We start from the raw sequence: 72,089 nt of genomic DNA, 5'->3' as shown, positions 1-72,089 counted from the left end.
ACGTCTACAAGGTTATTTAATAAAAGTAGCTTCAGAAGGGTCTAAACATCGATTAGGCGTGAGAGAGTTCATAAGCCTAGCACTAAGATACACAAAGGCTGTCCCTCCTCTCCTAGCCTTACGAATCTGAGGAGTTTACAACAGCTTTAGATTATTAGATCTCAAGGATCAAGTCTAGCAGTAGGCCTGGAGTCTTTTCCTTATTTAGAGGGGACTTTCATGCTCAAATGCTCAATAGGGAAAGGTTAAAGCCTTGAATTGAATCTGTTTGATTACGGGCGATCACTGACGTTTATGCAAATAAGGTGACACTGATAGACGGAGCAAAACCAAAGGGGATAATGGACGGAGTGTTGAACATTGCAAGCACTCCCCCAACCCCCCCCGTCAACTGATCTGGGTTTAATCCATCATCATTCTTTAGCTCACTCCGCCACCCCAGTTCAGACATGGCTATATGCAAATCAGTCTGACCCTGTGCCTCATGGGAACAGTCCAGCCCGAACTGCCAAGCCATGTCTTCCCTGACACTGATAGACGCACAGGAATCTTCAGGATTAGAGGAGCAGCTGCACCTGAATAATCTGAAGGAGATGAATCAGATACACCAGCAGGCCCAGATACAAGCTGTTTGTATATTCCAATTTGGAATGCTCCAGAAAATGAACAATGATCATATGAGTGTTGTTGGAAGGTGGATTATTAATAATAACACAATATAAGACCCAGACAAGGTCTCAAAAAATTATCACCTTGCTCAAATCTTGGTAGCTGAAAAAGAGCAGGCAGGCTATACTTAGGATACAAGTGTGTAAAGCATTCAGAAACACCAGGTCATTAAATAAGTAAGGCACAATACAAAATAACAAACCAACACCAATTTATAAAAAAAGAGGAAATACTTTTATCTTTAAATTGACACCAAAGAACAAAATTTCAATGTAGGGAGCAGGAGATATGAATTTTAAAAGAATAAAAACTTTCTAGTGCTTATACAACAATAGCACCAAAATGGGACATCTGGAAGCGGTTGACTGTGACAAAGTCACAGTTTAAGGCCGACTGTGATGAAGGCCTGGTTGGATACCCTGAGAGGGAGGCCTGGTCATTATTTTACCTTAGCAGTTAGCAACGTTTCTGGAGGATTTTCTCTCAACATCGAACGGGTCTCTCCAGCAGTCTGGATACGTCGGCTTGGTTCAGCGTAGCTCCCGGAAGTCTAGATGCAAGGAAGTCGGCTTAACTCTCGACGTCGGGTCAGTCACCTTACGGAGCTTTTTCCAAAAGTTGCTCCAAATTTCTGAAACTTCTTCATGAAGTTCCTCTTGAGGGTTAAACATGTTTCAAACACAAATACAAGGTTCCAGAGTCTCTGAGTTACTCCTCAGAAGTTGCGACTACATTTTCCACAATGCACCTGACCAAACCCTCTAAAGTCCAGCTGAAGATGGTCAGCTGGGTTCCTCTTGCTTGAGATGATGCAGGTGGACCTCTTTTGACCTGCTGCTTCAGGAAGTCCACTTTTCTTTTTGAAGGAAGGCAAAGTCCTAAATGTTGTAGTTCCTTAGTGTGTAGCAGGTGCAGTCATTTAGCATGCAGTCCTCTTGGAGCAGGCCAGGGCTCCAGTAGAGCAATCCTTGTAGTTTCAGGTAGGAGATATGATTTGCTATGCAGCTTTCACATATTTATCTAAAGTTCTGGAGTGACAAGTAGGGGGGGCAACCTGACTAATGGGGTACAGGGTGCCACCCAAAAGCATGACAGCTTCCTCTAAAGTGTGGCATCTTTGTGTTCCACAAAGCACTGTACTGTAAAATTCAAGATGGTAATAAGAGCTGACCAAGCATAACTACTGATGTGGCTCCTTTTTCTTAACACTCACTTTGCAGACCTCCTACAAATTCCATTCTTGGGGCTTACATCTGGCTCGAATAGGGGTACAGGAAGAGGGGGGTAGGCCTGGCTGGCAATTCCTTATGGTCCTACTCTCTTTGAAGCCCAGCCCCCTTCCTGACCTGTTCTCTGCAGCTACAGAGCTACCCCTACCAGATTATCTCTGTATCTCTACAGGCCACTTATCACATAATCAAAGCAGTTTAAGCCTGTTAAGGGCTGGCTAATCATTAGAGGCTGCTAGAAGGCTAGATTGTGGCTCACAGAAAGGAAAGTTCTAGGACTTCTTTTCGGTAGTATTTATGATAAGCTCAACAGTGGCAAGTTGTTGGATTTATCATTACCAATCTGTTAAGTCCTTGAAATATTTTTTGTTTTGCTCACTCCTGTCAATAGTTACACTGTAATACAGCATTCCCATTTTAACCTATGGAGCTAAAATGCTGCAATGGGAGAAAAACAAAATTGGTAATTTTCCCTTATCAGAGAACATAAAACATCTTTTAAATTGACCATGCTTATTTTTACATGGCACCCTACCCTGGGGTGTGTAGAGGTGGGCTCGTTAGAGACCTACCAGTGGGTATCACAATATGTTCGATATAATGGCCTCACACACCCTTGCAGGTGTCATGCTTCATCATAGGCAATGCTCCTCGTTGGGTAGGTGGTGCAATCACCAACAGGCAACACCTCAAAGTGGGGCTCTTTAAGAAGAACTGACTTATGACCTCTGCTCTGAAAGCTGATGTGATAACAAAACAAGATTTTAGGGCATTTTTATTGCTCATAAAGTCAATGACCAATAAAGATGCCTTAAAATCTTGTTTCATTGTCACATTTGCTCGGCTTTTAGAGACAGAGGTCAAGTATGTTATTGTTAGGGTGCATATATTTTTCAGGTTACTAGACCTGCTGGTCTAGTAACATTTTTAGGATTTTTCAAGCCCTGATATTTTGATTAAGCAGAAGTTGTGTGCTTCCTCAAAAAAAGTGCTTGCCCTCCACAAAGCTGTTATTTTATTTATCCAGCTGCCGAGCTTGAACTTTCAGGGGCACCCACAACATTGTTAGGCTATTAAAGTGTCTTTAATAACTAGATAATACATTTTGTTTTTCTTGGGCAGTAGCACAGATGGGAGAGGGCAGTCATTAACCTAAATGAATGTTTTAGTCTAGCTTGACGATGTAACTGTCACCTGACATTTTAACCTACCCCAATATTATTCTACAGTCCTTTGCTTTCAACCAAATAGATATCCAATCCCATGCAATTTAGTGGTTACGATTCATATTACCATACAACATTCCTGTAAAGCCAGACCTATTGCCAATGCTTGTTGGACAACTGCAATAGCTTTGCATCCTACTGTATTACTTGCGTGTAGCCACCGCACTGTCGCCAATCATTTGCAACTGTATTACGCCTCAGCCTCTGCACAAATCCATATTCCACTGAGCCCGTTGTATTATCAAGAGCGGGGGCTGGCATTTTCCATTTTTGTGCAATAAGCCTTTTGCCCAGCATAAGAGTTTGGTCCAGAAACCTAATCTCATTCTTCTGTATAGTACTGGGATGTGGCATCAGATCCAACAAGAATGCGCAGGGGAAAACGCAATCTGTAAGTCGGAGTGCTTACTAACCATAGACATAAAATGTTTCCAGAATGGCTGTATCTCACTACAGTCCCAGAACACGTGTATATGATTTGCAAATTGGGCCAGTAGTCATGCCCTAATTGTTGCAAAAAGTACAAAAATGTTTGGCTGCATCAGCTTCTTAGGATACATGACCTTCAGCAGAAATAAACAGGATTTAGACTTAACAAGCAAACCAAATATTGCCCCAAAAAAGGTTAGTGCCCATAGAGTACCAGGTAGGTAGGATTCTACATCTAAAGAAGAAAATCATCTGCATAAAGAGAAACAGAATGAAACACTTCACCACATCTGATCTCCTGTGCTGATGCTCACTACCTGAACTCCACTGCCAGGGAGAACAAGAGAAGAATAAGGAGGGAACCATATTTTGTACCCCTCACTTCTAATTTTAGTTCTGGCAAGCGGCTCCCTGTACAGCAGTCTAATCCATTTGATTATTACATTATACAATGCAAAACCACAAATAACTACTCCCAATCCAATGACTCAGATTTCTGCATGTTGACTGACATGAAATTAGGAGTCCATCAACAACGTTTTACAATAACATCACAAATATCTGCAAAGGGCTGCTTACATCTAAGGAATGGGTCTACATTTCTGTACCCAATGACCTGACCACATCATTTGATGACCAATGCCTCATCCTACATTATTAACACGGTTCAATGGGCTCAGAAACCTACCATCAAATGCAGGGCAATAAGGTACCGCCTGGTTACAGTCACAGAAAAATATGTACCTGGCAGTGGCACTATGGCTTGGTGATGTAAATTACAAGAGGAGATAGAAAGGCAATCCAGAACCCCATGGTTTATTAAGTGACGCAACAGCAAATGACCACACTTGCAGGATAACTGTCAGCCCCAGAACTCTCCACCAGGATTGCAATGGTGACATTCTAATACAAGGTTCCATTATAAATAGAACTACAGTAAGCCATATCACCTTATCTTCGTGACCTCCACTGGCTACGAATCGATCAAAGAATTACATTTAAAACTTTGTGTTACATCTTTAAAACCAAACAAGGGGTTGCACCACCGTATCTGCAAGAGCTCATCCATCCCTACATTCCTTCTCGTCCCCTGCGCTCTACAGCTCATGAGGACTTTGTTATCCCCAGATTCAAATTAACAAGAATGGGAGGTTGCTCCTTCTCCTTTCTCGGCCCCAAAATCTGGAATTCTCTTCCTGTGTCTTTGAAAAATGACTCTTCTTATCTGAGCTTTCGAAGAAATTTTAAAACTTGGCTTTTTTAGCAGGAAATGTGCTTTTAACCACTCGCTTTCTAGCAACTTGTGTGCTAGGTGCCGGAAAACCCTTTTTGGGTATCTGCGCGAATTACTAATTTTATTTAATAATAATGATAATAACCCCACAACACATCTTCCCCCTTAACAAGCCTAAATGAGAGATAAAATATAGTGCTAAAAAATACAGAATGGATATGAATAAATATAAATAAAAGCGACAAAATAAAATGACTAATACAATACATATTTACATAAGTATGAGGGGAGAATGGTATTCCTGAAGTTGCGTATCCTTCCAACAGCTGATGATGTGGCACTAGGTTCGAGTGAAGTGCCACTGGGTTCGTATGCCCCGTACTTACCAGAACCACCCCCTTCAACAGCAGGGCGAGCATCAATACTGGGCCAAGGCACACTTGCATGCAAAGGCTGGCTATCTCCACCTGCATCTGTCTGTAATTCAGTTTCACCAATGCCACACAACAAACAATTACCTCTCCCAGTGTTTTTTCCTCACAAGAATTAAAACTAGCCACAAAATTCCCTTCATCGTTTGTATCATGGCTGCACTCAATCCCTCTGATGAGAACCGCCTCACTTTTACTCCACCATTTACCATGTTGCCCTACAATGAAGAGATTGGACACTTTCACCTCTTGCGTAGTGTAGCAGGGTAGAACTTGGAATCAAGTCTTTTTTTCTCTGTGAACTCATGACACGTGTCATACCTTGCCTTGGACTTCACTTGTTTCTCGCTCACCTTGCACAGCATTTCCTCACACTTAGGAATTCTCAAACCCGAGCGAGGGATAAATCACAGGACGAATGCCTCCCTCTCAATAACACAAAGGGCGCATGTGGCATGTTACCATAGCTCCACAGCCTATCCTGGATTGCCTCATCACATCCGCCCAAGCCCCTAAAACCAACTGGACAGTCTCCATCACCATGCGGTTAAACCTACCATCCTGTTGCCTTGGGGGCTATACAGAGCTACAGTGAGATGCCTAGTGCCATTATCAATGAATTCTTGCAGGGTGTTAGATTTAAACTGCACCCCATGGTCTCGGACTATAACCTGGGCAAAACGTTCCCTCTCAAACGACGAGGATAAAAATCCTATCACTGCTTCCGTATTGGGATCCTTCCTAAACTTGCACTCCACCCATTTGGAGAAATAGTACACGACAACCAGTGCACATCTTCTACAAACTGAGAGATCATACATAGGCCCAATAAAATCCATTCCCTATTTTTCCCATGGGCCTTTGGGATACTCAACAGGAAAAAATTGAGGTTGATAAACACGCAGCAATTTGTCTGCTTGACGACAACTGGTACACTCAGTGGCCCTGTCCATCCCAGGACACCAATAAAAATCATGCACCCTATTTTTGGTCCCAGTTCGGCCAACATGACCAGGATAAGCCAGATCAATCAAGCACATCCTTCGACAGACTGAAGTTACAAGCCTATTTCCACGCAACAGCAACTTGCTTTCAATGGAAAACTAACCTTTAACCTTGAGAAAATATTTAAAGTCCTCACTGACATTCCTCTCAAGAGGTCAACCATTCAAGATGAACCGTCTTAAGGTGATCGGACAAACGTCTTTCTCCGCGTACTCTTGCCATTCAGAGAAGACAGTTTTACTAGCAATTTCCACTCAGTCCACCTTACCTACCACACAATCGCTTCATCAACTATCTCTTACAAAGAACCTTGAATGGAACACCTACAAAGAAAATCAGCTCTGGCATTCTGTGCACCTGGGATGTATTTTACATCAAAATTGAATTTGTACATTCTCCCAAGCAACCTTACAAATCTGAGTACTTGCTTTGCTCAAATCTTTCTCTGACAATAAGAACACTAATGGTCCGTAATAAGCGAGTGCTTGCATCCACACAGATAAGTTGCTAAATGTCTGGTGGCCCCTACAAATTCTAAAGCCTCACGTTCTATTGTACTATAGTGGCGCTCTGCCGTGGACAGGCACCTGGAGGCAAATGCTACTGTGCCTTCCTTGCAACTGTTTAACTGTGAGAGTGCTGCCCCCAACACCGCAGCATCCACAGTCACGGTAGACCTTGTCACATCATTAAATGGAGAGAGGGCAGGGGACTCAACAATAACTTGTTTCAATGTTTTAAACGTTTCACTTTCTTCAGAGGCCCATGTTAACTCCACCTCTTTTCATAAAATTCTCTTGAGGGGTTTGGTTTGTAAAGCAAAATTCTGAATGAATCGGGCGTAATACTCACAAAGACCTAAAAGGACCTTAACTGGTCTTGGTCAGTAGGTTCTGGCCCTTAATAATTGATTCCAGCAAATAAGACTGAAGTCAATGGTAGAAATTACCTTGGATTCACCAATCTTTGAGCATTTCCTGGATACTGGGGAGCAGAAAACAATCCACTAGCACGTTCTTGTTAAGAGACCTGAGGTCCAAGCAAAGCCTCATCTCCACATTTTTCTTTTTGGCCACCACAACAGGTTCAATGAAATTTTCAGCGCACAATTTGTCCACATGATCCTTCAACTGTCCCCTGACACTCAAGGGAACATTTCTAGCTCCATGCACCACCGGTACTGCATCTTTTTTCAATATTTGAGACACGTGCACACGACCACCCTGGCAGCTCATCCCATGCAGAATAACTGTCAGCTCAAGAACTCTCCACCAGGATTGGCGTGGTGACATTTCAATACAAGGTTCCATTACAAATCAAATTACAGTAAGCCCACAACACTTCGTAACTGTCAAAACTTTCAGAGGAAATCCACAGACCAACTTTATTTATTTACTAGGCACCATGAGTCCTTAAAAAAGGAATCACAAAGATGTACATGGTTTATTTGGAAAATTGGTTTATTATGACAGGATGGATCGGTGTGAGTAACAATTGTGCGCTGCACTGCAAAGACCAAAGGGAATTCTAAGATCTGGAAGTTGTCAGCCAGTACCACATAGCTGGTGCATTCATGGGTGCGAGGATTTTGTACATAAGACAGGTTAAACATGTTCAACAAACAGGTAGGTAGGGAGTGCAGCTAGTCTCAATTCAGGTATTCTATTTCTTTATTAAAATGCACCCATATGTTTGCTTTAAATGTGCTGGCCTTACTGTAGACCCTGTCGTTATAAGGTTACATTTTGGGACGGACAGTGTGGAATAGCTGGTGTATTTTCGAATTTACCTCCCTAAGTGATTACTTGGATCCACATAAAATAGTTTCATGGATCACATTTGCAATAAACTGAAAGTTTTAGATCTAAAGCGAACACTAAATCCTTGTGTTACTCAATGCTTCAGGCATTTTAAAAGGCATTCAAAGTGAAGTAAAATAGGGTCCTTATCACATACAGAATCTCTCTATTGTCTTAGGAGATAGGGGGCAACTGCGGGGGTACATAAAAAAATATAACCTTCATATGTACTATAAAACGATTGCATACAGTATAAGAAAACATAATTTGTGCGTGTTTACTCGTGATCCTTTATTACTGATATAGAACTACATGACATGTTTAGATCCCAAGATATCATAATCTGCCATTATGAAACTGGTGACAGTGCAAAAAATAGCTAGTTATAAATACTTCAAATTAAAAAAGAAGGTTTTGTGAAGTTGAGAAATCTTTGAAATATGCTAATTAAAAAGGTAAAGGTGAAAAGGAAAGAAGAGAAAGTACTGTCAAAGTTAAACTGTGAAAGTCAACCTCCATGTTGTAGGAGGGTTTATGGAGGCAGAATCCAGTAACATCACTAGATTAATATTAATTTTCAAACATTTTCAGCACCCAATATGAATAAGCTATGTATTTCAGTGCTAGACCATATTGGAAATGAGGCCACCATGCAAAAGGTGAGGTAATACAGAAAAACAAATAAATAGAGAGAAAACAATCTATTGCCCATAACACAACCACTCCTTACTGGACTTCAACAAGTTCTTTAGACAAAAATAGCAGAACTCCCTCTGAAGGATTGTTATCGCTTGGGTGGAAGGCTGCTTGTATAAAATTGTAATCCGAGTGGGACAAACTTTCAGATACATTTGGCATATTCTTGCAGTTAAAAGTATGAGATAAAAAATAAAAAATCTTCACCACTTATTCTTGGTCAACTCGTTTTGGATAACATCAACATTTGATCTGTGAAAGCTATTTCCAGGGACAAGTTCAGCATGGCGTGAGCCGATTAAAATTAATGCGATTGTTTTAGGGCGAATCCAGCAAAGGACCAACGCATTCATCCAGGAGAAGAAAATATTTTACAGCCATTTATGGGAATGCAGTACTGATATTAACCAAAATGTTTTCTCAATGAATGTTTTTAATTTTATTGCTGACAGCTAGTTTAGATTGCAGAAATCTGATGCTTTTCTTTGTGCAAGATGACTGCAGATAAAATTGGAAATTATTTGAAGCAGCTAGAATTCGGGATTTGAGGTGTAAAATTCAAAATATTGAGTGAATCACTATTTTTCTATGAACCTATTATGCTAAAATTAATTTAAACGTCCACATTACTGCAAAAACAAGGCTTGGTTTTATTAGTGTCCCCTTCTTCACACCACACTTTGATTTTCAAAAAGTGCTACATTTACTGTTTTCTATCAAAGTAAAATAAGTAATTTACGCCATTCTAGAAGTCTTAAAAGTGTATCCGTTTGTTGCATTACAGATATTAGTTTGTACTTTTTTATAGCACACATTAAGCTCTAATCAGCAATAACTTAAAAAATAGTATTTAAACTGTGTACATGTGAACATTGTTCTCTAAATATGTGACATCCTATATTGTCATGTTGTGTAGACTATCCAGTTAATTAAATTGCGCGCCTTTAAATATAAGGCTGGAAACGAACCACGCAACAATTGCGGCACTTCTTACATTGTCGGCTGATGGACGAAGGCTGGACACCCCCGGCAAACCATTCCCCCCACACAGAAATCAACGCACCTTAAACCCTTACAAGATGGCGGGCTCGGGCTACGGAGGAGTCGCCTGGGCGGTGCAGCCGTGATCCGTGGGGGTGACCAAACCGGAACGCAGCAAGGTACTGGTGCTATTCAGGCAAGTGCTTCAAAATCCTGTGCAGTGCGAATGATGACACTCGCGCGCACACAGCGCGGAGCACTGTAATGGCCGCTGGCTCGGGGGATAACTAAATGGCGACCGCTGATACCCGGAGCTCGTTCCCGAGCAGAAAAAGACTGAGTATTGATTAATGACCCCCACACTAGCATCCGGAGTATGCGGGGTGTGCTCCGATGAATGGGCAACCCGCGAATCACCCAGCAACATCGTAAGTGTGAGCAAGGAGGTCGTACCGAACCGAGCTGGTTACCTCGTTCCCTTCCTCCTGGCCAGTAAATGATAGTGGGGGATCTTCACCATCTTTTTGCAAGACAATGTTTGTTTCCATCATGTTCTTAGCCCGACCATGATCGTGCACCATTAAGTGCCTGACCGAAAGATGGCGGCTGAGAGGAGGGATAGGCTCCATTACACCAAGGCGCCCCAGGACATCGGTAACTCTGACTCTGTCTTGGAGTGCCATCAATGCTGCGGCAGTCCTGGAGAAATGTGTCATGGGAATGCTTTTGTGTGTGCGTCTGCGCGTGTATGAGGGGTTGTGTGCAGACGCATGTGGGTGTGGGTGTGTGTGCGCGCCTGTGCGTGTGTGAAAGACTATGTTCACATTTGTTGTGTGCTTGTGCATGTCTGTGCGTGTGATGGTGTGAACATGTATCTGGGTGTTTTTGTATTAGAGCATGTGATTCTATGTGTGCTTGTGTTTGTGGGCGCAGATGTCCCTATTTGTGTGCTTATCTCTGTGCGTGTGATGAGTGTGCATTAATTTATTGTCAGTGTTTTTGTATTAGAACATGGGATTGTATGTATGCTTGTGGATGTTTCTGTATATGCGCCCTCGGTTCGCATACGAGTGTGAGCGCACATTTGTTGTGTGCCTGTACATGTCTGTGCATGTGATGGTGTGTGTGTGTGCATGTATTTGTGTGTACGTCCTTGGGTATTTTTGTTCTGGAGCATGTGATTGTATGCGTGCTTGTGTTCTTGATAGTTTCTGTATGTGCATGTCTGTGTGTACATGAGAGTGAGCGTATTTGTGCGTGATTGTGCATGTCTGTGCTTGTGATGGTGTTTGAGCGTACATGTATATGGGTGTTTTTTTGCATTAGAGAATGGGATTTTATGTGTGTTTGTGTTCTTGGATGTTTCTGGCTATGTGCTTGTCTTTGTGCATCAGTGCGCATTGGAGAGTGTGTGCTCTCATTGGTGGGTGCTTGTACATGTCACGTGCAATCACCTGAGCAGATAACAAGAAGACCCCTGAAAGGCTCAGTAATTGGACAAGCTCTAACCTGAACAGACCCCTTAAAGACATGCAGACCCTGGCGCTGCTCATCATGCCGATTCTATGCTTAGTTTGCACCCACTTTCATCGGTTTATAGAAAATTAGGGGGACCCTCGGAATTCGTATATGAAGGACTCATCCCCCCCCTGCCTGTCCTCAAGACAGTTGCCCCAGTCATTGACTCCATGAACCCTCTATCGACAGCGGAGACCCAGCCTTTTTGACTGAAGTCCGGTGGAGCTACCTTGCGAGCTAAAGAGGAGATGGGCTATGGATTCCCTCCTTGGCCATCACCTACCCAGCCGGACTTTAGGCAAACGCTCCTGTGTCTCTCCTGACCTTATCTCCCCCATCTCCCTTCCCTCGCCCCTCTCCGCTCCTACTCCCTCCAACTTCTGTCCTTTGCCCTCGCCTGCCCTTGCCCTTTGTCCCCACCCTGTTTGTTTTTTTCTGGAAATTTCTTCCCTCGCCACTTGAGACTGAACTATTTTGTCTGATGCCCGATGGAGCTACCTGGTTTAGCTATAGGGGAGATGGGCCATGGATTCCCTCCTTGGTCGTCACCTACCCAGTCTGTCTTTAGACAGACTTCCTTTCGTCTCTCCTTGTTGTCTCTTCCCTTATCCTCCCTCTCTCACCTCCCCTGCCCCCTCCACTACTTTTTCCTCTCCTTTCTCTCCTCTCCTAATGTATTGCCTATTTTTTTGATGCAATGTGTAATTGTTGATCTTTTTCTGTTACATTGTTGATTCTCATGTAAAGCGCTCGGATACCTTCGGGTCTAGCCAGCGCTATATAAAACTCTTTAAATAAATAAATAAATACTGTAAGTGTGCATTGGGGTTAGCCCCTCAAAAAGATTTAAGTTGTCTTTCTACTTGAGTTATACAGGCGTTGCTTAATTTCAACATCATATCACTAAATATGAAAAAATAGACAACTCTTCGATGAACAAAAACATCTGTAATTTAGCATCTTTAAATGAGCTGTTCTTTGTCTAAGTTGTCAATGCAGGTTTCAGAGGCATGAAATAAACCTTGCTCTGCAAAAGTGGAAGGTAAAGTCAGAAGATATATCAGATATAATTATTGTTTAGGCATTCAACACATGGCACAGAGTAATACAGCACAAACAAATCAGCACCTACATGCTATGGTATGATTTTTTTTATTGTGTCTAGCATTTGACTATTCCTTGGCCTGTTAGCACTTTAAGCTTCCCAAGGAAGCCGGCTACCCATTTTTAAATGGAGAGTCTCTTTGGAGGTTGGATCAATAACCTTCACTGGTCCGAGCAAGTGTGAGTAATGTGGTTTTGTAGAGTATGGCCTTTCCAAATGTTGTATTTTTAAATGTTGTATTTTTAAATGTCTAAGGAGAGAGACATCATGCAACCTCAAAACTTATCTTTGCATGTGACATGTCACAGATTTCTCTGGGGAGAGGGTCAAGGGTGATTGAGCGGGGTTTACAGACAAGACTATCAAAGGCTGTCAATTTGCTCAGCTTACAATGTCAAATTTCTTGGAACATAATGCTGCAAATACTCAGAAATAGATACTGCTTAAGCAAATTTAAAAAAAAGTTTTTTTAAAGAAAACGTATGTCTAGTTAAATTCCATCTAACCAACTACCCGTCTCATTTTTAAATGCGCTAAACTCTGCATGAAGGTGACTGATGCTTAGAACATTACTCAAAACCAAAAAGTTCAATGTTTTTACATTTAGATAAAATACAAATTCTGAAACCAGTGAAAATGTATAAAGATTTTATTGCTTACAACAAAGCCAGCAAATCTAGCGGAATGACTAAACACGATTCAACAATGAGTTACTGCTGATCTATATGCATGCTTCCTATCTCCTCAACATTATACAATATTTAAATAAATTTAAATTTTGGCAACATACTTCCCTAAAAGGGAATAAAACCAACAGTACTTTTACAAATTTTTAAATTGGATTATACACCATATAACGACACAGACTAACTTTGATCTGAGTTAAGCAAATCAAATCTAATAATGGACGTTGTGGAATGCTTTCAATAACTGCAACGGAGCATTCCAGTAAACATACAAAGCACATGTCTCTTGAAAAAAATCTAGAGTCATGCAGTTCCCTTGCTTATCTACCCAGATTGTAATAAGTCAGTCACATGAAAAGAAGTAATTTGACTCCAAGCACATTTCTTTTGGGGTGTCACTTAACCAGTTATGAGTGCCAAAATGTATTTTACTGAAACACACATTTGCTAACTTTGCTCTGCTTCCATTTAGCAAACTGTAGGTTTGTTTTACATTGAGGGAGACCTGATAAGAAAGCACGAAGCACAAAAAATATATAAAGTACTTTCACAATCTCAGCATCTGGTGTGTTGCACCTATTCGGTGCAAACAGGAGCCCCGATTATGATCCCTTCAGCCAGCTCTATGAGAAACCAAAATATACCCTGGCATTGTCTGCTATGTACCTTATATAAAGTGTAAAAGAATGAAATTCGATCTTTAACGAGGTCATGCAGAAAAGTGGGATGGGGACAGAAACGTTGCCATGTGCTTCCCAACCACCTTCCCAAGTCTCTCACTTTTGAAGCAAAAACAACTGCGGAAAAGAAGAATATTCCATATGGTCCTGAACCCTAACACTGACCCTTTATCTAGCTGCGAAAGCATTGTGAGAAGCTGTGCATTTTAAATCCAAGCAAATTTGCCAAGCTTAAATGGTTTCAATTATTCTGAATGTATTCTTTAAACTTTCTCCTTGAGGTTATGGAAAAAAAGCAAAATACTCTCATATACCTTAGGCACACATGTATCTGTACTAAGCATTAATTTTGTAGGTCATGAAAGTCACATATTTGAAATCGAAAGCAAACCTGTTGCCCTTCGCAACACATCCAATAGCTCAATGTCAAATAGTTACTGTACTGTTTTTTGTCTTCCTCTGGCCCAAATTCTCTCAAAAGACATAATAGTACTGATAACCTGCTATTTGGGAGGTCTACCTCACAAATTCTCTCAGGAACATTAGGGGTACGTCTGAGGGTAATTTCAGAGTAGTCCGCTCATGGAGCAGGAAGAAACTGTAATTTACAGTGGTGGGAGATTTGACGTCACAGTTGTGACCTTTTAAATATGATCACAGTCCAAATGCGTAAAAGTAGCTTTTAGAGTTAATTGAGTGAAGACAAAAAACAAACAATGCAGTTTAACTTTACATAACTGTGCTACAAACCCTGGTTCAGACCACTTGCATCTGTTGTATGCTTTTGGAACTAATAAAAAATAACTTTACAGTTTTTTTTTACTTTCCACAAAGAAAGGATAGGAGCTAGAGTTATGCCTTGCTGCCGTCTACCCAGTGGCAAACCTCTGGGCCAATCAAGGACAGACACAAGCATGCTCTACTTCTCTGTTTCAACTTCTTCTGTGGTCTTTTCCTTGTTGAGTCCTCGGATGGATAGGTCATATACCACCTCCTCGATTTTCTTCACATCATACTTGAGGCCATCATATCGCTTCCTCAATGAATCATTTTTTAGGTTAAGAAGTCGGAATCCAGCGTCCAGCTCATTAATGAAACTGGAAATGCGAAGGGGTCGAGAATAGTCCCCTGCAGTAACACTGTTCACAGCCAGCCTGGACTGTGCAAACCAAATAAAAAGCGGGAAAAAAACTGTTTTAAATGAGGCCAATCCTTATAGAAATGTAAAGCAAATAGTAGTACATACATAGTTTATAGTAGCTTTTAATTTTAGCAGCTCGATTAATTCACTTTGGTGCGAATAAAATTTTATTAAACAAAAACAACTTTATGAAGAAACTGCAACATTTTTAGTCAACTTAGAAGGGTTCCTAAATAAAACTTCTATAACAATTCTTTTCACAGAAAAAAACATCTTTCATCAAACTTTTTTAAAAATTACTGTAACCCTTCCTTTTCCATAAAGTGCCATTAACCCTGCCCCTTTATGAAAATACATTAGTTTGGTCCTGTCTGCTGGGATGTGAGCTTCTCTAATAAAAGTGTTGAATACTATAAACTGTTAAAATTGAACCATGATCTGTAACCTGTAGTGTCTGGTTGCAGGGAATTTGTATTAAGGGTATGTGGGCATAATTCGAGTGTTAAGTTTGTTGTGTTGTCCTGTATGGGACAGGAATTTATTTTGGATCGCTCATATTCGGATGGTGCACATGATAAAGCATGGAAGGACCCTTCTAGGAAGGGATGCAGACTGTAGGAGCATTCCAGAGATACTTTGCAGGATCCTATGAAAGGAAAGAGACAGATTCCACTTTGAAGAGAATAGGCATAGTACCTGTACTCTTCCTACCAGAGTTCATAAAAGAATAATCTAGAAGGACAGATTCCTTACCTTCAGTAACGCCTTATCTGGTAGAGACATGATCCAGCCGCAGATTTCTTACCTTTGAACTTCAAGGTGTCAGACTGGATCAGGAATATTGTTCTTATCAGTACCCCTGCACCCTGGAAGATGGTGCTGGTCGCCTTCGCGTAACGTCGTTGGCACCGTGACCGCTGCGTCATCAATATAACGGTCACTATGGTGCGCTGACATCCGTACTTTTCACCCTAGAAGCACAGAACCTTGAAGTGAGTGACCATGATGTGCTAAAAAAGATAGCTAGGGCCCTGAAGGGTGACAGCCACTATACTAAAAACAATTCCACATTGCGGGAAGGATGGGTGAGTCGGTAAGGAATCTGTAGGTAGATCATTTCCCCTAACAGATAAGGCATTACCGAAGGCAAGTAACTTGTCCATCTGATAGAGATAACTAGCTGCAGATTCCTTACTTTTGAACAGATACCCAAGCCATATCTTTCCCAGAGGAGGGACTGTGGAAACATTTTAGACCAGAAAATCCTGCAGAAAAGAGCGGCCAAACAGGCATTTCCTGTGAACCTGAGGATCCAGGCAATAGTGTCTGGCAAACGTGTGCAGAGACGCCCAGGTGGCCGCTTGCTAGATATCAGCAATTGGAGCCCCACACTGGAGAGCTGTGGCAGCTGCCTTCACCATGGTGGAATATGCTCCAATGCCTTCAGGAGGCTGCTTCTTTGCCAAGGCGTAACAACTTCTAATACAGAGGATAACCCAGTGAGAGATGGCACGCCCCTTCTTTGCTCCAACGTAACCCAATAAGAGTTGGTCATCCACCTGGAACTCTTTGGTAAAATCAAGGTAGAACAATGAGGCTATTTTTGGGTCCAGGCGGTGAACATGCTCTTCTTCTTCGGAAGGGTGCGGAGGTGCATAGAAAGTGGGCAGAGTAACGGACTGTCCCAGATGGAATGGTGTCACAACTGTGGGCAGAAAAGATGCCATAGTTCTTAGTACCACTTTATCCGGAAATACTGTCAGGTAAGGAGGCTGTGGTGACAGTACCTGTAGTTCGCTCACAGTGCTGGGTGCCACCCAGGAGGGTGAGCCACCTTGCCACCTTGGAAACTCCAACTTGCAAAAATGCTGTCACTGCATGTTCTCTTCAGAGGCGAACAGATCTAACCAAGGCTCTCTCCACTGTTAAAAGAGACCTTTTACCATCTACGGATGAAGACGCCACTCGTGATTCACAAGGCAACTTAGGCTGAGTTTGACCCCTCTGGCATTCAGAGAACCGGCCAGGCGTTAAACCACCGGGAAAATTCCCTGTTCCAGTGATACAGGTCCACTTGACCAAGAGTCCTCAACCCCACACCGCCCTGTTTGCTGCAGTACCACATGGTAGTAGTGTTTGTAAACACCTGAACCAGCCTTCCCTTGATGGACAGTAAAAAGGTTTTTCAGTGCCAAAATGATTGCCCAAAACTCCAATAGGTTGATATGGAGCCTGGTTTCTGCCGGAGACCAGAGTCCTCTGGTCTTCACCTCCCCTAGATGGCCGCCCCATCCCAGAAGAGATGTGTCTGTCACTACTGTGAGAACTGGGTGGGGAAAGGAGAGGGGTCTGCTTTTGACCCAATTGGGTTAGTCAGCCACCACTGCAGGTCTTTTGCCATGCCCTCCGAATTCGAGATTTCCTGGATGCAGTGCCCATTGGAACTTCAGGTCCCACTGCACAGCCCGCATGTGCCATCTTTCATGGTCCACCAGCAGGATGCCCTGAGGCCCAACAGCCTCAGAGCCATTCTCACAGAACTCCAGGATAGAGGGTAGTCGGTATCATAGCCTGAATATCCTGGTCTCGCCATTCTGGAGGATAGGCCCGATACTGCATTTTGTCCATAACTGCTCCAATGAAAGGTGTGACTTTGGCACATTGATAGTGAACCCTAGCGAATGCAGGAGGTTTGCAGTTGTCTGGAGGTGGGAGACGACTGCTTGGGATGAGTCCGCCTTCAACAACCAGTTGTCGAGATAGGGAAGACTGGGAAGACTGGAACCCCTGATCTCCGCAGATGGGCTGCGACCTCCACCGTCACCTTGGTGTACAGCCGAGGGGCACTGGTGAGGCCAAAGAGGGGCACGGCAAACTGAAAGTGCTAGTGGCCCACCGTAAACAGCAGGCAGGCAGGATGGCGATATGAAAGTAGGCATCTTGTAAGTCCAGCATTAATATCCAGTCTCCCAGGTCCAGGGTAGACAGGACCTGAGCAAGGGTGAGCATCTCGAAACTCTCCTTTTTGAGGAAGTAGTTGAGGGCTCTGACGTCAAGGATAGGACGAAGGCATCAGTCCTTCTTAGGGACCAGAAAATAACGGGAGTAACAACCACAGCCTATTTCTGGCCTGGGAACCCTCTCTATTTAGCTCCCGTCGCCAAGAGAGCTTTTACTTCTTCGCAGAGTACGGCAAGGTGATCCTCTGTCAGTCTATAGTAAACTGGAGACATGGATGGAGAGGTAGTCTCGAACAGAAGGGAATACCTCCTTCAGACTATTTGCAACACCCACCTGTGCGAGGTGATGTCCTGCCAGTGGTGGAGATGATGGCGTATTCTTCCACCAACTGGCAGTACATGATCCTGAGGGATCAGACTAGGAGGGGTTGCAGTGAAGGAGGGGATCGTGGCTTGACTCTACTTTTGGCCTCCGAACCTTCTGGGTCGGGGTGAACTGCATCCATCTCCCTGCAGCAGTTGTTGAACTTGCAGGCCCTCAACCAGAATAGGATTGGGGCAGTTGGTAGCCCCTTTCGTAGCCATGAAAGGAGCAAAAAGTAGACTGAGGCGGTGATGTGGTGAGGTGCAAGCACTTGGCCATATCCTGCGAGTCCTTGAAACGCTCAAGTGCTGCATCTGCTTTGCCTCAGAAGAGATGGGAGCCATTAAAGGGCATATCCATAAGATAAGCCTGGACATCCCCTGGAAAACCAGTTGTCCAAAGTCAGGCGTGGTGACACACTGCCACCATCGTGGAAATCGCTTTGCCTAGCGAGTCTGTTGTGTCCAAGCCACATCAGATGGGTAAATTTGCTGCATCTCTCCCGTCAGAAATTGCTTGGGAGAGTAGAATCCGGTCCTCCTCCGAGACTCTGGGCAGCACCGGTGCAACTGTGTCCCATATCGAATAATGTCCTAAAAGGCATGCAGTGCTCACCCACCGCAATGCTAGACTGGTGGAAGAGAACATTTTCTTTCCAAAGCTTTCTAGTCTCTTGGATTCTGTGTCTGGGGGTGGAGAAGGTAATGCACCAATGGAAGTGGACAATTGAACCACCAAGCTTTATGGGGTGGGGTGGACGGTGAGGAAATCTGGGTCTCCCGGTGCCGCGCGATGGCGGCGTGTTAAAACGAAGTAGGAGGCTTAGACATGTCTTGTAGATGGTTATAGAAGATTTATTCATGTAGTAATCTATCAGGCTCTCAGATACAAGATGATATGTAGTTCCTTAGTAAAGCCTGGAGAAGCCCCACCAGGAGCAAGGTCCTCTCTGCTCAGCCCATCACACCAACTGATTCTCAGCTACATACAAACCAACCCAAGTGACCTCACCACAGGCTGAGCAGACAGGCAGAGAACCACAGTGGAGAGACTGCATTAGTAAATAGCACATTACAACACGGCGGGCAATCATTCTTTTCATAGGAGCCGCTGGGCTTGGACCAGGTGCCCAGAATAACATCCGGCAAGGCCTTATTGAAAGGCAGCATGGGTTCCGGAGTAGAGACACCAGTCTGCAGGATCTCTGTCAAAAGGTTAGAACGTAGGGAGCTGCAGGTCCAAACACTACGCACCACCATAGCGAATTATGCCCCTTCCTCCGTATCCAGGTTGGGGGGAGGGAGGGGGGGGGGGGGGGGGGGAGACAGCATGCCATAATTTTGGGAGGTGTCCAGGCCACTGGTATTACCCAGTTCCTCATACCAGTCTATGTCCTGAGGTTGCAGGATTTCGGAGGGATCCTGCTAATCTTCCTCATCCATTCCTAACCCTTCTGAATAGGGCAGGTTGAATAGCATAGAGCCGTCGGCTCCTTCGGCGCCGGTCTCAGCGTCAATGGACGCTCAACCGGCTCCGTGTAGTCCTGAATGAGGATTGCGGAGGCGCCGCTGGTGGACGCAGGGAATCTCGGCGGTGGAAGCGGCACCAGGGAAGATTGCTGTGGAGGTGCAACCAGAACCAGTCCGAACCCGGGAACAGGTCCAGTAGGAGATGCTGTGGCACTGGGACAAGAAGCGAAGGCACAGAATCCACAGGGACTCTTACATTGGAGCCTGTTGGGTCGAGGTCACGCTGGCAGGGTCAGGCAGCCCAAATATGGCGCACCTGGCGTCATAGAACTCCCTAAGTTTGCCGGGGGTTGCGCCTGGCCCCAGAAAGGGAGGGAAAAGCGGACCCGAGCCAGGCACAAGCTCCACAGAGAAGGGCCTCGAACGCCGAGGTTCCTCGTCTCATCAAGCGACCGATGTGGCGAAGTTGAAGCAAGCTTTTACTTCTTGTGCTTTCTGTGATTGCTCTTACCTGACCACGACAACTTGGAAGAAAAGGACGTCGAGTGAGCAATGCTTGTACCTTCCTCTCAACCGAAACTAGGATTGTGACAGATCGATAGGGCGACCTCTGAGGCACCGTCGCCGGGCCGCATGCAGTTTTAGGAACCGCTTCCTCAAAGCTTTCGGCCCATGGCCCAGCAATTGGGGCAAGACTTTGTCGTGGTCGCTCTCCAGGCATCAGAGACATACCATATGGGGGTCTGTGAATGAAATGGCGCGGTGACCAGCTCAGTGCGGTTTGAACCAATAGGACTTCCTGCTAGACATCCCTAGCAAACCAAAATAAGTTGACAAAGTAAAAAAAGTCTGTCAAAAAACAGGGGGTAAGCTCTCTTCGACAGATCTGTGCTGGCTGGCGCAGAAAGAAAAGAACTGATAGTTCTCATGAATATAACCGCCACTCCGGCACACTAACACGACGCCAACAACGTCACATGGAGTCAGCCGGCCCCATCTACTGGCTCTCAGGGGTACTGCTAATAAAAGTCTTTCAGATCCAGCCTGATGGCTGGAAGTGCAAATATATGGAATCTGCGATCAGATGTCGTTATCAGATGTGTTTTGTTTGTTGCTCAGGTGGCTGTCTCATTAACATTTGAATACATTCAGCCTAACAAAGGTTTGATTCAGGTCCTTTTTAAATGGCCTAAGTTTTATGTTTCAATTGATTACCAACTGAACGCCTTGTTACAGATGGGAAGCCTTACATATTGATTGTGATTACTGTAACAAAGTCTTCAGGCCTAACTGTGGACTGTGAGGAGTTACTGTTACTGCAATACGCCTAATCAGGAATATTGCTAGATGTACATGTTAGGGCCGACAAGCATGAAAATTGTCACCCTGTACGGCACAGATATGAGAAACAGACTAGAGTTAGTTTCCTTTTGTGGTGAATACTTATGGTAGCTGATCTTCACTGTCATTATCTGCAAGGCCCCTTTTATGATTTTTTTTTTCATTTATTACTTCCGCCAAGAACTTATTCACTATGTGATGTGCTGTCTTGCCAATTGAATGTTCTGTACAGAATTATGATTTGGAGTGTAGTATTTATCTGTGTTTATCAAAGGGCTTTTTCTTTTTAAACGTAAAGCACTGACTATAATAATTTGTTCAGTGGTACTATGTGCTACTGAGGTTTGTGTTTCCAGCCCATGTAACCTCCCTGAAGCAGGTTTGAGCCTACTTTGCTGTTGCTACCTTGGCAGTCAAGTGCTGAAGGCATGTCCTTGGTTTTCAATTTGGTGCACTATGGACCCATGTGGTAAATGGCCTCAGTTGACACAACTAAGGCCCAGTAACCCTGGATGACATTGGGCCCCTAAATAAGTTGTAAAAGGGCCACACAAAAAGCATATTACTGCAATGATTATAGAGAATGTTAAATACCACAAAAAATGAAATACTGTTATAAGGTTATAGAGCACTATGAAATGTTGCCACGGCCATGCTGAGTAATACTTTTTAATATACATTAGGGACAAATTTATTTTCTCCCAGTGCTGTATATAACCTTTCAAACGCTGCACTGACACTAAACATTTTCATAGGCAATTCTAAAATGGCAAAGAATCTTTCAGTTCTCATTCTTGCCACAAACTTGTGCCCTGCTGGACGCCTCTTTGTCAAACTGGTGCGTTTACATACCGGTCATGCAATCATACTTTATATTAAACCTACCCTATCCTGTTTTAGCATTTTTTTTATCATAATGCTTTTTTTAGTTAATTACAAAAGAAAATATTTTAAAAATATGTTTTGGTGGTATGAATCTAAAATAGGTTTTTAACTAACAACTTTTCTGTGTAGTAATTTTCTCTAAATGTTTTATTTTTTAATTGACATAGTGGTGCCTATTTTGGTTTCATGAACCTAAAATAATGTTCACTGTAACACTTGGTAGCATCTCTGCAATGTATTTCTTTGAAATAATATAATTCAGTTGGTGCCCACGTTCAAACACACAATAGATATGTAGCTTTACAAGGCAGGAAAAGGCATGGTTTTGCAAACAATGGAACGCTGAGTTTTAAAGATTTTTTTTTCATGCAGCACAGCAAGTCCCAGTAAATTTAAGGCCCTTTGTTAAAGAGAGGGAATGAGTCTATACCCAACATCTGGTGTAAGCTGGACAGAGTCCCCTTAGGAGTATAGTAGGGTCATGTTCCCATGTCTAGATTACCTACAACCTACAGCCCTCAAGACCAGTTGTCAGGCTAAGAAGCACAGTAAAACTTTAAATCTGAATCTAAAAGCAAAGGACAGCAAATTAGTCCGATTCTTGGACCTATATTATTTACTTTGTCAATGAATTGTCCAACATTGTGGGGTTTGGATGTGGCACAAGACTAAACCCAATAACAACTTGATTAACCTTTAAACATTAAGTTCCAAAACAAGTTCTCTTTCAGACAGGAAGTCTGAGAAAAAAAATGAATAAACACCAGAAACCACACTAGTTGCTTCGTTCAAGATCCTTGGCAGATTAAATTGCTCAGGAATCCCTTCAACCAATACAATCACAAAGTATAATTGACATGAAATGATTGTACAGTAAGGTAGTGCGCTCAAACTAGTCGAGACAGACCTCTTTGATGACCTATATAAAAGTGATTAATAATTTTAGTCTACCATCTAACTGGTAGGAGGGTGTTTGGACAAAGTGTTGTTTTAAAATTATCAGAAGACAGAAATATTAGAAATTAAATATCATGATGCCCAAAAATTGAGAAAAATATTGCTTTTTGAGGCAAGTCATTTAGTTGTACATAACAATGTTTTTTAATATCATTATCGCCAATATACTGATTAAAAATATAATTTAATTATTTTACTGTGCTTTAGTTGATATTAGTTTTTGTTACTACTTTTATATAAGTGTTATTTTTTACATGTACCTTCTCATTTTAAGTGATTGACATTTTTTAAATTAATATTTAATAGTAAGTTGTTGGGTTTGTAGTAGGATAGGGTGGGAAGGTAATTAGGCAATACATGAATAAGATTTAATTTTTTTTATTTAATTATATGAGTGATATGCACATTCAGTAGTACTGATGTATTTGTTTTATATATTATTTGTAGCCTTTTAGGTTTGTAGGGGTATAGGGAGGAAGGTTTAGTAATTCAAAATTAATTATCATTTCATTGATTTTCAATTATGTAAAATATGAAACTGATTTATTTTACCTCTATTTTAGTTGCGGGACGTTAGGATTGTAGGGTTGTAGAGTGGGAAGTTAATTTATAATTATGTATTCATTATTATTTGTAAATGAATTATTTAAGTGAATTTTAAATATGTAAATCATGAAATAAGTATTTAATTTAATTTTATTTTAGTTGCAAAGTTTGCAGGGGTCGAGAGTGGTAAGTTAAGTAATTATCAATTAATTATTAATTGCTAATTATTTCTGTAATTTAAATATGTAAGTTTTGGAATAGTTATTTTTTAGTAATAATTTAGGTGCAGGCAGTTATGTTTAGAACAACAAGTTAGGAATTTATGGCTGATTACGATGACGGACGGACTTCAGTCCGTCCGCCATAGTTTCGTATTAGGGACTGCCCGCCTACAAGGGAGCAGTCCAACAGTATGAAATGCGATGCAACCATCTCGGTGGCAGTCGCATTGCCTACCTTTTGTATTACGGCGGATGTTGCGGTCTGCAGCATCCGTCGCAGTACAAAACAAAGACAGGTTACATATCCCTACACTATGTGTCAGGCACCATGCGGTGCCTGCCACATGGTTTTAAGATTTGTGGGGGGGGGGGAAGGGGCCCAAATCCGTTTACGGCCGCCGCAATGTAGGGACTAGCATGAGTTGGACTATGATGGTCGGTCTTTCCGCCCGTCACACTTCCGCTCGCCATCATAATATGGTGGGCGGAAAACCGCATAACATTTAATATACAATGATTATTTTTTATTGAATAGGAATAATGTACTTTTGCTTAATACCTATACATGGTAAATAAAAAAAAATTAATAACAGTTTTAATCTTTTTCTACATTCATGGGGTTACTCATATATGATGTGTTTTAAGTAAATTATTTTCCCTACTCTTGCTTAGACTGCTGTAGAAATAGTCAAATTAACCTGTTTGGAGTTTAACACTTTACCTACTGTGAGTGGGAATGGTAGATTTCACCCCTCTTAAATACAACACTTTCCCTACTGTTGCAGAGACTGGACTGAGAATAACAGTCTTTGCCAGACAAAATCTAATGGTTTCCCTACTGCTGAGCTGTTTGGAGTGGGAATAGTAAATGTAACCCTGCCAATGCCCAACACTTTCCCTACAGTTGTGTAGGCCGGAGTAGTAATAGTAAATTTCACCACTTCGATGTCCAAAACTTTTCCTACTGTTGCACTTTCCCTATTATGGAGGTGATTGGAGTATACATAGTAAATATAATCCCTATGAAGTGCAACACTTTCAAAGCTTCAATGAGCCAGAGGAGCCGTGAGCCCTTTGTTTTATTTGTTAGAACCTTCTGCCCTCTACAGCACTACGTAGATGGGCTATACTGGCATTAAAGTCCCGCTCTCTTGTTAGAAAGGCCCTCACCATAGCGGATCTTTAATAGGCAGTATAGCCACCTACAGTGGGTTTTAAGGCTATAATAAATATTTTCATTAATTATAATATATATTTTCTCATATATTCATAGTAATTCATTAAAAATATAAAACAATTGATACAATCTAAAGTAAATATTTGTATTAATGTATATTTATATGCATACAAACTTGCACAAACAGGTGTGTGTGTGCATACAAATATATATTTATATAGTAAATATTAGTGGAATATATTTAATGTACATTATATTAAAATATTTACATTTACTACTTTAAATCTATTGATATTTAAGATAAAAATATTTTTGGGCCATATTAGTGTCAACGATTTCCCTCTGCTATTTTTGTACTTACCATTATAAGTATAAGAGCACAATAGTGTGGTAAACGATATCTTTGACACAATATTTTTGTCAATGATATTGTTTACCATGATACTGTGTCCATTAAGTGTCCAATGGAACAAGTCATCCCCCATGTCTGGCAAAGACTGTTAATCTTGCGTTCGAAGACTAAAATGGTACATAGAAAGCTATTCGCTTGGATATCTAGCAGAGAAAGACTCTTCCCAAGTAGGAAGGTGTCGTTCAAATGCCACTGCTAGTCTTACATTAAAAAACGAACTCCCGAATATTCACATTTTTCACAAGCCAATTTGCAGAATTTTGATTTAAAAATGGAGTGTTTTTAGCCACCCGCACTGTTCATAATGTCAATGTGATGCGCTTATATATAATCTGAAGAAGTTAAGATTTGAAGCAAAGAACTGAAAAGCGAAACAGTAAAGGCCATGTCAAAAAGTCATCATTTCAAACATGGTAATTATTAGAGCAAGCAAAATATTGTTTTATGTTATAACCTCCCTTTTGGTTGCAGAGCTCCCATTACTGAATATCAAAATGATAAAACTGGGGTAAAGGCAATTACATATACATTAGCTTCATACCAGTTCACTTGCAAGAGTCAGAACGCCAGAAAGGTAATCTTCGATGTCAAGGTGAAATCCTTTTTCCCGGTTACACTCAACTGGAATAAGCAAACCACATACAACGCAATTAGTATTTAACTTCTACGGACAATAGGCGCACAAAAAAACATGCTTTACGGTATGCTGAATAGAAAGTGTTAGAACAGCAACTTTTTTAGATGGTAGCACCACAACAATGTGAAATCCCATTTAAAATGCAAGCGGGATAAACTCGGGCCACAGACTGGCCAAGGTTTAAGTTCCACAATCCTGGGAACAGTAAAGGAAGTGCTAGGAAATAAACGCTAAAACAGATTAATGCCGACAGTCAGATAAGAATATCAGCTTCAGTGAGCAGTCAAGGTATGCACATAAATAAACTCGGCAATGAAGAATGGTAATGTACAAAACTATACAATTACTTTACAGAAGATGTACATTATTACTATTAATGCAGATCGGTTTCTTCTGTTTCTTGGAAACAGGGCAAGACATATGCTAATTCAGGAGTGACTTCACTAATGAAATGTGAAGTTAGGTCTGATGATTAGAAACAACTTTGCAAGTACTTAGTGCTGCTGTGCCAACAGTGTAAATGAAAGGGTCCACCCAGTAGCGAGGCAAAACCTCAAGGGAGCAAGCAAAGACATAATGGTTGCTGTGTGCCTATTAATGACAAGGTGCTGTAATAGCTGTGTTATTGGCCCTCTTGAAGCTCTAAAACTGGTGGACAGATGGAAGGCCAGCAGATAATGAACCATGTCGCTGTAACTTGTAAGAACAAGTTGCATATCCTTGACCTTGCAACATTTGAATTCTACAACAAAAGGGCTAAAAAGAGTACCAATTAGATGATAGACTAATTTTTTATCCCTTGTACACACTAAAAACCATTAATATGTTAGGCCCTTGTAAGGACAAGTCTAACATGATTCATTGCAACTGCAGTTGTGCTAATTTTATCAAGACAGGAGGATCCACTCTGTTGCTCCCATGAGATGTCCCCTCGCAACTGGGTGAATCTTTTCAATCATTTACACAGTGGTACTAAATGCTTACTGATGCTAATGATTGTATCTAATTCTGTAATTCATTAGTGAATCTTATGAGGAACAATGATAGATCTTACATTGTTTCCAATAAACATGAGAAACATCTATGAGGATTCAATCCAGATGACGCCATGTCACTGGGAAAGTCTTTCCATACTCAGGGATTCCTTCGACAAACTTTTGTTTTAAGGTGTATAAATCCAACAATTTCAGTGGAAGTGAACCAAGACAACAATTCTCAGAATTCAACAATATAATCAGTTAAATTTGAACACTGGAAACTAGGGCCCCGATTACGATACCCGTTGGACGCGTGTCAGATAGCCATCATCTCTGATTGGAAACTAACAGACTAGAAGTCGGCGGTTCCATCCGACAAATCAGGATGAGACTGCCTACAAGGCGATTGGAAAAATCTATTTTTCCATTGCGGCTTGTGCTGCTGCCAAAAAAGGGCCGCAGCACAAGCCACATTGGAAAAATTGATGTTTGCACACATCCATGTCCCATGTGACAGGCCCAATGTGGTGCCTGGCCCAATGTGGTGCCTGGCACAAGGGGCATGGCTCTTTTTCCAAGCACATACTCGTGCTTGTGGCGGCATACAGCTTGCGGGAGTGCGCAGCGGCGTGCCACAAGCACAAGTGTGTGCTTTGAAAAAGATCAGACTGAGCGCGCACACGCGCACGGCCAATGCTTGTTCCTTTTTTTTCTTTTGCATTGAATGTCTTGCCTTCTTTGTCCTCCTTTTCTTTCTTTTCCGTTTGTTACTTTTTATACTCCTCAATCTCTTTTTTATTTCTTTGTTTGCTTTCTCGCCCTTTGTCTCTTTTTAATCTAACATTTTTCACACTTTAGTTTTCACTATCTCCACCACCACTCATCCAGGTCTCTACCTTTATTAAATGTTATTGTGGATTCTCAACCTTGTCATCTTCTATCTGTGCGCCGTTCCTGTATCCTTTTTACGCTCTTTCGCTTTCACAGGTTCCTTCAAATAGTAAAATACCGCGATGTTCCAACAGTGCTCAAATACGCATACATGTATCTAGACCCTCTTTTACTCTCTATTCTGTCGTTTCCTTCCTATCAAGCGTGGTCCTGTGAGTCGCACTTAACGCACTACAAAAGGCAGCGTTTGGCAAACAGATCTTTCATGCAAAAACATACATTTGCTGATTGTCACATAAACATGTTTTTATTTCACGCACGTGCAAGCCTCAGAGCGTCCCCTGGTGCCATCTGCTGTCCGGGAGATAAGCTGCCCTTGCTGGGGTGGGAACCCAGCAGCCACCCCTTGGGTAGTGTTGTCACCTTTCTCAGAGAAAAATAATGGCCATTTGTTTGTACGAGCTAGGAGCTTATGGAAGGGTCAGGGCGTGACCTCTGAAGTCTCTGCGTGCTAGAACGTAATTTAGGAATCATTAAGGGATTCATTAGGTGCACATTTATCTTTTAATTGTATGCTTTAAATTTAAATGTAATCATTCAAAAATTCCGATTTTGGGTATGTTTCTAGTGTTTTAACTGTCTGTGCCTGAAAATACTGGCCAGGTAGGAGAAATATTGGTCAAGTGGCGACCAAACTCCTTGGTTGGCCTTAGGGTTGCCATTTTAATTTGAGAAACTGGAATAACAGTTTGTATGAAACGGCCTGAATTTTCTTTTAAACACACAAGTCTACCTCTTTTTCCTTCAAACCCCATTTAGAAATCAATAGTCACTACAGTAGTAGTACAATAGTAGTAACATTCTTTTGACTTTTTTTATCTTATATTTGTTGCTTTCATTTTTATTTGAAAGGGAAATATACCGATTTCAATGGCTGTCCTGATTTGCCTTGGAATGAAAATACCAGCCAAACCTGTAAAATATTAGTCATGTGTACAGGGTTGGATTGGCATTCAAAATCGGCCCGGTCATGCTAAAAAAAAAAAAAAGTGGCCCACATTTGCATTTTGCCTTTCGGCAAAACACTGCTTCAGCAAGATTTTATTAAAAAAAAAAAATTGTGTGGCTGTAAAAAAACAAGCATTGGCATAGCCAATAGGTCTCACTTTTGGGACCTTATAAGTGTTTAACCATGCATCACGATGTTGTTGCACCAAGGATATTGTGCTGGATAATTAAACACTTATTAGGTCCCAATGGCGAGACCTATTGGCTATGCCAATGCTTGTTTAGATACTGGTGTGATGGCTCCCTGATGAAGGCACTCTGCCGAAACGCACGTAGTTATTATATTGTCAGTTACCATATCCTCAAGTCATCCTAAATAGGATTTATGTCTGTGCTTTACTACAGTATGCTTCAACATGGTTTTTGTCTTCAGCTGTGTATAACAATAATTGCTGATTGAAAATGATGCTAGTTATGTTGTAGTTATACTACATGACTTCATTAATTGTTACCTTCACACTAATTTATGTACAAATGAATGTTAAGGACACTTTGTAAATAGATGTTCAATAATTTCCAATTATCTTTTCCCCTTAATATCTTTTTTCCATAATACTGTATACAACAACAAGTATTTATAATATAAATAAAATTAAAGTATATATGCTGAAATGGAAAAAACTCTTTTTGGTAATGAGTTTATCTTTAATCTATTTGTAATGTTGCCTGGTGGTTAGAGAATGTGTATGCCCGCAGATCTATATCAAGTTATTTGTACGCAGGGGCCCCTTTTTTTGTAAAATATATGCTTTTCCACTAGTGCCAGCTGTGTCCCTGTCTGTGGCAGTTCGGGCTGAACTGTTCCCATTGGGTGCAGGGTCAAGACTGATTTGCATACAGCTGGGTCCAAACTGGAATGGCATGGTTAGCAAAAAAAGGATGGATTTAGGCCCAGATCTCTGTACCGTGGAGAATGTATGACATTCTACATTCTGTCCATCAATTGTTGTTTTGCATTTGTCACCCCGAGTGAGACGTGTATGCCCAGACCTGGGTCTTGTGCTCTCCATGCCACTGGAGTCAAGCTATCCTGTCTGATGAGGGCTGAAAGCCCGAAACCAGTCATAGGATGCTTGTTTCCAGTCCAGGGAGGACCTGGACTGGCAGTTCGGGCTGGACTGTTCCCATTGGGGCCGGGTCAATACTGATTTGCATACGGCTGGGTCCAAACTGGAATGGCATGGTGAGCAAAGAAACGATGGATTTAGGCCCAGATCTGTACTGGGGTGAATGTATGAAATTGTTCTGCATTCTGTCCATCAATTGTTGCTTTGCACCTGTCGGTGCTGCCATCGCTTGGCAGGTGGGATCTGAGAGCAGTCCACAAGCAGATACTGGAGGCAGGACACCTCCATCCTGGTACTGGCCTGAATCAGTCCAGCTATATGAAAGAACATTGGGTGGCTGGCGGTATGTAACTGCTGAGTCCAGATGATGTTGGGTGATTATGACCACCTCATCATTTCCCAGGAGCCCCTACAGGAGTTCAGGTAGGTCACAAAGCTGGTCAATGCAGCTGGGGGTGTGGTAAGAAAAGCCCCCAGTTCAAGAATGTTGGAGACCTGGTGACTCTGGCTGAGGCAACCTCATCACTATGATCACCATGCTGCAAAAACTGTACTGGGTAAGCAGGGAAAAGTTTCAGAGAATGCTGGAGATTAGGGAGAGACTTAACTCCCTTGTGGTTGTGCTGTGATTTTTGTCAATTAGTACATACTGCACCTCTCAACTTGATGGAAGTAGTTGTACTGTTCATTCTTACTGATGCTGAAGCGAAGAGTATAGCTCTAATGGGCTCAGCAGTAGTGTTAACGACCTGTTCACTTGGACCTTTACTGTGCATATGGCAGTGATAGTGGCTGGCATTGGGATCCAGTAGCAAACATACTTTAAATTCCAATTATAAACCTAAATATGTGAAATGTTGATGGTCATTGCATTTGTAATTCTTTGGTAATGGAGCACGGTAAAATGGGCACACTGGAAATATGCCTAGAGACTTAAAAGGGAGCCCCTGTGGACAAGCCCTCGTAAATGCTGGCACAACCCGCAGAAGTGAACTAAAACGAGTACCACAGTGGCCACCACTGGCACAAATTAATCCTGTAATGAAACACAAAGCAAAAAATAAATAAAGCAATGTTCCAACACTAAAATGTGAACAAGCTATAATACAAAACCTACGACCCATCATCGCAGGCTTTTATTTATAGAAAGTAATAGTGGAAAAAAACCATCTCCCTGACTCTCCAGCTCAGGGCTCTTCACTGGTGTGGATCAATGTTCTTTGACATTGGTTAGACTCAACTCCAAACAGCAGTGAAATGCTTTACAGAAAACATTTTTACATGGCTGGAGCACCTCAATCACGTAGTTCTGTATGCAGACCAGTGGTGTAAGTGGGATCCAGTTAAGGATAAATAAGATTTAAAAGAATAGGATTTGGGAGGGATCAAGGAATAGGAAATGTATTTGGTACACAGCACACTGTACACCAGTTTTTTTTACATACTTGCATAACACATTTACAATTGATGCATACAACTAACACTTCCATAGAAGCATGATCTTGGTTAATAGCCAAAGCAGGTAATAAAATCCAGGTTTTCATGTGCAATTTCGCCAGGTGACTACTCACCTACGACCCACAAGAATGCAGTTAGGAAACCTTTCCCACAAAGTGTCTGACTAAGTAATTAATAACCTACATGCCTTACAACTATGCAGGCTGAAGCTGAACTCAGACAAGACTGAGGTCCTCATCCTCGGCCCCACTCCCTCAGCCTGGGACGACTCCTGGTGGCGAACAGCACTAGGAACGGCCCCAGAACCAACCGACCACGCACGCAACCTGGGGGTCATCCTGGACTCCCCCCTCTCCATGACCAGGCAGGTTAACGCCGTCTCCGCCACCTGCTTCAACACCCTCCGAATGCTCCGCAGGATCTTCAAATTGATCCCCCCCCCCGACACAAGAAGAACCGTCACCCAGGCCCTGGTCAGCAGACTGGACTACGGGAACGCCCTCTACGCAGGAACAACAACCAAGCTCCTGAGACGGCTGCAACGCATCCAGAACGCCTCGGCATGACTGATCCTCGATGTCCCCCGATGCAGCCACATCACACCCCACCAGAGAGGCCTGCATTGGCTCACCGTCAACAACAGGATCACCTTCAAACTCCTCATCCACGCACACAAAGCCCTACACAACGCCGGACCATCATACCTCAACAACCGACTCAGCTTCCACACACCCACCCACAGCTTCCGCTCTGCTAACCTCGCCACTGTTCCACGCATCCGGAAAACCACAGCCGAGGGCAGATCCTTCTCCTACCTCGCCGCCAAGACCTGGAACACCCTCCCTACCAACCTACGTCAGACCCAGGACCTGCTGGCCTTCAGTAGACTTCTCAAGACCTGGCTTTTCGATCAGTAGCAGCCCCCCCCCAGCGCCTTGAGACCCTCACAGGTATATAGCGCGCTTTACAAATGGTAATGATTGATTGATTGAAAGAACGAACGAAAGCAGAACAAGCATAACTAGACTACTATGATTTCCTCATAGGCAAGATGCAAACCTCAGAATATTCAAAGATATAGTAAATGTAGCAGTGAGTTATCATTTGAGTTAATTAGTCCATCACCCACCTAGAACCCACACTCAACTACACGACATTGCCAAGACAGAAAAAAAAATACGAAATAGCCGACTAACTGCCATAAGTAAAAGACATCAGAATGAAATAATCTTTCCCTTTTATGATGAAAGTAACAGTGATAGAGAATAGAAAAGAATGCAAAGCAACTAGAGATCCTTATGGATTCCAGCTTATTTTCTATCACAATATATGTGCATAAATTACAGAAGTCACTAGCAACTCCTCAATAGTTCCCAGGCTTAAAACCGGTGCACTCAAGGCACCCCATAGCAGGGTCCATGGGGACCACTGGTTGTAATCCAGAGGGGAGAGATGGACTACCAAAGGCTCAAATAAAGTGGACTAGAGAACTCCAGAGATGGGTAGTGGCTCAGTGCGCAGCACGGAAAGCACCGAGTGGCACTATATAATCCGCTCACCAGACCATGACGTAGGAGACCACACTTGAAATTTCAGCTAGCAAGACCCTTAGAATTGTAGAAACACTTTATAAGCAGTACTGCCCCAAAGCACACTGAAGCCTTTATTATGAGTGGCCTGATGAATAAGTTGGATTTCCCCAAACACAAAATTACCAATACTGTGGGTACTGACAACTCCAGTGGTGGGGAAAATCTGGCTCGTAACAAGCTCCACCTTGACAGACCTTTAGCAAAAAAAACATTTGTGAGTAATTCCGGGTCTGACTCCCCTGGAAATTCTACATTTTTCCCAGTTCTTTCACGCAGAGATTTCAGCAATTTTTAATGGGCAGAATCTCAAGGTTGATATAAAGAGATTTGTGGTTTTGCAGCACATCTCATCATTTCGATGGGGCAGGTAACTGCTGTTACTTCACCTCCACTGGTGTTGCTCATGGAGTGCGGACGTGGAAGGTCAAAAGAAAAAAATTTGAGAATTGGCAAAATAATGTTTAAATAACAAAAGTTTTAAATACAACTTTGCTATGTTCCCCCAGGCCTGCCAAACGCTACATAGCCATGACAACCTATTTCGAAAAAAGTTGCATTTTTTTACATTTAAATTGAAAATCTAAAATAAAACTACAACCAAGTAAAGACTGACTAATTGTGCCACAAAAGATGGGAGTTTTTATCTTTCCCTAACTTAAATTAGCTAAGGAAAATTATTTTGTATGCCTATGAAAACAAAATTCAAAGTTTGAATAATTTATCAAAAACTGAACCACAAAAAAAATATGCTATAACAATTTAGTCAAAAACTAAGCACAATTATCCACGCAAAACGAGTTTAAATTAAGAACATCCCAGTAGGACTGAAAATATAGGAGATTGCTGGCATGCAAATGTCAAACGTGCATGAGAATGGGGCACAAGAACCAGTTTTTCATCATTTTGGCATGATTTACTTACGGATGATTTTCTCCAAAAGCAGACTCTTGCGCCACCACTTCAAACAGGTAACAAAATGATCTTTGTAACAGGACGCTACATAGCGCTTGTAAAGAAGGGCATCTCTCAAAACTTACTGCCAAGAATGTCTGCTACAGCTTCTCGTGTTACAAGTTCTTCCGTCTCTAGGTAGATGAGAAATGCTGCCAGGAAAACCAGGCGCTGCAAGACGAACCTCCAGTGCTCATGAAACCTGCATTCGACACAGGCATTGTAGATTAATCATTTAAAACAGATGGAAGGTTATAGCTTTGGATTTCACTTTATCTTAACTGTAAGGATAAATGAAAATATTCTTCAAATCACAGTCATTTTAACTCCATTTTATTTAAGCCATTGCTGTACTTGTTATGAGCAATACAGGCACTGACAAAGGTGCTGCTAAATAAATGGGTGAGCACGTACAAAGAAGCATGGCAATCTTTCCCCTTCAAAGGTTTTCTTGCAAAACATAAGTGAAAAATCCAAACACCTCTATTAACTAACTTTCATACCAATACCTTTGATTATCTACTCATGAGAATCAGCGAGATCCCAAACTCTTTGGAAATCACAGGTGATTACTTTAAATGTCTGCTTTATAATCAAACAATTGTTGTTGGCATGAAGTGGCTTGCCTTACATAACTGTTGGTAGTGCTTGCATCTGTTTAAAAGCAAGCACAATGTCACTAAGCACAACACAATTCCTTTTTGTTAATAGGTATAATTATACCTTCATCAGTTCTCAATGCAGACATTAATACAAATCATAATGAAGACTTGTCCTCCCTTAAATCTTTTATAATACCCTTATTCCAATATTATCCAAAGTTAAATTATTGAGCTGCATGTTCATTCCTGTGAAGAAGTAAACACTGCTTGCACCACATACGTGTATCATTCATTCAGCCCCTTAATTGCCTCAGTACATCATCCCATTACCGGCAGTCACCTGTATCTAAGAAATGGACGACTCCAACCCAGTGGGCACTCATACCCTAAAGGTATTTACCAACACAACGTTGCAAGGGTTGCCAAAAGACAACTCTTTAGAATCTGGACCTGGGTAGAGTTTAAAATTGGACAAAATAGCTTGTTGAGCCATTGATATCTAAGGTGGGACTTTAACTAATAATGCACAAATGTAAATTCGATTTAATCAACTATCACCTTGACCATTAGAAATCTAAAGACTAAACATTTACCCATTACTACTACCCCTTTGACATATGCCTGCCCCTCAAGGTGGGAACCTCCCTTTAGCACATTTACTCCTAGTACAGTAACATTTCCCACTATTGTGAAGATCAAACCATAGCTGTAGAACGTAACCTTGATTAGGACAATCCTGCCTCTTGGAATAAACTAGTCCCAATTAGTTGACAGGGTTCACTGGTACGTAGTACAAAATATGCCAATTTTGCATGTAGCAGTACAGTGTTAAATTAGTACTGCAATACCCTGGGAACATAATTGCCACTCATTTACCCACCTTTATAAACTCATCGACTAGGAGTTACACACAGAATTGATGTCGTTGTTCATTTCCCAACATACGACGCAAAGATCACCACCAAACCTCGAGGCAGCGGTCCAAAATAGTACATTCATGTAGACAGAAACATACAATTACGAGCAAGGTAAAAGATACACATCTTACTTGCATTTTTGGTGGATGATTGAACTTTATAAAATTACAGATGCACTATTAAAAACAGTCCCATGTATTGAATTTTGGAGAGCCTCTCCTATTTCATAGGAGGAGACCGAGACAGTTGTGGGAAAATGTACATGTAGGAAAGGGAGATGGATGAGGAGGTTTGAATGACCTGCGATACCATAGTAAGCTGCTGTATAAACACCCAAAATTTGATATTTGTGGTGCAGGTAAAATAGACTTGAAAACCTGAAGGGGTCGAGACCAGAAGTTCCAAATGACGTACCAGAGAAAATGAGGTTAGGATCGAAGAAATGGGGTTAGTCAGAAAGCAAAAAAATTAAGTCGGTTAGTCCTCTTTCCCTAAAGCTGACATCATTGCAGAATGTGTGTCAAGTGTGAATGAAAACACATGGATGAAGAGGAAGAGAGACAATATCTCTACACACAGACTCAGCGAAATAGATGGGACTACACCAACTCCCATTTTTTTCAATAGCTTTTATGAGCAGTAGGAAATAGGCTTACTGAGACTGAGTTAATGGGATACATTTGAGAGCTAGTTAGGCAGGGCTTTCTATATCTTGGTAAGAAAGACCGAAGTGGATGAATATGTTCTAAAGGATATTTTGGGAGATTATCCTCCACTTGCTCCCCCCTGCAATGCTATACTTATTTTTTTTAGGATCCTTGGGAAGGAATTGAAAAACAGCCCATTTCAACTTTTGCACTGGAGGTAATTTGGAAAGTTTGTTAAATGTCCACACAGTTTCTGGCAACACCATGAGGCTATGCACTCAGAATAGTGTCAAGCTTAATAATAAATAGTCTAGCACAATGGCCCCCCGAGGATTCACTCGAAATGGTGAGTTCAAAGTTTATATATGAATCAATAAGGTGAATGAATTCAATCTTTTGCAACAGGCATTTAGTCAGAAAAAATAAATAATCATAGGATTACAAAGAAGTTTATTTTCAATATACACCTTTAATCACGTGTGCAATAGTTATTTGTTTTACAAGGTGAACCATGATACAATTTAAGCTGGTGGTGCAGTGGTTTATTATTTATATAGAAAAAGCGCTCAGCTACCCCCAGCGGGGGTGTTCCGGCGCCAAGGCAGGCGGCAGATGCAGGTAACAGAAAGGGGCTAAGGGCTAGAAAACAGCAAGGTCTTCAGGACACGTCAAAAGATAGTTTCAGACTCTGCCATACACAGAGAAAGTGGCAGGCTGTTCCAGGTTTTGGCCGTAATGACTGTAAAGCAGAGATTTCCAAACTGTGTGTCCCGACACAGTACTGTGTCGCCTGTAAATGGTGGGTGTGGCGTCACGGGCACTTAGCACTGCTGCTAATTAAGAGGCATTCCTAGACACTCTGCTCTATGGGGGCCGGGCGATTCACAACAAAGCCCCATTAACAAGTAAATGGTCTTTTAAAGACCCGTGAAGTGCTCGGGTGGGTTGTGTCTGTGCCTGGGAAGCTGGGGTGAGGTGAGGTGACAGAGGGTGACAGATAGAGGGAGGGAGACAGAGGGAGGAGGGCAAAAGAGAGAGGGAGACAGACAGAGGGTGGAGGGCAACAGAGAGAGGGAGGCAGACAGAGGGAGGGAAGGAGGCAGACAGAGGGGGGGGCAGACAGGGGGGAGGAAGGAGGCAGACAGAGGGGGGGGAAGGAGGCAGACAGAGGGGGGGAAGGAGGCAGACAGAGGGGGGGAAGGAGGCAGACAGAGGGGGGGGGAAGGAGGCAGACAGAGGGGGGGAAGGAGGCAGACAGAGGGGGGAAGGAGGCAGACAGAGGGGGGGAAGGAGGCAGACAGAGGGGGGGGAAGGAGGCAGACAGAGGGAAGGAGGCAGGGGGATGCAGAGGGAAACCATAGGAGACAGAGAGGGAGGGAAAGCATGGGAGACAGAGACACAGGGAGAGACTCTGGGGTAGATGGAGATGGAGAGAGAGACAGAGGGGGGGAAACCATAGGAGACAGAAAGGGAGGGAAACCATGGGAGACAGAGAGACATAGGGAGAGACAGAGGGAGAGATTCTGGGGTAGATGGAGAGAGAGAGAGAGAGAGACAGAGGGAGAGATTCTGGGGTAGATGGAGAGAGAGAGAGACAGAGGGAGAGATTCTGGGGTAGATGGAGAGAGAGAGACAGAGGGAGAGATTCTGGGGTAGATGGAGAGAGAGAGAGAGAGAGACAGAGGGAGAGATTCTGGGGTAGATGGAGAGAGAGAGAGAGAGAGAGACAGAGGGAGAGATTCTGGGGTAGATGGAGAGAGAGAGAGAGACAGAGGGAGAGATTCTGGGGAAGATGGAGAGAGAGAGAGACAGAGGGAGAGATTCTGGGGTAGATGGAGAGAGAGAGAGAGAGAGAGAGAGGGAGAGAGGGAGAGATTCTGGGGTAGATGGAGAGAGAGAGAGACAGACAGAGGGAGAGATTCTGGGGTAGATGGAGAGAGAGAGAGAGAGAGAGAGAGAGAGACAGACAGAGGGAGAGATTCTGGGGTAGATGGAGAGAGAGAGAGAGAGAGAGAGAGAGAGAGAGAGAGACAGAGGGAGAGATTCTGGGGTAGATGGAGAGAGAGAGAGAGAGAGAGAGAGAGACAGAGGGAGAGATTCTGGGGTAGATGGAGAGAGAGAGATAGAGAGAGACAGAGGGAGAGATTCTGGGGTAGAGGGAGAGAGATGGAGAGAGGGGGAGAGAGGGAGAGAGATGGAGAGAGGGAGAGAGATGGGGAGACAGAGAGAGGGGGAGACAGAGAGAGGGGGAGACAGAGAGAGGGGGAGACAGAGAGAGGGGGAGACAGAGAGAGGGGGAGACAGAGAGAGGGGGAGACAGAGAGAGGGGGGGAAGACAGAGAGGGGGGAAGACAGAGGGAGGGGAAGACAGACAGGGGAGGCAGACAGAGGGAGGGGGAGACAGACAGAGGGAGGGGGAGACAGACAGAGGGAGGGGGAGACAGACAGAGGGAGGGGGAGACAGACAGAGGGAGGGGGAGACAGACAGAGGGAGGGGGAGACAGACAGAGGGAGGGGGAGACAGACAGAGAGAGGGGGAGACAGACAGAGAGAGGGGGAGACAGACAGAGGGTGGTAGTCAGAGGGAGGGAGACAGACAGAGGGAGGTAGTCAGAGGGAGGGAGACAGAGGGAGGTACAGACAGATGGAGGGAGACAGGGGGAGTGAGAGAGAGAGGGAGACGTTAGCGAGAGGGAAAGAGGGAGAGAGGGGGATAGAGAGAGAGGGAGGGGGGAGAGAGAGGGAGGGAGGGGGGAGAGAGAGGGAGGGAGGGGGGAGAGAGAGAGGGAGGAAGGGAGGGAGGGGGGAGAGAGAGAGGGAGGGAGGGGGGAGAGAGAGAGGGGGAGGGGGGAGAGAGAGAGGGGGGAGGGGGGAGAGAGAGAGGGGGGAGGGGGGAGAGGGAGGGAGGGAGGGAGGGGGGAGAGAGAGAGGGAGGGAGGGGGGAGAGAGAGAGGGAGGGAGGGGGGAGAGAGAGAGGGAGACAGAGAGAGAGGGGGAGACAGACAGAGGGAGGGGGAGACAGACAGAGGGAGGGGGAGACAGACAGAGGGAGGGGGAGACAGACAGAGGGAGGGGGAGACAGACAGACGGAGGTAGTCCGAGGGAGGTACAGACAGATGGAGGGAGACAGAGGGAGTGAGAGAGAGAGGGAGACAGTTAGAGAGAGGGAAAGAGGGAGAGAGAGGGAGAGAGAGAGAGAGAGAGAGAGAGGGGGAGGGAGGGGGGAGAGAGAGAGGGAGACAGAGAGAAAGAGGGAACGAGGGAGACAGGGAGAGAGAGGGAGACAGGGAGAGAGAGGGAGACAGAGAGAGAAGGAGAGAGGGAGACAGAGCGAGGGGGAGACAGAGAGAGGGGGAGACAGAGAGAGGGGGAGCAAGACAGGGGGAGGGAGACAGTTCGAGAGAGAGGGAGAAAGGGAGGGAGAGGGAGAGATGTGTGTATGCCGGGTCTGGTGGCTCAGTGGACAAAGGTATCCGCTGCAAGGGCCTGTGTTCAACCTCATGGTCTCAAATTTGCTTGAAAATTCACCATTTGAAGAAAAAAAAAAAAAAGAAGAAAATTCACCATTTGCCCACTTTTGTTTCAAAATGTTCTTCCGGCGCGAGAAGCCCCTTAAGTGGTTCGGGCTCTGCCTTACTGAGTCCCAAAATGATACATCTCCAAAAAGTGTGTCACAAACATGAAAAGTTTGGAACGCTGTGCTGTTAAGGCTCTGCCACCCATTTTAGACCGTCCGAAACGGGGAGTCGCCAAGAGGCGGAGATGATTCGATCTAAGGGTATGTTGGATTGGGAGTGCTCAAGTCGAGCTCTAAGATACGCTGGACCGTGACCCTGAAGCGCTTTAAAAGCCAGGACATCCTTGAATTGAATGCGTTTGATCACAGAAATGCCAATGGAGCTTCTTCAAATGGCGATATAGGATTTTGCATACCAGCCTAGCCGCCGCGTTTTGAACAATCTGCAGGCGTCTAATCAAATATGCTGGTGCCCCCACATAAAGGTTATTTGCATAGTCGAGATGTGAGGTGATCAAGGCATGAATAACGGTCCGCCGGGAATCTAGAGGTAGAAAGTGAAGGATTTAGCGGAGCAAGTGCAGTTTACAAAAACAGGATGAGGAAACCTGGTTAATTTGAGATTTGCAAGATAACTCATTATGAAACTAGAATCCGCGGTTCCTAGCAGAGTCCACAGGTTTGGGTGGGGGGGGGGGGGGGAGGTGGGGGGGTTGAGCTCAGATGGCCACCAGAGCAATGGAGGAGGGTTTTTTTTTTTAAATTAAAAAAACAGAACCTCGGTTTTGTCGGAGCTGAGCTTAAGGGTGTTCAGTGACATCCAGGTGGAGATATGACACAAGAAGCGTCTGAAATTTGCAAAAGCTGCTTCAGAATGATCTTTAAATGAGAACACCAGTTGTGTATCATCTGCATAGGTAATCACCCTAACCCTGAAAGAGTCTACTAGTGCTGCTAAAGGGGAGAGGTAGACATTGAATAAGAGAGGGCTCAGAGCAGAACCCAGGGGGACCCCACAGCTCAAAAGTTTCTCCTCTGAGACGAAAGCCTGAAGAGAGACTTGTTGATTGCGGCTGCTAAGTTAGGATCAAATCCAGGTTAAGGGGGTGCCCTGGATCCCCAGGCTGTAAAGTCTCTCTAACAGGATCGAGTGAGAGACCGTGTCGAAAGCCTCAGACAGGTTGAGAAGCATAGCTGCTTTTCCTAAATCCACGCATTCGCAAACAGTCTCAGAGACTTCAAGGAGGGCAGTCTCAGACTGGGAGTAGTGGAAAAGATGGCGGGATTCGAGATAACTTGGCAGTTGTTGCTGAACTAATTTTCCCAAAACTTTGGCTGGCGCTGGTAGAAGCGAAATGGGTCGATGATTTGCAGGTGAGAATTCTTTTCATGAGAGGTATCGATGGAGATAGGGTGAAAGAAAGTGCATCGCTGTTAGCCGCTCCAGTGCCTGGGATAGGGGCGAGTGATGATGGGGCTAAGGTTGAATATATATCAAAAATGTTATCGTAGAAGAAATCCGATAAACCATTACAGAAATCCTGAGAGGGAGGAACTGTACTCGAAATGGCAGACAGCTTGGTGAAATTTTTAACTATTTGAAAGAGAGTTTTTGATGAATTATCAGTGATATGAACTTTATTGATGAAGTTCTCTCTCATCGCAGAGCGCTTAAGTTCATGAAAATTCTTTATGCCAGCTTTATAGACTGATTTAGCAGTGACATCATAAAGTGATCTCCACTGCGCTCATGTTTCTTAAAGCGGCTTTACTTGGCACGCAGTACTGGGGTAAATCAGGGGGCTGATTGTTTTTGTCTTGAGGAATTGATAGGTTTAAGAGGGGCAACAGTATTAAGGGCCGAGGAGAGCCAGTTATTGAAGTTAGACACATATAGCTCAGGGTCACCAGCCAACTGAAGGGGGGGAGGGTTTGAGGAAAGTGCAGGCGTTATAGAATTGCAAGTCATTTTGAACCCATTCCTACTGTTATTCTGGGTCGTGTAAGAATTAGCCAAACAAGGGGGTTATTTCCATGCTAAATGGGATTAAGAAATGGTCCGACCATGTAAGTGGAACGGGAGAAGCTGTGACCAAATTAGGGTTGTTAGAAAAAAGTAAGTCAAGCGTATGACTGGCCCGATGGGTGGGGCCGCTAACCAGCTGGGTCAGATTAAGGCCATCCAATGTTTCTAGAAGCGGGACGCTTTAGTACAATGAATATCATCTACATGTAAGTTGAAATCTCCGAAGATCATGTAGTGGGGATGCTTAAGCGACAGGTCAGCAACTATATTGTAATGTTCTAATAGATGCGAGGGGGGGGGGATTTAGGCGGTCTATAGATTAGGTGGTTGTGGTATATAAAAGGGAGTTACTGTTCAATGCAGGGGTGAAAATCTACCTAGCAAAAAAAATAAAATCCCTATGTGTTCCTTCGATTATTTTTAATTTATGTAAAGGAATCATAATTGCAAAGGGTTGAATATAATTCCCTCCCAGCTACAGATATAAGTATAAACTTAAGACTCATCATTCAGAGTGAATCACCAGAGACCACTATCCACTATTCTGGATTATTCTATAAACCCAGGTGGCAAGTCCTGTTTTAGCTGTACTTGGCTTAAAAACAGGAGCATAAGAGAGGCTTGGTCCCACTGATGCCTATATCACAAATTATTGTCTTTTAAAACCCATATATCTCAATTTGGGTCTACTACTTTCTAACTGCTGCCAGAGGCTTGTATACCAGCATTCCCTCTATGCCAATTTTCTAAGCAGGTGTCAGGTCATTACAGTGTGACAAAATTATCAGTGTACTAAAGCAAAGGGTGAAAAAAATAAACCTGAAAAAAATATTGGAAGACAAAAACTGAAGGTGCGGACAGGTGAGGGAGAGTGTTTGGTTTAGTTAATTCTTTGTGTAAAGCTTGGTTTTGGGTCACGGAAGCACCAAGGGTAACAGTTAGGGTATGGGTGTAACTTAAGCTGATGGCAAGTGGGGGTAAGGAATAGGGTACTCTGATGGATAGGAATTATTAAAGGGAAAGGTTACATGTTAAGGTTTAAGTCAGCGTTAAGATTGTTTTTAGGGAAGATGCAGATTAAAGATAAGGTGAGTTTTAAGTACATTTGGAAAGGAACACACAAGTAAGGTCACCTTCCCGGTCCATTTTTTAATAAAAAAATAAGTCACATTGAATGCAGTATTCACATTTTTGGCAATTGTTGGCCACAGGTTTAAAAAAAATAAGATTTGAGATAGGACCCTCTGATTTTTCACTCCTAGGTTATATTATGCATGTTATGTATTCCCTAAACATAGTTTCCGTCTCTGATGCAGCAAAATTAGTGTGTTGAAGAAAAGGCCTTTGGCTTTGCATTTGGTGGGTATGCCAGGGAACATTTCCCTACACCTAGACTGTGACTCAGAAAGACGTTTAGAGAACTAAGGCAGACAAGAAATTCTCTTTTAAAAAAGTATGCCTTGAGAGTCAGCAGAGCTCGTCTCTGCCTTTCAAACTATTAACCTCTTTCGTTTCTTCTCCACAGAAGGGATCCTATGCAAAAATATAGAAAATTACAAGAATTCATTGCACAAAGTAAAAAAAAAATCCAGAAGTCACAAACACACAAGAAAAAAACTCCAGTGCACAGACAACCCAGTTCCACTCTTCTTTGGGTGGTGGGGAAAAGAGATGAACGAAACAGAGTACTTTTAGAAGACAGACCAGTATGGACTGATGAAACGGTAGCCCTCAAATTTGCTCTCAAACGCTCTATTCATAATTTTGGAGCACCTTGCAATAAGGCCCAAAGTTCATAACATTTTGGTAATGTCGCCGACCCAGAAGGAGAGCTGAGAGATCAAGGATCCCTCACCATCAAGTTATGCTGTTCACAGATATAAAATTAGAATTACACCAAATAAAATTGAGAAGGCTGTATGGATAATCAAACTAAGAAGTTTCATCCCACAGTGCAACACTTGTAGCATTCAGTAGACATGCTTGCAACGGGTGACTGAACTTGGAAAGCTCAAATGTTAAATCCAACAGTTTTTTTTTTGTTTTAAACGGACTTCAGTATTCTTCATTACAAGACAAACAGCTGAAGTGTAAATGGCGCTTTTCCCGTTTTTACTTACTTATAATACTGGTCAGCAGGGAACTTCGTCTTGAGAGTGGCCAGTTGTATCTTCACTGTGCTGAAATGTTCTCGGGCTTTCAAACACTTTGTGGGTACTTGGTAATAGAAAGGTGATACATACAAGCATGAACACACAGACCCGATTTGTTCATATCATTATACAGAAAAAGGATTCCAACCATTCATGTCAAACTACAACTATAATGTAAACACGTTTGGTGGAGTTAACCCGTGTTTATTGGGTTTAAGATAAGCACAATAGATATAAATATCATGCTCTAATGTTACAACTTATAAGCAATCGATGGAATGGAGAGTATGATAGCTACTTTACGCTGCAACAGCTATAACATTTATAAATGCCTTCTTTGTACAAGAGAAGGCAAACTATAAAATGTTGTCACTTCTGGTATTCAGGCCCTGCAAAGTACACTCCATGACACTTGCTTCATGATAGGAGACAATGATAACTTGATTTAGCATGGAAGTTATTGTAATTATAATACGCTTTTCAAAGCTTCTTGGAATTTTGCATTACGCAAGTTTGCATAACTTTATTTAAAAGCAAGTGCAACTTGCATAAAAAATAGAATGTCTTGATATAACGGCTTGAGACTGGTTTACACAGAAAAGGTCTCATCAAGAGACATTTTCTGCTCAAATCAGTCTCTTGATGGTTTATTGTGATATGTTTTTAGGCAAGTGAAAGCTTGCCTATAAAACGTCAATCTATCGGCAAACCACATTTCGCTTTGAAAGCATAATTTCACAAAGTTTTCATGGAAGAGCACCACACTGAAAGCCTTATCATGAGTTTGGCGGTCTGACCGCAGTAGCAGCCCACAACGCTGCTTGCCCAAAAACCGCTGCATTAAGAGTTGTTCACGGGGCTGGCGGTGGGGTCTGCTGGCTGTCTTGTCAGTCCTGCGGTGAGCTTCCCTTCCGCAATACAATGGTCGGACAGCCGAGCTCTCCGTGCTCGGACCGCCACTGCCAAACTCGTAATAAGGCCCTTAGTAACATCACCTCCAATTCTAGCTTCTCATACCGACTCTATGCTGATGCAATACACATCTTCTTATTCCCTACTCTCCCTCTGGTCCAGGAAGTTCCATGGCTATCTAAAAAGTCCACTTGCTCCCCTTAGAATATATCTCCATGATCAGGCCCATGTTTGTCTAACAATGTAGTTTTATAGAAAATAATCATATAAATAGCACCAGGCCAGGATTGAAATGATCTCCAGACTCAGGCAGAAGCTCCTGGTGGGAGAACGCTCTACCTCCCTACACATGTCCTATCTTGGGAGGGGGTGGGGGCAGCAGGGAAAATGTGATAAAGATAGAAAATCCATTCTATATGGCGTTTACATTCACAAACACAGGTAGCAGATTTGGATCAATGCCCAATTAGGGTAGGAGGTTTTGTTTGAGATGGTGGGTACCCTACATTTAACCGCACAGCTCAGTTGCGCCATTTTGGCCTTTATCCTTTCTTTTTACTCATCAATGTACTCTTTATATACTTTCTTCTTTTCCTTTTCTTTCAACATTCATTTAGGTAATCATCCACACGTGGAATTATACCATAATATTGCATTTTGCTCCGTTAATCAACACAAATTAATATGCAATTTATTAAAATAACAATTAGTATGAAATGAAATGTCATCAAAAAACACATGTCAAACAATGCAGCTAATCGCCCTCCAATATCTAAACAAACCAATGAATTTTGAACTTCCTCTTCCCCTGATCCTTTCCACTCCCTCCCTCCAATTCTACCAAACGATAAGCTTTTCCCTACTTGGTACCGTAATTAATTCCTCACAGTGCTGTTGGCCCCTTCAAAACATTTACCTCCTTACTCCTCCCTCTTCTCCAGTAACATTCACTCTACCCAGTGTGTGCTTAAATATTGCTTACATCTCCACTTTCTCGCCACCATCTAAACCAGTGGTCCCCAAACTTTTTTCGGCGGGGGCCACATCAACTTTACTTTCTGTGATGGGGGACTGGGGACAGTCTTATAACAGGAAATCATATGGGCCAAAGTGACAACCAGTATTATTGTGGAGATTATAATGACATTTTTTTGCAGCTGCTCTTCGCTGGGCCTTGGCGCCACCTGTTGGTTTAAAAAAAAAAAGTAATAGAAAGTCTTTTTGTGTTTATTTGAAGTACCACAGATACTCCTTTTATTTTATAGATATAGATTCGAAAATAAAAACACAAGCTGATGATAATTTTTTTGCCACACAGTGAAACAACATTAATACAGAATAATTGTAATAAACAGGCTGACTTTAGGGTGGTCCTGGAAGCATGCAGGCCCTTCAGGAATGGCAGATAAAAAAAACACAAGCAGCCTATCAGCAGATGACATGCTGCAGTCTCATTTTGTATTCGACATCACTGTTCAAGAAACATGTTGCCTATAAAAAGAACATTACTATACTGACATATTTTCATATTCATAGTTACTGAAATCAGCAGGGTTACCATATCAGTGTGAGCTGTGGGCTTGCTTCTGACTGGTGAGGAGATTGATGTCAGGTTCCATTCCAGTTACAGCCAGTCTCAGAGACTGATGCAGGTGTTGATCTGAGAGTCTTGATCTTGTCGGATTTTTTATCAGCTTCATGCGTGAAAAAGTTTGCTGACAGATATATGTGCTCCCAAAAACTGTGGACATCTTCATAGCGTGGTTTCTGATGTTGGGGTAGGTCTCGTTTGGGAGGGAAGCATAGTACTCTATGAGACAGTTGGGCTTGAATGCGTCTTTCAGCACATCACAGGTCTGCAAATCAGCTAGTTCAAATTCAAGAGAAAGCAGGGTGTCATTAATGTCGGCAGCAAAAGGATTCTGGAATATGCGAATTTCTTTAATGTGGGCATGAAGCTCACGGAACCGCATACTGAACTCCGCTCTCAGAGTATCCAGTGCGTCCTTGCACTTCTTGGTTGGAAACGGGACCGCTGGCTCCTCAGCTGAGAGGCTCAGAGTAGCAGGGAGATGGGTGAAGTCTTGTTTTTGCTTTTATCCATCAAGCAGCGCCATTTTAACCTCAAATGCTTTGACGTGGGAATACATGTCACTGATCAATTTTCCCTTGCCTTGGAGCTGTAAATTGAGGCCGCTTAAAATTTCTGTCACATCTGTTAAAAAGACAAGGTCCCATTTCCATTCTGTGTTGATCAGCTCTGGGACAGTTTTTCCCTTTGTCAGGAGAAAGGCGTTGATTTCGGGTAGCAGCTCGTGGAAGCGCTTCAAAACTATACCCTGGCTTAACCATCTGACTTCAGCGTGGTAAAGCACGTCTCCATAGGCAGACTCCAGCTCGGATAGAAAAGCTTGGAAATGCCTGTGTTTTAGTCCGTTTGCACTGATAAAGTTTATGCAAGACAACCAGATTCCAACTTGACAGATTCCCACTTCAGAACTTTGCTGCACAGTGCTTGCTGGTGAATCAGGCAGTGGACTTGTAATGGAGGGGTGAGACCTCGTTCCTCCATTTCGCTTTTTATAAGCCCCACTAGCCCCCGCGAAACACCAACCATACTCGGAGCACTGTCCGTTGTGATGCTAGCCAGCTTAGCCCAGTCTAAATCAAACTCTTCCATCGTTTGGCGTACTTTACTAAAAATATCCTCTCCGGTCGTAGTATCCGTGAGACTTTGTAGAGCTGCCAGCTCCTCGGACACTTCAAAAGTTGAATTACCTCCCCGAATAAAAATCAGCAGTTGTGCTGTGTCCTGCACGTCATTGCTCTCATCCATTGCCAATGCAAAACACTCCAAATATTTAGCTTTCTCTTTCAGCTGGACATGTACATTATGCCCCATTTCTTCAATTCGCCTGGTAACTGTAGATGCGGACAGACTCACCGCGTTCAGGGCATCTTTCTTGTCCGGACACACCTCCTCCGCGACAGCGTTCAAACACTTGACAAACTCCCCATCACTGAACGACTTTCCACAGCTTGCAATCAGTTTAGGCTACCTTGAAGCTGGCCCGAACGGATGACAGGTTGGCCTGAATTTGGCGTAGCATTGTACTCTGCTGGGCGGCAAATCCATTTTGTAGCTTAGCCACCTTGTCTCTCCTCATTTGGCCCAGCAAGTTAGCATACTGCCCTCCATAGCGGGTTTCATAGTGTCGGCGGATATTAAATTCTTAAAACATCGCCACTGTCTCTTTGCAGAATAAACAAACTGCCTTTTCCTTGCACTGAACAAAAAAATAGTTATCTGTCCACTGCTGTTTAAAAACTCTGCACTCTGAATCTATTTTCCGTTTCCCCAACAGTTTCGACATTTTGTCTGTCTTTCTTCCGTTCTTCTCGGACTGGTAGGGGAAGTAAGGGAGTCCTGATTACAATGGGAACAGATAAAGCCCTCTCTAGGTTTACTTCTTGTGCACATGTGGGTAACAGCGTTTACCTTGAGCTTAGGAACACCCAGTGAGTAGAAGTCGTCTATAGTGGTTAGTTAGAAAATAGCGCTCCCGTGTAGACACGAAAAAAGATAAGCGCCCCAGTGCATAATCCAAGCGCTCCAGCATGGTGTCCCAGGTATTCACATAAGCGCCCCAGCGCGTTGTCATGAACTGAAAGTAAAGCACTCCAGATAGCGCCCCAGCGTGGTGCCCAAACAAACAACCAAACCCCAAGTAAAGCGCTCCAGCGCGGTGTCAAAACAAATCCAGAATAGTGCTCCAGCGCGGTGTCAAAACAAACACAGAATAGCGCTCCTGCGCGGTGCAAAAGAACCTCAGTAAAGGTCGCAAACACACAGCCTCAGAAAACACTGTTCTTACTTGCGTAGAAGCAGGCAAAGGACAGGCATCAATCCGAAGCTCTGTGTTGGCGTGAACTTCTGTGTTAAGCGACTTCCTCCGGATGCACTGTGAGACGCCCCAGCGGTTTCCGGGCGCCTGGAACTGGACCGCCAACCGACTGCTACCTGGAAGTGAGGAATACGTGTCTCCGCATGAGACAAGAAGCAAAGGATTGTTTGGGATCGTTCAGTGGGCCACTCCAGTTGATTAGATGGGCCGGATGTGGCCCGGGGGCCGTAGTTTGGGGACCCCTGATCTAAACTATCATATAGATGGTGCTATCCCAAACCTCACGCATTCACAAGCTGATGAAATCACTACCTTTTCATCCCACCCGATCGACAACTGCAGATTTATACACCAAGAAGCCCCTCCCCACATACGTCCTAATTTTGTTATCAAGATTTTGGGTATTAGAATGTCTGCCTGTAAGAACAATACACCAGTAGTCCGCCCACGGACCCCCCAAAATCTCCTGCAGAATAGAACTGAATTAATTAATTTTGGTATGGAAAAAAGCTCCTAATTCAGGTGACAAACTTACTGTCTTTAAATCCAGCACCCTGATGAACCCCCTGCAATAGGGTCAGAATCTCTCTGGCAGTTTGCTCCAAAGTCTGGACAACTTTCCTTATTTCCTGCAACGAAAAAGTAAACAGTTACATTGGATGAGAGCAATAAGGTAGACGCTGGCAGAAATGGACATATTTTATAAATGTTACATTGCAGAGAGAAGAATGAAAAATGTTGGCAAAAGCAAATTGCTAATTCACACTGAGGGTGTCAAAACTGTAGGTGTATGCTACACGATACGTAGATGGTGGTACAGATGACGTGGAATACCACTATGTAAACTTGGTTACATTTCAATAGTAATAAGTACTTACACATCTCCGTTCTTATGCGATGTAAACTTTTCAGAATGCTTGAATGTGTATTTGGCAAAATGTTTTCAATTTGTTTTAAAGGGTTCACTTACCCATTACTTTTCGGTTTTTATTTCATAAACAGCCTGGGTTCACAATGACTGGATCCATGCTTAATCATCAAGATAACCAACAGGTAAATAAATGACTCATATTTATTTCACTTGAATATCGTCAAAATCTGGCACAGATCAGGAACAAATGTTGGGCATCCAGGAGGGCCAACGGAACGACCTTCCAAGCAGTTTTTATAGTCTGCTAATAATAAAACCTAATGCTAATTTTTGTGCTGTGTTAAAAAGGTAAGTACAATTTATTAACATTTTAAATTATCTAACAAGTGGTACAATACATTATAAAAACAAAATTATGACAACACAGGCTGCCAGGCAGCACATAGCGTACAGCTGTGCTACAGCTCGCACTTTCAGACCAGTAGCACAAAATGCTAAAAAATAAACATTTGGATGTTGGGAGGAGGCAATCAAATGGGAAAAAAGAGGGTACCTTTAAATGGGCAAAATGACTACTACATGCACTAACACCACTAAACATGCTGAATCTTGTTGATCTTAATGCAATTGTTTAATCACATATCACACAAGAGTTGATACTTCTAGGGCAGTCCTTCACAAACTTTTTAGAATCACAACCCACTTTTTAGTACGAAAAGCATCTGTGACCGAACTAGCTTTATTAGACATCAGGTGTAAACTTATTTTAAGAAAGCATCACGGGGTAGTGCATTGTTATTAGCGGACAGCACATTTTCCATTGAAATGGTCACTGAAAATGCGCAGACAGTTCTATAGATAAAACTAGATTGCACACAATGATAATGTGTGGAAATTGGGTTTCAGTAAATATATTTTTTAATTGTGCAACACTAAGTAAAATGCTTTGATTTGTTTTGATCGTATTTTTAAAAAAAATGTCATCACACTTCATAATTACAAAAAAATATTTTTACTTTGTTTTTTTCACTGCTGAATGTGTACAATTAGTTAATTTACAGGTATTTACATGTTGTTGCGCGCTGGAAAAAAAATGACATCCTTCCTTTACTTCATGTACTACAGCAGGATTGTAACATAATTCATTTTATGTTTATTTCTCTGACTGCACAGTGAGAGAAGTTTATAAACGTCAGTCTTCTGTGTTAAAAAATAAGCAGCAGAAGACATAGCCTGACATTTGACCTCTGTCTTTGAAACGCATCTAAAGTGACATGATAAATACAGACTTTAAAAGCATCTTAATGTATTGCCTGGATATGGAGAAACACTGTGTTAATGGGTTATTTACAATGTACTAGGTTTCATGAAGTGTGTGACTAACAAATGTGCTCTTGTTTTTGTAGGTTGTATGACAGAACATCACAGGTAAAAACATTGCATGCCTTTAAAACGCCTTTTTCACCTCGCCTTTTTTAGCACACATGCCATTACAAAGCATTATTAGTCTAACTGAGGTAAGTATTAGTAAGGTAAATATATATATATATATATATATATCTAAAAGTGTTATCTTTTTTGGGCGTGACCCCGCAAAGTCCCAGCCTTACCGCAAGTGCATGGTAAAGGCCTATACGTCTTAAAAACCTGCGTGCTAAAAAGGCGCTGCAATGTAAAAAATTGCGTTGTAAAGACTGTTTCTCGTTTTTTGTACAGCTGAAAAACAAGAACGGAATGGGATAGCTGCATCCAATGGTGTGGGTAGGGTTGTTCATTGTCTTAGGGAAACGGCCAGCATTGGAATTAAGTACTGGAGATATGGAAAACTTCCGAATTGCAAATGCAGCAGCATCCAAGATCACCTACTTTTAGATTTCCAACTGACCAGTGGTCAATCAGATATCCCCACGTAACAGGAACATTTTCTCGCTTTTGGGGTTTCAAACCATCATTTCTTCAGGAGCTGTACCTACCCAGCCGGACATCTGACATTGTTTTCCTCGTCTCCCCGTTGTGTTTGCTTTCCTCCCCTGCCTCAATGATTCCTTGGCTGCCTCCCCTTTTCCAGCCCTGCATGGAGCCAGTTACCTTTATTGTTTTTTTGTTTTCATTTTGTGTATCCCGTCATCCTGGGGATAATGCTATCAGCTTCTCTGCCCCCCCCCCCTCCCCCCTCCATCTCATGTCTCTACTTGGCTCCTGTAATTGATGCAACTATATAACCTGGAACTGGCTGATCCTCATGTAAAGCACTCCGATACCTCCGGGTCTAGCCAGCCCTATATAAAACTGAGCAAATAAAAAAAATATACGCTGTAGTTTAATGAATATGTTCACTTGATGTGAACCAAGGTCGCTAATAAAGCACGGAAAACGCACTAATTTCAACACAACTGTTTTCATTGGAGGCGCCGTTCTTACAAAAAAAGAGATCAATGTTGTCGCACTATCAGTTAGGCAGCAGTTAGCTGGCACCAATCCATAAAAGTAATGAGATCAGAGCTTGTGCCCACCTCTCGGACATCCTGGTCCACTGTGAGATAACCATGCAGGGCGACGAACTGCTCACTGACAGACATGACGACAGCAGGATCACGGAATGGAAAGAAGTGCGCAATTACAGTAAAAATCTCCGGTTGTATTCTATTGCAAGAGGTTCAGACACCACAGCTTCTCCCGCACTCCCAGATACCTGTCTCACAAGCCTTATATGTATCGCAAAGGCTCATGGGTAACAAATAAACATTTCTTGCCAACAACTACGCCATCTTGATACGGCGCCGGTATGTGTACATGTAAAGCAAGGACACGAAACTAATTTTTTTTAAAACAAGCAACGTATTAAATTCGATTAAATGTTTTTACAGTAATATATTTCATGCGAATTGGTGTTTAAAATATAATTGTTCATTATGTAAGGTAATGTTGCCGGTATTATTTGTGCATAAACACGTATAAGTAATAATATATGAAGAAAATAGAAACGAAAAAGTCGAGTGTTCCTTTTTTTGCCTGCAATTTTGTTGCTTTAAAGGGATTCGGGAATCGCAAATGGTCGTTTAGCCTAGAAAGCACCGACAAAGACCTGTTTGGCAATGTTCCTTTTAGCATTTTCCCATGAGCGACTTCGACCCGCTGCCCACGGATGTGCGAGAACGCGTCGGCCATGTTTGAGCCCTCAAGAGCCTGTCTTTTCGGGGATCGTACATGTTTGGTAAAATCTCTGCAGTAGCTTATTCAATGTAATGTACAAAACTAAATTATTTACAAACAGAATACGTGGTTATCGGTAAATTTATAGATTACAGCTGGTTAAGATTTGACAAATATTTATTATTTAATAAGGCGATATGTTTTCCTTCTCAATTGATGAAGGACGTTTTAAAATACAATACAAATAAAGTCGAATCTCGCTCTTGTATTATGCACCACTGGACTGCATTGAAATCCAATGATGTATATTCAAAGATGGCCGTTATACTTGTTGCAAAAGCAACAGAAGCCTCATGAAGCTATCTACCTTTCCGTAACTTATTTAAGAACCCTGGACTCCAGCCCTGAGTCCCTGACAATCTCTTTGTGGGCCTCGAGCCTTCAGATCCTCTTAGTCAGAAAGGTTTGTGATTAGATGTCACAGCGCAAGAGATCCAGGTGTTATCTCCATGCAGACACTTCATTTGGAAAGTCTCCTCTTCTAGACGTGTATTTGCCAGCTTTTTATTTATTTATTTATTTTATTTTATTTGTGCGTTTTTATATAGAGCGGACTTTACCCGAAAGTGTCAGAGCGCTTCACAATAGGAAACAGAGCTGATACATGAGAACATTACAAGTGAACAATATACAAAAGCAAACGTTACATTAAATGAGGCAATAATGACAATCGTGAGCCAACAAAATACAAGAGGTAGCAAACGGTGCATTACAAAAGTGATAATCGTGAACCAACAAAATACAAGAGGTAGCAAACGGTGCATTACAGGAGGAAGGAGTGACGTGTGCAGGTTACAAAAGCGTACAAAGTAAACATAGAGGTATAATACTGCAATATATGGAGGGCCCTCAGGCACAAGAACAAACGTTACGTGCAGGTATCGAAAATAAACAAATGTAAGAGGTAGAAAACAGTGTCTTACAAGAGAAAGTGACGGGTGCATGTTACATACGAGTACCAAACACCGGTAGAAAGATAATACCGCAATATATGGCTGACTCTGAAAACGCAAAAACACACTGGGAGGACACTTCCATAGTCATGTACAGTAGATTTTTCTATAATGGAAGGGCTTCCTTCAGCTAATAGAGAGGGCATGGATTACATATGGAAGTGTCTTTGGAGGAGGAGAACTTTGAGGTTGGTTTTGAAGGCCTGGGAGGAGGTGGTGGTCCGAAGCTGCGGCGGAAGGGAGTTCCAGATTCTCACAGCGTTGCCTGAAAAGGATTGTGCCATCGTTCTTTCCTTCTTGAAAGTGGGAGGTTCAAGCAGAAGATTTTCCGCATTACGTGATGATCTAGAGCCTCCAGAGAGTTTCAGTTTATTCGCCAGGTAGCGAGGAGAGGAGGAGTGCGAGGCTTTGTGGGTGATACAAGCAGTCTTGTAGATAGCTCTAGCCTCGATTGGAAGCCAGCGGAGGGTGGATAACATCGGTGTGATGTGGTCGCTTCTTTTGGCCCCATAAATGAAACGAGCTGCTGAATGTAAAACAGATTTAAGGGGGGGACAGGTGGGATTTGGGGAGGCCAGTGAGAAGAGAATTGCAGTAGTCAAGTCTGGAGAGGACCAGCGATTGAAGGACGATACAGAATAGGACCAGTGGCACACGTATATGCTCTTCCGTCCAGATAACCAGAAAACATAGTTAAACCTAAGGAGGCGGCAACCCACAGATGACCAGGTCATGATGTAAGATTTCAGAAACGGCTAATTAAACGACATTGTAATCCTTCAAAGAGTCACTTCAGGATAAATCAACGCTGTGTTGCACGGTTATTATCGCATCAGAAGCATTCCTTCAACCCGATAGCAGGACTTCTAGACAGTCACGCATCTCTACAGGAAGGAATAATTGGGCGTGTGTTTCTGTTATAAACCAAAGAGTAGACCTAACGGATGCATTCACGTTACATTAAAACAGAGCCACGGTTTATGTAGAAAAGAACAAAGCAGAATTCCTGAGGAAGGCGAACGGCCGAAACGCGTTGAAGGAATTAATTTCTGCGGTTAAAGATTAAGTTACAATCTGTGATGATCTTTTAAGAATCTTTTATTGTGAAATCATTGTAATGTATTATATGTAAAAATGTTTTTTTGTACCAAAAAAATAACAAAAATGGATCTATATATTTATAAAAATGCAAAAAGATAGAAAGTTGAATAAAATAACAAATATCAAATACAAAAATAAATAACACTTATCAGATATCAATGGGTGGTAAATGATTTATTATAACATGTATGTCTAGGTTACTCATGAAGTACTAGTACACATAACCCGGTGTGTTCACTCCCCCTTTTTCCAAAAGAGGACCAGCGATTGCACCAGGGTTATAAGGTCCTGCTCCGGGAAGAAGCGACGGATTCCCCAAAGAAGGCGCAGATGGTATCGAGCAGACTTTGCAATGGAATTGATGTGGGGGTTAGATTGAGTTTTTTTGTCGAGAGTGACACCCAGGGATTTTGCGCTGTCGGCAATGATGGGTTTAGTGTTCAGTAGATTCAACTGATCCATCCATGATTGCACCGGGGGAGGAGAGATTGAAGAGGAGAAGAGGAGGAATTCGGTTTTGGAGGGATTCAGAATCAGTTGATGAGTAAACATCCAGTTATGAATGGAGTCGAGAGTGGAGCTTAGGATAGAGAGATCGTGAGTGGAGGCAACCTTGAGGTGTTCGCTATTTTGATCATTTGAGATCTATCCGAGAGTAAGGAGGCAAACCATTTAAGCACAGTGCCCTCCATGCCCATTCTCTGTTTGAGAATGTTGAGGAGGGTGTTGTGATTGACAGTGTCAAAGGCTGCAGAAAGGTCAAGGAGAATTAGAAGACAGGACCCCCCCCGAGTCGAGGATCCTCAGCACGTCATCAACCACTTGCAGTAGGGCTGTTTCAGTGCTGCAGTTTTGAATGAAGCCAGACTGGAAATTGTCAAGAAGATCATTGTCCTTGATATGACGAGAGAGTTGTTTTGCTACATATCTTTCGGTAATCTTCGCAAGAAAGGGTAAGTTAGTGATGGGGTGGAAGTTGTTGAGGTCAGACGCATCAGCAGTTGGTTTTTTAAGAAGCGTGGTGACCTGCCCAGTTTTGAAGGAGACAGGAAGGGAGCCTTGATAGAGGGAGAGGTTGACCAGAGTGGTCCAGTAGGAGAGGGCAAGGGTATAAAAGTCAATGGCAATGGCACTGGGGATGGGGTCCAGATGATGGTTGGAGGGCTTTGTTTCGCGGATGCACTTGAGGAGGGCATCTTCAGAAATGGGATCAAAGTTTTGCCAAATGGCTAAGGATTTGCACTCCTCTGGAGGGGTAGGATGGGTGACCTGATCCACAAGTGATTTCACTTTTTTGTCGAAGAATATAGCGAAATCCGCTGCTCTCTTTGCAGAATCCTCCAGCTTGGAGGCAGGGGGAGAGCAGTCAGGACTCTTGATGAGATCAAATAGTTTTTGGGTCTATTTTTGGCTGAGTCCAGGAGGGTTTTGAAGTGCGCCGCTTTCCCAAGGAAGATGTGTTTGTGGTACTTGGATCTTGCGGAGCGAAGCGTGGACAAGTTATCGGTGGAGGGCACTTGTCTCCATTGTTTCTCCAGGAATCTTAGCTGCTTCCTTTCTTCATAGAGGGATTTGTTGAACCAAGGTGCTGAAGGGGTGGGCCTTAACCTTTTGCTTTTGAGTGGAGCGACGTTGTTGATTTCATCTGCAAGAACTGTGAGGCATTGGGAGGTGAGATCGTCAACATCTAGGTTCGGGTCTAGCCTTGGAAGTGATAACAAAGCTAATTCACAGAGGGGACCGACATCAATATTCTTAACATAACGGAACAAGGAGATAGCCCTCTTGGGTTGGCCAAGTGTTATAGCGTGTGATAGTTGAATAGAGAATGGGATGAGGAGGTGGTCAGACCAGTCTACGTGAATAGGGGTAGTGATGGAAAGCATGCCTGCTTTAGAAATACCAAGGTCCAGGATTGAGCCCTTAGAGTGTGTTGATTCTGTGCAGTGTTGGATGAGATCGTTGACAGAGAGGAAGGTGGCCAGGAAGTTTGCGGAGGAGTCTGGCGGTGAGCCCCAGAGGAGATTAAAGTCACCCACGAAGGACTGATTGTCACTTTGTGAGTATTGGTCACTGATGAAGTCAGTGAGTTCCTCCAAAAACAAAGGGCCACTACGAGGCGGGTAAATGACATGGAATCTAAGGGGTGAACAGTGGTGCACTTGTAGCTCAAAAGAAAGGCATTCAAAGGTGTGGAAGGAGCTGATAGGAGAGGCCTTAAGTTGAAGGGAGTTTCTAAAGATGACTGCAACACCACCCCCCGTGTCAGTTCTGTCATTCCTAAGTATAGAATAGCCTGTAGGTAATAGGAGATCAAACATAGAATGCGAGGTATCTTTGAACCAGGTCTCTGTGAGGAAGAGCATGTCAATATTGTGGTGGGTGATGGTATCTGAGATTTCAAGTTTGTGTTTTACTGCAGATCTGCAGTTGTGGAGCAGACAGCGCAGCTCTGTCAGGACTGTTTTGGTGACAGGTGCACTTGGGCTCTGAAGGGTGATTGGGATATTGTGCTTATGTGGGGGTGCTCGGGAGGGCTTAGGTGGATGCTTGGTTCTGAGATGGTTGGAATAGTGTAGATAGTAGGGTTGCTCGGGTAAGCAGGTTGAGGAAGGGCGGCGTTGAAAGGCTTGTGCGAGTTAACAAAGTTTGCAGACTGATTGAGTTTGGCTAAATTGAGATGAGGGGGCGAGGTGCATCTCGTGGGAAGTTGGGAAGGATAGGGGGTGCAAGGAAAGGTGGAAATCTTAGAGCTTAGAAGTGAAATTGCAGCTGTAAGCTGGGAGATGGAGGTGATAAGGGAACCTAGCTTATTTTCCAGCGAGAGTAATGCAGAGCACGGAAGGTTGGGTGGATCGATGGAAACAGGTGGGGGTGGAATTGGTGGTGGAAGGCAGGGAGAGGTGGGGGGATAGGAGGTGAGTCTGGGTGTAAGGTTCAAAAGTGGGGAAAGGTGGAGGTTGAGAGCGGGAGTTAATGAGTCGGAGGTTAAGGGAGAGTTGCCTTTGTTGGTGTTGCAAGAAGGAGAGGAATTAGAGATAGCTTTAGGGGGAGAAGGGCGCGGAACACAGCGATAGAGAAAAAGGAGAGGGGAGGACTGTGTGGATTCATGGGAATGAAGGAGGTTTGGGAAGAAAAGAGGTGAGGTGGTTGTGGAGGGCATGTCAGGTAGGAGAGGAGGCTGTGAGGGAACGGGCATCAGGCAGAGTGGGGGGGGGGGTGGGTTGAGAGAAAGGGAAGTTGGAGAAAGGAAGTGGTACTGTTGGACCAGAGGGAGGGAAATGGACAGGGTTACCAGGGGGGGAAAGGGAGTAGCATAGCATTGCTGGAGGAGTGGGAGGGAGGAGAGAGATGCAGTGGGATTGAGGCGGAATCCGGATGAATAAGGGGGAGGTGGACAGGAGGTATGGAAGAGGGGATGAGGGGAGCGTAGGGAAAGTTCACTGGGGGAGAAGGTTGGAGGAGCGGTGAACTAAAAAGGGGGGTGACTGGAAGGAAAATGGGGGAGGAGAAGAGATTGGAGTACCGGGATGATGCAGATTGGACGAGGAGCGCATTAGCTAGAGGTGAGGTTGAAGTGAAGTGGGAGGGGGCATATTGTGAGGGGGGAGGAAGAGGAGAGGAGGTCACTGGGGAGGGGGCGGGAAGAGGGCCGACCTGTGATTCTTGAGAGTGCAGCCAATTGGAGTGTAGGGGGGTCAGGGAAGGAGAGAGGGAGTAATGGGTGGAGCTAGAAGGAGAGTCGAGGGAAAGCCCGGTCGCAGAGGAGGGGAGTAGGGAGGGGAAGAGGTGGTCAAAGAGAGAAAGACAGGTGTCATTGCCTTGGATCATGACAGTACCGTTGTTATAGAGTGAGATAGTGAGGTAACCGTTGAAACGCGTGGAGGGGGAGATTTTTAGCTGTTTCCCATGAGGGATAGAGGAGGAGGAGGTGACGTTAAGGGAATTGTATAAGCTGGTGGACCAAGAGGAGGTGTCGTGAGTGAAGAAAATGAAATAATTTTTGAGCCTCCCAAAACGACTATTGTGAAATTGATCAACAAAGAGGGAATCCGGGAAACGTTCAATAGTATTGTGCTTCAATCGTTTTGTTGCAGCTTTAGTCAGGCTGGGCGGATAAATGATTTTGTAGCAATTAGTTCCAGCCTTAACTCGAGTGGTGGCCATGATGGGAAAATGTGGCGGAGGAGGGTGGGGGGATGAGAGGAAAGTGTTACTGGGAAAGCGGTGGAGAAGAGAAAGAAAAGGGCATAAAGGGGGCACATAATCCAGACGTTAAGGTGAGGATATCAGAACTAATGTGCCGTCCGGGACTAGCAAAGCCTAAGTATGCACAACAGCCTCATCATCTTAAGACCACCTGAAGAGGTGCTCATAATAGGGTGCGGAAAACAAAATACATGAAAAGCATTTTCTAGCACTAACATATATGTACAGGCCTGGCGCCCTACAAACCAGACGTTAAGGTGGGGATATCAGAACTAATGTGCCGTCCGGGACTAGCAAAGCCTAAGTATGCACAACAGCCTCATCATCTTAAGACCACCTGAAGAGGTGCTCATAATAGGGTGCGGAAAACAAAATACATGAAAAGCATTTTCTAGCACTAACACATATGTACAGGCCTGGCGCCCTACAACCTTGCAGACTCCCTGGCCAAATGGCCATCTCAGAGGGAGACTCAAATGCCCTGAAAAACCATAGTATCAATGGTGCTGTCCCTGCAGCAGGACTCCAACTTAATCAGACTTGTCCCCACCGAAAAGTAACTTAAAAGGTGCAGCTAGCACTAATAGCCGCGCAGCTGAAAAAAATAAAACCAATGCAGCTGGAAACAGCTCAACTTGCTGGCAAATATAAGATTTTTTAAATATAGTTGGGAGAATGTATTTCCCCATTTACTTTGATTGAAGCAGAGGCAATATGCCCGATTTGGGTCAATTGGTGTCTACAGTGACAATCAGCAGTTCAAATCAAATCAAATCAAATCAAATAAGCTTTATTCGATTTATCAGAAAATCATAAAAGCGTACAAGTACAGTTTATACAATAGATCTAAAAAACAATTTTCACATGAGCAAAGTTTACAAAAAATAGATAAAACATTTTTTCAAGGATTAAAAGTCTACAGTAGACATTTGGACGAAAGGCCTCATATTGCAGTGTTTAGTTAATTTGAACGTGTGATACTTAAGTCATTGAATTTCTGTATTTCATCACTGACATTAAAAAGCGAGAAACGACAAAGATAACATACTCATCATCTAGCAACAGTAATTTCAAATATGCAGTTTTACATGTTCTTATCCCCCAGCGTTTAAGTAGTGGTAAAAGGAACAGTTTCCTTGGGCTGGTGTACAAGTTACAAAAGAACATGATATGGATGTTACTTTGTGTTGAATGATCATCGCATGGGCAAATTAGGTTCAAAGAGGCCCAATCGTTCTGTTTTGGCAAAGTGACCATGCGAAAGAAGATCCCTAAGCGCAGCCTAGTAAGGAGCATGCGAGGGTAGGGTGCAGTTTCAGTCCTGAGATAAAGTTGTAGACCTTCGGTGGGGGTAATTTGCTGATAGCTCAGGGTAGTGCCTTTAAGTTTCTCAGTGTTCTATCTAGCACTTTCTAGGTGTGTAATTAAAAGTTTTTTGAGGGCCGGCCTAGACAAGGTTTCTAGAGTCTCTGGATCATCATAAAATTCGGGGTGTCCAATGTTAGAGAACATCATCTGAACATATCGTAGCCATTTGACTTTTGATGCGCCATCCAAAGTCAAGCAGTCTTTGATGAGATCTCTGTTCAATTGGCATTCCACGGTAGTCCAAATTTTATGCCAAAGCAGACAAGGTGATAACTTTATAATGTCACTGAGGTATTTGAGGCCGGTCTCGATGTGGATCATAAAAGTCGAAGTGGTTTTGTGCACACCTAGTAAGTAGCAAATAAAAATGTTCTCGCAGGTTTGTAGTGAAGTCACATTCTCGAAGCCCCATAGACCTGCTCCGTAGGTGGCCGTCGCTATACACTTTGCCCGGTAGATCTGTAACATCTCAGTGATAGGTTTACCTCCAATTTTGGCTGCAAAGGTTCGTAGGGCCCCTATGGCACGGCTGAAGGCGAGTTTCCTAGCTGATACTGCATGTTTCCACCTTCCTCTCCTATCAAAAACAACGCCCAGGTAGCAAAAAGTGTCCGTGATCGCAATTTTTTGCTGCTCCAGATATATTGAGCATTGTGGTCTCTTATTTTTTTGGGAGCAGGACATGGAGAAAGTTTTAGAGATATTCACCTTCAGGTTTCTTTTACCCATGTAGTATGAAAATTCAGTTACAGCTCTCTGCAAGCCTACCTTTGTCCTAGACATAATTGCCGCGTCATCGGCATATAAAAGAATGGGTACAGGCCTACCATTGACAGCTGGGTAGTCGCTTGGCAAGTTTATTAGATTCTCTGCGATGGAGTTTATGTAAAAACTAAACAGCAGGGGCGCAAGTATGCAGCCTTGCCTAACCCCTCTATTTATGGGAAATTTTTGAGTACATTGCCCCTGGGCCCCGAACCTCACTCTAGCCCCGGCATCTCTGTATAATTCTTTTATGAATGGGATAATGGTTGGATCCACCCCAATGTGTTCCAATGTTGACCAAAGCTGCGCGTGGTCCACACAATCAAATGCGGAGCTAAGGTCAACAAAGGTTACGAACAGGTCCCCTTTTTTGGCCTCAGTGTATTTAGAGACCAATAGAGACAGGTTTAAGCATTGTTCCTGTGTCCCTAATCCCTTTCGGAACCCATATTGAAGCTCCGAGATGACCTTTTTCTCAGCTTCCCAGTACTGGATCCTCTTAAGGACGATCCTTCCTGCGATTTTCATAAATCCGTCCAATAGCGATATTGGACGGTAGCAAGCAGGATCGTCCCTGTTCCCCTTTTTAAAAATGGGCACTACAATTGCATCTGACCAGGTGTTAATAAAGCCACATTTGTTTCCCATATTTAATACGTTGGTTAACAGGGGAACCCAGAAATCCAGATTTGATTTGTAGACGTCCACTGGGGTGTGATCAGGGCCGGGGGCTTTCCCAGACGGGCTTTCCCTAAGGGCATCTTCCACTTCTAGAGTGGTAAAAACCAGTTCAATTGGATAGGGGGATGCTGGGGGGGCGCTTAGCGGGTAATCCTCAGTTATTTTATCCAAGGATGAAGTCGCATTTTGTTGGTTCGGGGCGTCACCCTGGCTGTTGGTATAAAGATTGCCATAATGTTCTACCCAGAGCTCTGCCGTTATTGCTACGTCTATGGAATTGTCACTGTCTTTTGGGTTATATACAGTTCTTATGACTTTCCAAAAGAGATTAGTGTCCTTATTCCTAGCGGCCTCCCCCAAGGCTTCCCAGGCCTCCTTCTTCATTGTTGCCCTCCGCTGCTTAATTGCCTGCTTATACTCTCGTCTCGCCTGGCAAATTTGAGCCCTGTCTTTTGGGATAGCAGATAAAGCTTTCTTTAGGTTTTTCAAAGCAGATGTACACCTGGAGTCAAACCACCCACGTGTGTGCTTCCCATTCTCTTTATAACTCCTAGTTAGTGCATCTTTTATGTGTCGCTGAATGTTAGAAAAGGCAGCCATGATGGCCTTTGGGTCAGTGTCTTCTTCTAAGCAGACAAAGATGTCTGTAGAGCAGGACGATATGAAATTATGGAAGAAAGTTGTTGGATTCATTTTCTCCCATTTTATTGCATACCCATTGGTCTTAGTTAGGGTGACCTCAAGTGGATAAAGAACCCCGCTAGATTCCTTTACTTTCCCCTCTTTCAACTTTACCCCAAAGGTGATAGGATAATGATCGCTCATTGGGTCATCCCCAATTTCCCAGTAAGTTATAAAATTGGGATTAGTGGGTGATATCAGTGCAAAATCGATTGTGGATTCACAGCCTCTTCCATTATATGTTGGGGCAAAGGGAACCGGGGGGGAGCATGCCTGGTTGATGAATGTGAGGTCAAAAGTGAATATGATGTTGTTGAGGAGAGACCCCAGATTGGTGTGTGAGAAGTGCAAAGGACCATCCTCCCCGAGGTCTGAAAGGCCGCACAAACCTAACTCAGAAGACGGACAGATGGCACAATTGAAATCTCCCACCCACAGCACTATGTGGTCCCCCGTGCTTTGATCTCTCAGTTTGTGGATATGATGAATCATTTTGTTCAAGATCAATTCCACTTCCTTAGCTGGCATGTTATTATAAAAATTCACTAGTATCACCTTTTGTGTGGTGCCCCATTTAAATAAAATAATTTGGAAGTACTGATCAGAATGGAAATTATATACTTTTACATCCCCTACATTCGAGATGTATATGCACAGACCCCCCTTATTGCGACCCTGGGGTGATGGAACAGCGGGTGAGTGAAATGTTCGGTAGCCCAGGATCTGGGTTTCCTCTACAAGCCAGGTTTCTTGCAGGCAAAGGATGCCATGCTTCTGCACGATCTCCAGCCAAGGTTTATGGGTGATCTTGCTACCCAAGCCTGCTACATTCCAGGATAGGAGAGAGTGCATTGGGTTTCTATTTTTCTGATAAAGGTGACCCTCGTTCCCCATTATATCTTTCGGATCTTGGGAGTGTGCCATCTCTATCTGTTGTGTGGCCTGGACAGGAAGGGCATGCTGTTCCGGGAGGGATTGGTCTACCCCCATTAGGGTTGAGTTTTTGTTAGTGGGCAATAATTTATCGTTCTTAATGGCATCCATTGGGTGGTTATGGGCACTAGAAGGGATTGAGGGAACAGTAGTTCCCAGTCAATCCACCTGGTCTAGACACTCAAACCTATTCATAGTAGGTGCTCCTTCCCACCAGTTATTAGTGGGTTGCCAGTTGACAATCAGCAGTTCATATTTGGCACTTTATGACATAGCACAAATAAAAAGAAAGTTTTAAACTCTGTTTTGTTGGTTCTTTGTAAAACTGCCTAAAATAAAATGTTGTGATCGGTCACATGCTGTATTTTCACCTCCAAGAATTAAGAATAAAGCGTTAAGCTTTGATGTCAGAGGGAATTAGATTTTCCTATTCATTTATGAAGGAAAGTCTTAGTTTTTTTTTAAAGATTTTCAATTCATAGCAAATTGCGATCAAGGTCAGTTACATAAACATTAACAGAAAACACTAGAAGCCAAAATCAGCCATATACCTTACACAGAATATAAAATATACAAAATAGTGCAGTCACACAAAACATAGGCATACAACAACCAAGGTATGGTAAAACTTACTAGATGGCGATATCATTTCATATGCTCTATCATGGGCCTCCCTAGCTGAGTGCCCAATTTTTGTCTTTTAATTGATTTGAGAGAATAAAGGCTGAACTCTAAATAAAAAATATAAAATAAATTAAGCCCATCGCATCTCAAACGAAGGGGCTTCCTGCTGCAGCCAAAGTGACACAACACATAGCCTAGCCTCCCCTACAACCATAAATATTAATATCTGAATGGATACCTCGGTTGGCCCTTCTAGAGTCTATCCCCAACCCCTGTTAACATGACATCTATTGTTATATGAATTTTTACCCCTGTAATTTCAGACAAACCCCTTAATATGCCCCCTCCATTTGGTTAAATAGGTACAAACATAAAAGTTATGCCTGATATCGGCCCGCTCGTTCGCACATCTAATACACTTCCCATCATTCGATCCCCCCATTTCAACATCCTCGCAGGTGTGTGATATAGGCTAAATAGTGACTTAAAATGTTGGGCTTTCAAATTGGCTGAAACCCAAAAAATGTCCGATATATCTATTGATTGTTGCATATACACCCCTTCCTGTCCTAACCGAGCACACCATTTCCTATCTTGGGCTTCCACTCCAGATCATCTTGCTGTGTATCCATTAACATACAGTACCCCTATTTTAGCTACGCATTTTACTGCCTCAACTAGAGGACTAGTTTTCATCCCACTCTGCTTCTGGTGTTTCCATAGGTAATCCCGAATTTGCAAATATTTAAAAAAATCATTTTTTTTGCAAACTAAATCTGTCCGGTAAGGAAGAAAATGAAGAAAGTCCTTCTTCATCAAATAAATCGCCTAATTGTATTATACCCCTAGCCCTCCATTTATCCATTCTTAGGTCTCAAAATATAGCAGGTAGCATTGTAGTAGAATTAGTAGGGGTATTAAAACATATCCCCGCAATTACTAACATCCTCCGTACTGTCTTCCACACCTTATATGCTGCCACCACCAACTTAAAGCGTATTTTTGTAAAGTAGCTTGGCTTCAAAAATTTAAATAAACAGTTTCTAGCTGCTGGCCCCAGCAGCATCTGATATATTGATGGTGTTTCCGGCAGTGTGCCCACTTCCTCCCCTGTTAACAATATCCTCATATTCTGAAGGAGACAAACATAATAGTAAAATGTAAAGTTAGGGACGGCCCAGCCCTCACAATTACATGGTAACGTCATAAATTTAGAAGCTCTTTGAGGTTTACCTTGCCCCCACAGAAACGTATCACACATAGATTGTAATTTCTGTAAGTGCATCGTGTCAACTCCAGTGGTACTGCCCTACAGTAATACATAACTTTGGGAAGAATATTCATCTTGAGTACATAGCACCTCCCCACCAGTGAGAGATGCAAGCACTCTAGCCAATCAAATTGTGGTTTAATCCTAGCCAACATACCTCCCCAATTAACCTCTACTAATTCCTGTAGGCACATCCTAATTTTGATACCTAAATACATAGCTTCCTCAGTTACACTAGCATCTTCGGGGCAGGCCACCTTCGTACAAATAATTTATGTTTTCCTTGGGTTTAACTTATACCCTGATACCGCCCCAAATATATGAGCCCTTCTCTCTATCTCTAAAATCGCTTGCTCTGGATCTGAGGTCACCAGCGCAATATCATCTGAGTAAGCTAAAACCCATGCATGGTATTGCCCACAGGGTGTAGAGCTGATCTTATTACTCTTTTCTAGCATTGTCAAAAAATGATTAAGGTACGGGGCAAATAACAACAGGGAACAAGGGCACCCCTGCCTTGTCCCCCCAGTTATATACACAGGCTTAGATTATTTGCCCATTATACAAATCCTAGCTATCGGTGATTTGTACATAGCTTGGATAGCTCTGATAAAGGCTGGGCCAAACCCGTCTTTCGCAAGAAGGCCCACAAAAAAGGGCCAGGAGACACGGTCAAACGCCTTTTCGGCATCAAGAAATATCAAGCTCAACCTGCTTTGTTGTATGTTAGCATGGTCTATCAAAGTAACTACTTTGTTTATATGGTTGACCGTGCTCCTGCCGGGTATAAATCCATGCTTATGGATAGATACCAGGGGCATGATTACTCGCGCCAATCTAGCTGCTAAGATAGAAAGTATTAATTTTTATAACGTCACAGAAGCGAGTATTGTGCATCTCTGGTCTTGCATTTTATTAAATAGAGGCAGTCAAGAAAACCAAGAAATACTACAGTTTCAAGAGGCTTAGCAACAATAAACCAATGGGAGACAACTATTAGTACAATGTGTAACCAATCATGGTCAATTCAATTCAGTTTAATAAAGTTTTGGAACTCCAATGAGGTCCCCTCAAAAAGATACATACCAATTAATACATAAAATGCAAAACCATGTAACAACGCAATAATGACAAGGCAGTCTGATACATTTTCTTTTCAATATATAGCAATTTCATGGAGTAAAATTTGGAATTTAGCAACCAACAATGAGGAAACAGGGCATATCCTAAATTGTGCAAATAACAATTAGAAAGCAACTGGGACAACATATAGCGATCTCATGGAGTAAAGTTTGGAAATTAGCAGCCAACAATGAGGGAAGATGGCATATCCTGAATTGTGCAAATAACAAATAGAAAGCAATCAGATCATGTGCAAATTTACGATTAAGGTTAAAAATTAAATAAGCAAAATCCTTCAAAATGGCAGACAGAACAATGCGAAATACATTCATATTTAAGAGAGGTTATTACGACTACATAGAGGAGCAACGGCTCAGAAATTATATCCCATTTTAAAAATATACAATTAAAATATGTACATAAATTCCTTAAAAAAGTTGAGCAATTTTTAACAAACTGCTTCATTTTTGGGACTGAAAAGAAAGTTGTGAGCTGAAGCTACATCCCTAACACCGTTTTCTAAAACCATTGGCCTAAGCCAGCGACGACGATTAAAGGCCATTGCTGGACAAACAAACAAAACATGATCCAGGTTCTGAATGCTCAGTTCACAAAAATTACAATTTTTTCAATTTTTCGAATTCTGGGACCAATGTGCTGTTAAATCATTTAGATGTAGGAGATTTAATCTAAATAGGGAGAACCAGCATCTTCTTCCATGATCTAAGTTTCAAGTTAAATATTTCTGGGGAAGTTTCGGGGAAGTTGTCCTTGCTATTATCTTTAATCTCTCTGTAGTATTACAGAACTCAATATCTCTATTAAAACTGATATTACCACTTAAGATTTTTACAAAGGCTTTAAATTCTGATAGCGGGAGGGAAACCACAAATTCTTCCTGAACACAAATCTTTTTTGTCCTAGAGAGATGTCTCGATATATGGAATATTTCCGCCCCCCCGCCTCCATACCACCGAAGATTTCCTTACACAGGAAGCCACTTAGTGAATAAAATTCACTATTTTTTAACTGGTATCCCCAACGTTAAACTCAGGAAATGCCTTGAATATAGGTGCTTATCAATCTAAATTCCGTTCTAATTGCAGCTGAAGGGACTAGCATATTAAAATTACACAATTTACGTAAAATCTGGCCTTCAATCATCTCTAAAAAACTCTGATCCTTTCTAATTAATCATGATTAGAGAATGCAGCTGATTTTTCTAGATCAGACATCATGTTATTAACAGTCTCGAAGTCCCAATCATCAGAAAAGGTAGTAGAGGTAATAAAGTCACTTAATGAAATTTTAAATAAGTGTGGAATTTACAAAAGTTCAGACGGGCCGAATATGTCAAATTCAGTTTTGTCCCAAACTATACCATCTTGTCTAGGAACGGCTGTGATGTTCACTGTTGACAAGTCTCTTGCTTCACAATGAGATGATTTGTGTGGGTCCAGAAGTAAGTTCACTTTTTTACTTGCTGTGTCCATTTGAATATATCCTCCATTTATCAGCATACTCATAGTCATAACTAAAGCTAGCCAAAGCAGAAAGAAAAATATTCCAGAAACAGTCCATAGTTCAATCCATGGTGAAACCAGAAAAGTCTTTTTCAGGAGATGAAAAAAGTATTTTGCTTGTTCTTTGAAAGTTCTTTTTGCTGGCGTCATTTCAGGTTCGCTGGGATCCTCAGAAAACGTATCAAATTTAATGAAATAGCCAGAGGCAGTTCTGTCAATGGTTGGAATTGCATCAGGATTCATTGAAATCGCTGGAACCAGTTGATCATGTGTTACGTTGGTGTAGACAGGTGTATCAGGACGAACTGTTATTTGGGTTTCAAGAGGAAGAAGTTTCATAGCATTGTTGCTTAGTCCTTCATTTCTCACTTCTGACTCTTCGAAGGTGATGAGTCTTTCAGTTTGAACCTCTTGGATAGTAGCTAGAGGAGTGCGTCTTCTACTTGGTGGGAGTCCACATGGCCTACTGCTTACGTCAACGGTTTTTCCAATTGCGACAACCACACGCCAATATTTGTATATACACTGTACTTTGTGTTGTATGCCTTTCTGTAAATAATGTCGCAATTTTTCATGGCAGCTGTTGCTATACGAATTATAGCATGAAAAGTTCTTTGAATTGTTGATTTTACTGTCACATAATCCCACCACTCCCCTTACCTCTTCACTATCACTTCCCCTCTCCCTCCCGGGGCACTGTATGACCACCAATACAGTTGACTGTTTGCTATGCTACGTGTATTCATTACACTGGATCCCACAGTGAATAAAACTTTGTGGATCAAAATAGTTGTTTTTGATTAATTCATATAAATTGTATTATATGTTCCTTGTCTACACTGGGACCCCTTCCTCCTAGTACTTACTGAACCCAGGTCCCAGTGACTCCAATTGGGTACCCCCCTCATATATAATCTACTTCGAGCAGACGGCTGTCTGCGAGGTTTTTTTCCTTCCCCCTTTTTTTCAATTTATTTTTTTATATCACAATATGGTAGAAAGAGAACTCTTGTCCTACTCTGAGGACTATTTAGACAAACTGTTGGAGAATCCCGATAATATCTTTTTCCCATCCGATATCCCATCAATTGACTTTTCATTAAAGGATAAAATCTCTTGTCTCGAGCGCCTGGAGAAGAAATTGGTATGGACACGGTGGCATGGCCACTTGCTCACTAGGTATCTCAAAGAGAACATAATTCCGGTTGGACTACAAATCAAAATTGAACCGGCTATCTTCATTGAAGTCCCGAAATTTAGAGAAGGATTTAGCCACATCTCGAACAATTGTTCGCGCCACTGGATGGTGCTGGGCGTTGAAACGGCTGCTGAACAAGTCCAACTTCTCACTGCCGAAATCAAGACATTAAAAGCTGAAATTGCCGCTGATACCAACTTTGCCAGCGCCAAGGATACGTTAACCAATTTGGAAGCTACACTCAAAGATTTTGACTTAACCACTCAAACCCGCAAACTTGAAAAATTGGCTCGTGATATTCGTTTATACGATAAAAAAAAGACATACCCATACTTACAGGACGACTACTACCGACAAGACACACAGGGTCGATTCACGAACAGAGGCCGTGGAACTTACCGAGGTAGACGTAATTTTCCAACTTTTTCTGACTCGTCCTACAGTTCCGAGGGAGAACAGGACTCAGCAGGTCCCAGCTATCAATACCAATATCCTGATTACAACTACCCACCCCAACAATTCTCTCCTTTTTTAGGACAAGGTCGGGGATCTTGGCGACCCCCACGAGGAAGAGGCAATTCATGGCCCCGCGGTCAAAATCAACGTGGTTCCCAGCAGAATCAAACCAACTGGGATGGAGGACGAGGCCAGTCTTCGAAACAAGTTCGGTTCCAACCCGAACAACACGGCGAGAGAGTGACTCGCAACAACACCTACCGCTGGTAGAACCGATTGAAACCCTGAATCCTGTGGTGAACATCTCCAAACAACCACTCACTGATGCAGAACTCCGAGTACTCAGCAAGGGACTATCCTACGTCCCTACGTATAATCCAGACAATTTTATCATAAGAACTGAACTTTACAAATTCTTCCGGAAGATCCGATTGAAGTATTTTTTCCGCAACGCTGAAACACAGCTCAAGTCATCTGTCACAGGTCTGCGACCCCCTTCAACTTTTGTTCCATATGCCAACAGTATGTCGAATCAGATCCTAGCCTATGAAACTGTCGTTTGGCGTGATGTACAACGAGTTCTTCAAGACAAAACCTTTGTTCGATACAACACCAGTAAACCCCAAAAGACAGCCCTACAGTCACTGGCAAATAACCATCAAGTCGTGATCAAGCCTGCAGATAAGGGTGGTGCCATTGTTATACAGGATTTATCTGCCTATAAGTCTGAGATTCTACGCCAACTACAGGACGACAATTGCTACCAACTATTGAGGTCTGATCCCACCAGATCCATCGCAATGGAGATTCTAGAAGTAACCCAGGAAGGTCTCGATCTAGGCTTTTTGTCTGAGAATGAATTTCAGTTTCTGAATAATAAACACCCTCGCCTGGCAACACTATACACCTTGCCCAAGATCCACAAAAATATGACAAATCCTCCGGGTCGCCCACTTGTTTCTGGTTGCGGCTCCATACTGGAACCATTGGGGAAATATATTGACTTTTTCATCAAACCACTTGCTGAGTCCACTCCGTCATATCTTCGAGACACTATGCACACCATCAACATAGTTGAAAGTATACCCTATGATCCGTTGAACCAAAGACTAGCTACATGTGATGTAGTCTCCCTCTACACATGCATTCCACAACAAGAGGCGCTTACAGTGATAGCCAGATGTCTCCAGAAACGTCCTGCACCTGTACAAGTTCCTTCAGAGTTCATTGTAGCTTTGCTCAAAATCGCGATGACCCGCAATTTCTTTTTGTTTGACAATAACTTTTACCTTCAAACTTCCGGTGTAGCCATGGGTGCTCCCTTCGCTCCTGATGTAGCCATTCTGTACATGGCAGCTTTTGAAGAAGATACCATCCTCAACCAATTGAACCCATTCAGAGACCATGTTGGCCTCTGGATGAGGTACATTGATGACATTTTAATGATTTGGAGTGGCAGTCATGACCAATTGAACAGTTTCTTTACTTGGTTAAACCAACAATCTCAATATGTCAAGTTTACGATCCAATCGGATAGCAACACCATCGATTTTTTGGATGTCACAATTTACCATCACTCTGGAAGACGACTATTTTTTTGAATCACAGGATCTTTCGAACCGCCTGCAAAACCGGGGATCTTGGATACCCAAGACGTCTGATAAAAAAAGCACGCAAACGTGCATGGTTCTATCCCCGGGAAGAACTTTTAACACCAAAAGATAGAACCAACTGTGAAGAGAGCCGCATTGTCTGTGTCACCACTTTCAATACTAAAAGCAACAGCATTAAACGGATCATTAACAAGCACTGGCATTTGGTATCTGATGATATCAAACAACCTGAGACACCACTCCATGCGTTTAAGAAGGCCAAGAGCATTAAGGACTATGTTGTGTGCTCCTTCTTATCCCCAGACAACCAACCCACGATCAACACCATGTGGAACTTACCACCAGTTATGGGCATTTCAAATGTGGCCATTGTAAGGCTTGCGATTCTACTATTCAGACCAAAGAATTTGTATATCTTCATCTAACAGTTAAACTAAAATCCTTCAGTAACTGTAACTCCAATAACATCATCTATGCCATCGTATGCCCATGTCAAAAAATCTACATTGGCCAGACTCAGCAAAAAATAAAAGCACGTATCCTACAACATATGAGTCGAATCCGATGTGATGTCCCTGGCGCACCACTTGTAGAACATTTCAAGTTGAAGTCCGATCCCCCTGAAAGTCTACAATGGTTGGTCATTGAGAAAACAACGTTGGGACCACGAGGTGGTAATATCTCTGATATTCTAAACACCCGAGAATTAAAATGGATCTACTTTTTTAACTCAATTGAAACTGGCCTCAATGAACTTGACAGCTCATTTTCCCAATTGGCTACACTACCATGATGGGTCTGTCTGCTTACATAAGCTCCAAATCCCTCATCATTGAATCCCCTTTTTTACCATCTTAAGTAGGGTTCCCTCTCCCAGTAACATCCCATTTAACTGCTTTCATGTCTCAACATAGTGGCCCTACCCTCATGTTCGAGAGGTACGCTACTGTTCAATTGTTCAATTGTTGTGTATTACATGGTCTGTGATTGTATGAGTTGATTGACTACTCGACGGGCCTTACCCTCA

The 72,089-nt window shown here is 42.9% G+C and overlaps 1 protein-coding gene across 1 annotated transcript; it reads right to left on the bottom strand.

Moving 5' to 3' along the window:
• Positions 1–12,953: 12,953 nt before the first annotated feature.
• TSN (translin) lies at positions 12,954–52,079 on the bottom strand. Its single transcript, XM_086957442.1, has 6 exons — positions 51,866–52,079; positions 49,017–49,110; positions 43,632–43,728; positions 33,889–34,004; positions 25,703–25,782; positions 12,954–14,847 (listed from the first exon to the last, which is right to left on the bottom strand). The coding sequence occupies exons 1-6, from the start codon at positions 51,929–51,931 to the stop codon at positions 14,608–14,610; spliced, it is 693 nt and encodes a 230-aa protein (XP_086813568.1). The 5' UTR covers positions 51,932–52,079; the 3' UTR covers positions 12,954–14,607.
• Between the last annotated feature and the right edge of the window lie 20,010 nt (positions 52,080–72,089).

The sequence above is a fragment of the Lissotriton vulgaris genome, chromosome 2_1, assembly GCF_964263255.1.
Source record: "Lissotriton vulgaris chromosome 2_1, aLisVul1.2, whole genome shotgun sequence".
In the NCBI taxonomy this organism is placed as follows: domain Eukaryota; kingdom Metazoa; phylum Chordata; class Amphibia; order Caudata; family Salamandridae; genus Lissotriton; species Lissotriton vulgaris.
Note: the sequence above shows the minus strand (reverse complement) of the source record. Positions and strands in the feature narration are given on the sequence as shown.

Coding starts and splice junctions, on each gene's coding strand:
- TSN (XM_086957442.1), bottom strand. CDS start 51,931: ATGTCTGTCAGTGAGCAGTTCGTCGCCCTGCATGGTTATCTCACAGTG. Junction 43,729..49,016: donor GGGTGCTGGATTTAAAGACA/GTAAGTTTGTCA, acceptor TCTATTACCAAG/TACCCACAAAGTGTTTGAAA. Junction 25,783..33,888: donor TGTAGCAGACATTCTTGGCA/GTAAGTTTTGAG, acceptor TGCTTATTCCAG/TTGAGTGTAACCGGGAAAAA.